The sequence below is a fragment of the Patiria miniata genome, unplaced genomic scaffold, assembly GCF_015706575.1.
Source record: "Patiria miniata isolate m_02_andy unplaced genomic scaffold, ASM1570657v1 HiC_scaffold_7, whole genome shotgun sequence".
NCBI classification, from domain to species: domain Eukaryota; kingdom Metazoa; phylum Echinodermata; class Asteroidea; order Valvatida; family Asterinidae; genus Patiria; species Patiria miniata.
Window position 1 is genome coordinate 29,752,343 of NW_024037074.1, and position 72,089 is coordinate 29,824,431.

Genomic DNA, 72,089 nt, shown 5'->3' on the forward strand with positions numbered 1-72,089 from the left:
CCACCCTACCACGCATGGTAAGATACACCGTGTCTCCTTGCTGCAGAACCAGCACCGCGCTCCCAGACATCGGCTCCCAGTGACTTGCACTGCTTAAGCCACAGACAACCACGTCGTCGTTCTTCCGGAGCTGGACGTACAGTGAGCTGCTGGAAGAATATTTGTTCATAGAAAACATGAACACGTAGGTGCCCGACACACTACACGTAAATGTGCCAGTCTCGAGATCGAAGCTGGTACCCGGCAGTAGCGTCGCGGTCTGCTGGAAGGGCAAACGGGTGTCAATGCTCGTAGACACATCTGAAGCACTCGATCTCGTCACGGTGAATGCTACCGGCTGATTGGAGTCGTCTGGTGTCTCCCCTGGCTCACCCTTTTGACCTTTGACGCCAGTCTGACCAGTTGCTCCTACTAACCCTGGTGTACCCCTCGGACCTACCTTGCCGGGCAACCCTATCCCGTCGTTCCCAGGGTTCCCAGGTGTTCCCCGCTCACCCATAGGGCCAATTAGTCCAATCTCACCCTCATGACCTGGCTCGCCCTTTGACCCCGGCTGACCGTATGGCCCCATCGGCCCTACAGGTCCAGGCAGACCTGGTATGCCGGGTAAAGCAGCAGGTCCCTGGCAGCACTGCTGACACACCTGAGACGCAGGACCATCACCGTCCGAGGGAACCGGCCCAGTAACGGAAGCTAGGAGCTTGACAGAGTTACCTAGAAGTAGGGCCATTGATAAAATTGCCACACGGATCTTCATCTGTAAAGAAAAATAACAATAAAATACGTAAACATGAGAACAAATTAAATGCCGGGAAAATGATCTATCATAGAAAAAATATTGAAGTCATGCAAACAAACTGGGGAATCACATCTTGGCCTAAGTAAGACTTATGAAAAGTTGCCGTCGTTTAAAAAAGAAATGAATAATTATGGATGTTAACATTTTGTATGCCTAGTCAAAACTAATCTTATTTGAAAAGCTTCTATTTAATGATCTCACTGAACGAAATTCATTTTCCTAAATGCAGGTGGTTTATTTTGTTTAATGTCTCATCCAAAAGTTAAAATCAGAAATCAGCGCTGATCAGTTTTGCTATTAGCATCAACTGCCATCTGTTTCATAACAGATCGAGTCTTCGAAAATCTGTAGGATTAGTGAATATCTGTTCCAACTGTAAACGAAAACATGATTTTCAAAATATCAAGCCGTGGTTGTTTCGAATCTAGGGGGCATGCTGGGTGATAACTTACATACAAAAATAAATTCATCCCAGATATTGAGCCCTACATGCAAATATTCACCCAAGAGCTTGTGCTTGAAACGTTTAAAGCAGACAGCGGAGCAGAAGGGCCATATAATTTCTGCAAACATCATATCTATTCAGGATTACTACACTCCAGATAGATAAAGCAATTTGAACTTGAATAATACGTTGTGCATCATCATCATCCAATCATCAACTCTCTTATTATACATTGCTTATAAAAGTAGCCTAATAATAAAGCCGGAATTGCGCACTGTGAGCAAGTCTTTGTACCAAGACGTTACTCTCTGCGTTTGTGTACGTGTGTAATCATACTACTAATGAACACTTTTGGAAAACAATTCTTTTCAATCAACGGAGGGCGCACTTCAATTCATTACAGAAGTGGAAGTACAGGATCGATCGCGCTAGAATCGATACTTGTTGAATAAATATGTTGAATAAACACAGTGAATAAGAATCGAATACATTGCAGAATCGATAACAGATTTGTATTGCGGGCCTATAGTGAAATATAATTTTTGCGCGGAGAAAACAAAATATTCCACGAAGGTCTTGGAACCAAGACTAACTGTGAACTAGCAAACTGACAAAGTTCAAAAGTGCAAAAGGTATATATTGCGATCCGACTCTCTCATAACACTAATAAGACAGCCATGTTTGAGTGGTCCGGATTTCCTGCATCCGCTCTTCCGTGACCAACTTTTCATCCTAAATTGTTTAGAGTGATTGCTGAAAACATGTTTACATGTACATCGCAACATATGTTTGTGTTTGAATAGGAAGGGTTTGAATTAACAGAGAAAAAAAGAAACGAGGTAGAATATACTGTGATGCTTGATTTTACGGGTCGGAATATACAGGGTAGAGCTTATCCCAAAACAATGTTTTATTACATGTGAAAGCATGACAGTGCGCAAATTTGAATCATCACGAACCATAATTTTTTTTAAACTATTCGTAAATGAGCAGAACATGTTAAAGAACTGCAGTCAAACCTTAATAGCCATGTTTTGTCAATAAAAAGTACCGTGACTGTGAATCTGTATTGCGCTATTATTGCAACGAAATATCAAGTGAGTTTCTTTTAAAGAATTTACGATCGACGTTTTATGTTATCATTCAACTAAAAAGGCCTATAAATGAACATAAACAAAACGATGAAGTCTCCCACCTCACCACAGCTCTATTATGATGCTTGATTGCGGTAAATGCCAAATAACAGACACTAACCTTCAAGTAATGTTCTTCAAACCTATCACGAAGGAATCCTCAACACTCAAGCAGAATGCTGGCTGAAAAAATAGCAACAACAGTGAATTACTAAAAATCCGCTCAGAGATAACTCTGGAGGAGGAGGCATAGGTGAATTTCACAAGTAAAACCCTCTCTGTCGGGGCGAACAGAGAGGGTGATTTGATTATTTCCAGTGAACTATACAACGGCCTGAATGGATTCACGCAAAAGTATACAAAAAAAATAATTTCTCACAAATAGGATTCTAATCTTGTTTTATCATTAGAAAAAAAACAAAAACAAATTTAATCAGTGCAAGTTTATTTGCAAATGCCCGGAAAAGTAACTACCGGTTTAAAAAAACAATTTACAAAAAATAATTTCTCACAAATAGGATTCTCATCTTGTTTTATCATTAGAAAAAAACAAGTTTAAGCAGTGCAAGTTTATTTGCAAATGCCCGGAAAAGTAACTACCGGTTTTAAAACAAAAACAATTATCATATTGCGGCCATCTTGAGTTTTTCCCTTTTAAATCAACGTAAACAAAGCGAGGCCGGAGGAAAAATAGTCTGGTTCCTTTTTGCACACAATAATTATCATTCAATACTGTTATTGGATACAGGGAACATGACTTAAATGTTGGCAGCATGATAAAGGTTTATGACAGAATCTCAATGCTCAAAATGAAGATAGGTCTGGAATCAAATACCCTGTGAAAATTGTATAAAAAAAAACTTAACATGGAATGGGTTTTTAAAATAATTTCCCTGCGGGCACACTGTTTTACGTGCGTTTGCAACTAAATCATTGTCCCAGACTGAATTTCAGACCAATACATTGTGCATACATTTTTCTCATCGTGCACCCACTGGGCTAAAACTTCAACAGTTTAGTTGTTATGCACCCTACTTCATATTCTATGGAATTTGGTTGCATCTAACAAATTAATACTGAAGAAAATTGATCCTATATTCCTCTAAAATTGCTTGAAATTGTAGTTGTATGAATCACAATGAGCTTACATTTTCTACATTGTTAAGGGAGTCGATCTCATACCAAGGAAGTAGTGGCGGTAATATTACAGGTAGACTACCGCAATCAAGTTGAGTCGTAAAAAAAATATAATATGTTGGTATGAGAAATGAGGGTACTGGTTTGACTATTAGCGTCAGCCACCATCTGTCTGTCAACCGAATGTGTATCTTTAGGAATTGTGAACATCTGTATAACCACTCAGCATTCCAAATGTTAATCAAAATACCACTATCGTTGTTCGTAAAAAAAAAAAAAATCAACAGAATCTCAGTGGCATGCTGAGTGGAACCCTACATGCAAACATAACTGAATGCATGCGAGAGCTTGCGCTTCAATTTTTTAGGGGGTCTGTTCAGCAGAAGGCCGCATACAAAATATATGTATACACATCAACTGCATACACTGATTTCTACAAATGAATCCCAGCGAGAACTATACAGGTAAAACAGTTGTTTGGAAAACTCACCTAGCAAATCTCATTGTTGTTCTCACAGTCAGGTCTCTCTCTCGGCTTGTCTTCAGAGGCTGAAGAGGAGCTACGGCCGCCTGTCTGGGGAAAAGCGGGCGCTCGTGCTTTAAATATTACCATCGATTTCCTGAGCAGTGACTGAGGAAAATGGCCCGGTTTATGATTGGTCCCTGCGCACTGTCAATCACACACCACTGACTCACTTCATATTAATGAGACGGATGTCATAAGTTGATGTGGTCCAGGCTATATAGTCACTATAAAAACATGCATCACCGACACTGAAATAGTCCCATCTTATTGGCAGATATCGTATGGATGTCGGTGACACATCAAAAACACGTGATTTGTGATTGACACAAACAACCTGTCGATCACAGACCACTCACTTGTGGTCACCAACTTGTTGGGTGACTAACTTCAATTGGTGGATCGAGAAGTGACGTACACCGGCCGTGATTCATTCAATGAGCAGTTTGCACTTCAGTCTGTTAAATTGTGAGGATATGTTATTCAGGATTGTATGTGCAATTACATCTTAGTAAAGCCAGCGGCAATACTAGGTTTTAACTTTGCGGGGGGGGGGGTGTTTTTGTTCTTCATATGGTCCATTTAATAAATTCAAATGAAAGGTGTTATTACAACAGTGCATTTCCAGTAAGGATTTAAAAATGGGGAAGGGGGGGGGGGCACCGGCTTCCACTGGAGGAGGAGGGGAAGAACATGTCCCCCGTGTCACCCTGTAGTTGTGCCTCTGAGTTAGGCTTTGTTATTTAATTGAGACTTGAAGAAAAAAAAACAACAACTAAATACGAGTTGGAAGAAAGTTAAATGAACTTCGTTAAACTGTACGCATCATATCCGCTCCGCGTATCACTGCGGCCCTCTTAAGTGTGTTTTTGAGCTTGCGTATCTCTGAGTCCGAATAATCAGTCCCAGAAATGTAAGAATGTATGACCGGTGATGATGAACCTTAAAACCAGTATGACTCAGTTCAACAATAGCATGTACAATATTTCAAGATAAATACCCCCTCTCTCGATAAAAACAAAAAAAGCATGTATGGTTGTACCAGATTTCCGGTGATTGTTATTATATGACTTCCGCATAACGATTTATTCTGACCTAGGTTTGGTGTATCCGGACAAATAATTCACACTAGAATGTGCATTTCTGTATATCCAACATCATCAAATTATAACAATCTCTTAAGCAAAGCATTGCGACGATGGGGGTCGTGTGGGGTAGTTAAACGACCACACGACCACACGTCCCCATCCCCAACCCGCCGGTTGACGAAGCTACTGATCTAATTAGGGCCAAAATTAATGGCTATGTTTCCAAGCCGGGGACGAAGCCTAGGTTTACAAAACGCTCGAAGTCACAAAACCTAAAATGGTGCGCGCGCTGGCCAGAAATCGGAGACTTTTTAAAAGGCCCTAACCAGAAATTGTAACCCAAACAATTGGGTAGGCACAAAACCAATTTTGGGTAGTTGCAGTTTTCACCCCGTGTCTATGATTGGGTAAAATTTAAATTTGTTAACCCATTTGGGTTGACTGCGCAGTTGCCATTGCGGCGGAACGTTAAGAAGAAAATGGGTACAGTTCAAAACGTCCCTTTGGCGGGGTATCAAAAGTAAGTGGGGAAGACGAAACAAACTTCAAAACGTGGGGGAAATAGACCCCACCTCATCGTTACATCAGCCACCTAAGGGAGTGAAATGTCTATTTCTGTTCGTATTGAAATTCGACGACAATTAATAAGTGAGATTACCGACAAGACCACTAATAAAGGAAGTGTCTCGGACCCCCTTCCACCCTCATTGAAGCAAAATCTTTTCCCCTAGAGCTGGGGGAGACAGAGCTTTATGCTGATGTTGGAATAATGGAACTCCAGTACAACTCTCCCACCCAGTTTCACTATTGCACCTATCGTCAATTATCTCGACCCAATCTCTGTGAATCGTATGTCACGCTTTCAACCCACCCGTATCTCACTTACCCTAAAACCGAACCTCTCTACCCATATCTACCTATATTATATCGGCCCTCGTGGTCCATCTTCAACACCCATCCACGCTCAATCAACATCCATCCTTAAAACCCACACACCCTTAAGTCAAGCACCAAACTGAATCATTTTGACCTGTAAACGCACACACACAATTGTATTTTGTCTGCAATTATTTTTATCAAATATATAAAGATAAATCTAAGTAGGATACTTATTAGTTAGTGAGAGGCAGATTTGGGATTGTATTGTTCACGACGACAAAATAATGCACAACCTAAGTATAAGTCTTTGTAGTGCTACTGTCATGTAAAATCGATTGACTTGTTCAAAAAATACTGTATTCGTGATATGTTTGGAACCCTATGGTCCAGCTGAAGGAGTTTTAAAAAGCGGCATGTATTGCATCCACACTATAAAAAAAAAAGAGTTTTTATGTATTATTTACATTTTCTAAGTACATATACATGTTTATTTATACTTGACACTGATCACATTTGATTACTTCCTGTTGTAAGTTAGATTTTAAGCTGAAATATAATTCACTGTCCTAGAAATTAAGCAACACCTTTCATAGACCAACATTTATTAACTGTTAATGGATTATAATTGACATGCGTCAAGAACAATGTTTTTGGGGGCCTGCGATAGTGTCACACTTAACAACCAACATTGCATTAAATCATCATTAAATCAAGATTAAACTTTCAACGTATATTAAATGGAATTAATCAAATCCAAAATTATGAAATGACATGGGAGGAGAAATGAAAAAAAAAAGATTCGGGGTCATATGCAACTTCTTAACAAAAATGGAAGGCATAATTTGGGCGTGTCTATGCGCCCACATAAGGAAAAAAATCAAACCATTATCCGAAAACATGACTTTTGAGCCGGTGTCTGAGGACAGGCTCCCAAGGACTAATGCTGACATTGTAAGCAGGGGTGGATCCTCCAGGGGGGCATGGTCCAACTACAAAAGTTAGATACCAAAGGGAACGTACCTAATCCGCACCGATCCGCTCCAATTTGCACCTATTCGTATTAAACTCTCTCTAAGGCAGTGTAGATCATTTGTCTTTTGTGCATTTTATTTCGTTTGACGCCAAAATGGTGCTCAAAATATAAAGACAGGTGCATAACAACTAACTTGATGAAGTTTTAGCTCAATGAATACTGTATATACCAATATTCTAGGATCTCGATTTCAGTTAAACAGTTGTCAAGTCTTGTTTTAAATTGCGCTCGAATTCAGCATCCGGGACACGATCTCATTCAGCCAATTGCATCTACGCGATGTCACTCACTGAATTGAGCCAAAGAATAACTTGTGCATGGCCTTTCCACAGTAAAGGGGTACAAAAGTGTGACATGGGATTGGGAAATAAAGGAGGATAATAATATCAAGTTTTTTGTCATATTTTCCACTTGTACATTCCCACCCCATTCTTGGGGACTGTGCTTTTAAAGAATTAAAGACTTTCCAGGCATATTTGACAAGATATTGATACTCAAAGTGCTTCGTACGTAACATGAACGGAAAGTTTGTTTAATATTGATAAAAAGTTACAATTACAATAAATGCCTTTATCTAATATTTCATGCTTATCCATACAGCATTGTTACCTGAAAAACCAAGACAATCAACTGAATATTTCAGATGTCACAGGGTATTATGTTCAGAAAATTGATAGAAAAATGTCACACAACATTTCTGTCCACGTACGTTACGTACGTTACCTAACAGTGTCTTGAAGACCAACACAATTATGTTCATTGAGGCTGTTAGCCCTCCTAAAGATGTTACAAAATTATTCATAAATACCTGATACAGAGTTTAGCCAACCCATATTGGTCGAGAGCCCGACAAGTGGCCGGTCTTAAACAATGATACAGGCATGGGTGGCTGGTCATAAACACTTTTCCAGTGTCACATGAAATTTGGACTCCAATGAAATCCGGTGCCTATTAACGTTTCATTGGCGTTCACATTCCTCACGTATGCATGCGCAGTACTCCCGGTGAATCAGTACAGTGGAACGCCGCTATACCGAACACCGCTATACCAAACATTCGGCTATACCGAACATTATCCTTGACTCCCGGTTTTGATGTACAAAACGTACCGAACATCTTTGTCACAAAAAGTCAACAGATTAACCAAAAACTTACCGGTTGTACACGTATCAAACACTGTTGTATTTCGTAGTCCGAAATTCACACTAAACCAACCCAGCTGCGTTTTGCGCGATATCGCGCAGTACGTGCGACGCGAACGCCAATCTCCTTGTAATGTAAGTAGTTGTAGAGAGACGTAGGCCTATTCCATATTATAGTCAGAGGGTGTTTCATAAAACATGAAGTAAAATTGTTGAACAAAATGGTCGGCAACGTCTAGTTGTTGACTTGTTTTGACCTTTGAACCAAAAGATTTGTGGGTTTTTTTTGACCGAAAAGGTATTTATGAATGGGAATAAATGTATGTTTGGTCGGAAATAAACACTCTGTTCAAGACCGGTAGGAGTCTGGATGGGTGATAATTACCCGCGGCTTCGCCTCGGTAATTATCACCCATCAAGACTCCAACTGGTCTTCAACAGAGTGTTATAATACCTCCCAAACACACATCATGTCAATATGTAGGGAAAAAATCTGTCTTTTGTTACGTACGTAATGTTTACGATGCCCCTGAAATCTCTTAAGAAAAGAGAAGGTTTTCTATATTGTTTGTACACATGATCATTAAGGTCTCAGGAATGCACAGGGAACAACTGAACACAATATCTTGCTTTGCTGTACCATCCAGTGTCCCCCTCTCAAATCCCGAGTTTGCAGTCAATTGTACCCCAATAGGGTGGAAAAAAAGACTAAATCGGCAGCGCGTGCATACCATAGACATCATAAAAATACAATTGTCTCGCCTTACCGAAGTTCAGGAAGAGACCATGTCTGTATGTATGCATGTGGTTTTTCGGTTAAAATTTCGAAAAACTGGTCTCATTTGAATAGTTGAAATTGGAACGAAACTTGGCTCATCATGGCAACCTCCATATGATAATGATGTCAAAGGTTACATACCAAGGTCAAAGGTCATCTGAGGTCAAGTTGTAAATTAGGCTGCAAATATCAAATTGGTCTCATTTGAAAAGTTGAAGTCCAATTGGAATCAAACTTGCGTCATAGATGCAACATCGCTACCTAATTCACATGATAATGATGTCAAAGTTCACAAAATAATAATAATAATAATAATAATAATAATAAAAATAACATCTGAGGTCCAGTCGCAAAATAGGCTGCAAATGAAAAATGCGTCTCGGTTCAAAAGTGAGTCACTGTTTAAAAAATAATAATAAAAAAAACCAGGCGAGACGTGTGGTTCGAGAACCACCTTGTTTTATGACATTCTTTTATTTTTAGATATACATACCAACATTTCACACACAAAAATGTTTTGGTCTTTATATGATAATTAGTTCGCTTTGAGATTTTTTATTTAAGATGCTTATAAAGAGTGCTACACTTAAGCACTCACAACAATTCGAGAATCCAATGCCGAAAACAGATGTACGCATGCGCTAACAACAATATCCAAGTGAATTATTTCGATGTAAATATAATGCTTACTTTACACTTACTCATAGGTTATTCGCTTTTGGGTAAACGGTGGAGCGATGAAAAATCCCAGTCACACACAAAGTGTGGGATTGGGTTTATATTATGCGTTGTTAATATTTGTCTATTCAGGGTAAAGGAGGAAGCCACTGAATGAGGCACTTCGAAAGGTGGGATGACTCCACGCTTTACCTTGCATTGTTAGATACACCGTGTCTCCTCTCTGTAGAACCAGCACTGCGCTCCCAGACAACTGATCATTGTCGCTTGCATGATCGCCATGGGCAGTGACAACCCAGTCGCTGTTTTCCCTAAGATGAACCCAAAGGTCTGAGGTGGAATGATATTTGCATACCGAAAAAGTGAACGCATAGGTGCCCGGCACACTACACGTAAATGTGCCAGTCTCGAGGTCGAATGTGGTACCCGACAGAAGCGTCGTGGTCTGCTGGAAGGGCAAACGGGTGTCGTGACTCGAAGAGGTAACCGAGCTGCTCGTCCTGACCACGGTGAATGCTACCCGCAGGTTGGAGTCGGCTGGTGACTCCCCTGGCTCACCCTTTTGACCTTTGACACCAGATTTCCCGGTTGCTCCAACTAAACCTGGTGTTCCCCTGGGACCTACCTTTCCAGGTAGGCCTATCCCGCCGTCACCTTTAGACCCATTGTTCCCAGCTGCTCCCCGCTCACCCACAGGTCCGATCTGTCCAATCTCACCTTTATGACCTAACTCACCCTTATCGCCCTTTGACCCCGGCTGACCGTACGGCCCTATCGGTCCTACTGGCCCAGGCAGACCTGGTATACCGGGTATGGCAGCAGGTCCCTGGCAGCACTGCTGACAAACCTGAGACGCATGACCATCACCGTCCGAGGGAACCGGCCCAGTAACGGAAGCTCGGAGCTTGACAGAGTTACCCAGAAGGAGGGCGATTGACAGAATGGTGGCCACGCAGATCTTCATCTGTAAAGAAAAATACCAATAAAATACGTAAATATGAGAACAAAGTAAATGCGGGGAAAGAGAGAGAAAAATATTGAAGTCATCACAAACTGGGGAATCACATTTGAGTAAAACTTATGAAAAGTTGCTGTCGTTTGAGAAAGAAATGAATTATTTTAGATGTGAACATTTTGTTTATATATCCTTAGTCAAAACTGAATAAGTTTCTCATACTCCAAATCTTTAAAGTATTTTCTATAGAAGTTAAAATGGGAAGAAATTTTAAATTGAAAAGCTCCTCTTTCAATAACGAAAAAGCAATACCCAGAGCTTTAAATTAATGATTGCTCCATTTTAGGCGTAGTTCCAGGGGAAAAAAAACACCTCACTATTTTGCTAGAGCCAATATGAATAACCTCGGATTTATTTAGGTTGATGGTCAACTCTGAGCACCGCTTGAAATCTTCCAAAATATCAATTGAGCCTAAGGATTTCTCTGATCCGTCCCAAAAAATGGTTGTATCATCGGCAAACTGAACGATTTTTAAAGTATGCCCATTTACCTGAAGACCAGAAACATGTTGGTTATTCCTAATGGCTACAGCAAGAGGCCCAACGGCTAGAACAAAAAGATAAAGTAAGGGGCAACCTTGCCTCACTCCTCGTGTCAATGGAAAAAAAATCAGAGGAATAACCATTATGAATAATAGTACTCTCAATGTTACTATAAAAAACTTTAACACATTTTCTCAAGTCCTCACCAAAACCAAAATATAACAAAACTTTATCCAGATACTGCCATTCCAACTTATCAAAGGCTTTTTCAAAGTCGACACAAAACAACATACCAAGAATATTTTCATCTTCTGTGTACTGTAAAGCTTCAAGGATAGTAATAATGTTTTCGCCAATGTATCTACCCTGGATAAAACCTGTTTGATCAGAACCAATGAGAGAGGTTAAGTGATTCTTAAGTCTAAAAGGTATAGCTTTTGCAGCTATCTTGTGTCACACAGTCACTTTTGGTGACTCCATCGGACAAATAGAATTTAGGAAATATGCCATACACTCCCATGAAATGAATGAAAACCAACTAGACACTTCTCAATATTCTATATACAGTATACAAGCAAATTTATTTACACAAAATCCCCAAATTTCACAAAATTATAAATTCACAAGTCCAAAACAATTTCTATAACTTGACTTATTCAAATCAGATACAGATTTCCAATAAATTCTCAATCTGCAAACTTCTGCAAATTTGGTATTTCTCAACGCTTCGATGAAATAATACTCTCAAAACAAATCACTTCCAAATTCAACTATGAGAATTTCAAATATCAATCAATTCGCACTAATTCTCAATCTTCAAACTTCAGGTCTCAAACCATTAATCAATAACCAATCTCCAAAAACAAAATTGTCTCGAAATGTGATCAATAACCTTAAATTTCAAATTTCTACACTTAAATTTCAAATTTTACTCGAGTTTCAAAATCTATACTTCTCAAACTTACGAAACTCACTTAAACTAACAGGAAATTTTCTGTCTTCAAAATCACTTCCAAAATATAGTTTCCAGACTTCTATTGACTTCAAGATGTTCCAAATTCACCTCAATAACAATCTCAAATCCAATAAACTTCAACTCCAATATCTATGTGAATTAAATTTCTGTTTTCAACTTCCAGATTTCACATCAAATTTCAAGCCAAAATTTTGAATCGGTTTTCAATTCAGAAAAACCTTTTCAATATCTCCGGACCTCTAGATCAGGAAATCTTAATATTTACAAAATTGTTCCCGACACTTGATATGTTATCAGTCCTAAACGTTCCGGGGACGTCACAGTTTATAAGGGAAGATGATGAAGTTGGCGATGCTAAGCTTGGTGATCCCAGTCTATAATGTGCAGTGCCACACTCTGATTCCCGTCCAACAGATCAGATACAGGTGGTACGTCACTTCTAACCAGTGCGGTAGGGGAAGTACAGGTAGCTCTCGGCACAACAGAGATGGTGTAAAAGTAGCTCAACTTCAAACCCCGGAATTACGTGCCATCTAAAGAATTAATATTATACCAAAATCCGATTCACTAAATTGAAACCTTAACGTTTTAGTCCTAAAGAAAACCAGAATTATTTTATCTTCATGTTTTTGCAAAGTACCTTAATTTTACACTGTCTTGATGAACGATTTTGAGATTTAATACAATCACATAAAAGATAAATCAACTTAAAAATGGTGATGAATAATAAAACCAAAATTTGTGTAAACTTACGGTAAGGAGTTTCTTCACTCGAATAAATCAGAGAATCTGCTTGTCACACAAGGCTGTTTAATTATTCAGCACTTTTTAGGCAATGACACACTGGATATGTTTGGCAAAGCAAAATTCAAGAGTCCTGCAAAATACTGACTCTTCGGCTATCGGTCTCTGGTCTCAACTGACTAGGCCGCACCCCAAGAAAAACTGACAAAAATTCCAAGCTCCACTAACCATGGCACTCAACAAAAGGCACATTCCAGCAACACTCATACAATCAACCATACACCACATATCTGTCCTTATAAGGTACATTCACTCAACTGAGAAAAAGAAAAGTATGTGAGAGCAAGACCTGATTACATATTCATTAGGCCTAAACTATTAGCCAATCAATGTATTGGGGAATTAAATAGACACAGACTGGTTCTTAGATGAACTTTATTCATTTAAAGGAACAACTTGTACAAAATTACTGTTAAAATGAGAAAATTACACATCAAAATAAGAAAATTACAGATCAAATGTGACATCTTGTAATCAGTGTTCAAAATCGAAATTGGACGCCAGTTACCTAAAAACAGAGGATTTGTATTTGTCTTGGGTAAAAGAGTAATAATCCATCTACTCTGGGAAACTGACATTCACCCAAGTCAAAAATATAATTAAGAGCATTAATGAGAAAATGATTAATTTCAGGCAAGAAGGACTTATAAAACTCGGCTGGGAACCATCGGTTTCTGGGGTCTTACCATTGGCAAGAGAATTGACAACTTTATAACATTCCTCTACCGAAAGCAAAGCTTCGCATGCATTCTTGGTTCAGACTGGTTATCTAAGTGATTAGCTTCAAATGAAGACTGATATAAATTATAGTAGAATAAACGTTCTTCAAGCAAAATTGTCTTTGGATCTGACTCAAGAGAATCATTCACATATAATTTAGAAATAATTTTATTAACGTAATACCGTTTCTACAATTTTAAGAAAATACTTGGTACTTTTTTTTCTCCTTCCTCGTGCCACCTTGCTTTCGAACGAATTAAAATACCATTAGTCGTATCCTCTATAAAGCTCTCTAACTCTTTTTTTTCTAATGTAAAGAATTGAGACTCGGCAGATTATTTAAATTTGCATGTAAATGAGATCCCAGCCTATTTATTTCAGTACAGAGCTGCTGCTCGACCTTCTTATTCAAGCGTTTCTTCCTGGAGGAAAAATAAACAGAAAAACCACGAATGCTACATTTAATCATATCCCACCGCAGAGCTGGATTGCAAGCTGCATTATCAACGGCAGAAGAATGAATAACCTCTTTATGCTCACTCTAATACTTATGATCGTTAAGCAAAAAAGAATTCAATTTCCAAAACCCAGGCCCTCGAGGCTCCGAGCCGAGTGAAAAAGAAAGAGTGATTACTGAATGGTCCGACTTAAAACCACTAACAATATCAGCACTGTCAATACGCGAGATTAAATTGAATGAAACTAAAAAAAAAATCAAAGTCTGCACATAATAGGGGGCTCATGGTTCGAAGTCCAGGTGTACCTCTTAAGATCCGGATTTTTATCACGCCAAATATCAATGAGATCAAATTTTTTATCAAACATAACAGTTCTTGTTTAGCTGCAAAATTGTAGTAAAATACGTCCCCTAGGATCATGCCATGTATGGAGGATGTCAAATTAAAAACTAGGCTTCAAAAGAATACAAACACCAGCACTGTTAGAAGAAAAACGATTAAAAACAATTTTATAACCCCACTCACTAATCCAGAATTTCTCTTTTTCAGGAATGCTGTGAGTTTCTTGGAGGAAACAAATATCAAAAGACTTAATAATAATAATAATAATAATAATAATAATACTAACGAAGTTTTATAAAGCGCACATATCCACCAAGGTGCTCAGGGCGCTATTACAATGAAAACGAAACAAAACAAAATCAGTTTAATTCCAAAAAACCCGGATCTTACGACATGAGGTGTGTTTTTAGAGATGTTTTGAATGAGTGAATAGAAGTGGAGGATTTGATATGAAGAGGTTGTTGATTCCAGAGATGTGGTGCTGCAACAGAGAAAGATCTGCTCCCCCCTCCCCCCGGTACGATGAGATTTGACTTCTTGAGGAAGATATTTATTTCCAGATCGAAGGTTGCGAGATGGTTTGTATATATTGAGCATGTCCAGGATGTACGCAGGTGCTTGCCCATTAAGTGCTTTGAAGACAATGAGCATCAGTTTGTAGATGATTCTAGACGATATTGGGAGCCAGTGAAGATCCAAAAGGATAGGTTTTATATGGGAGTGTTTTGTCGTTAAAGTGACCACACGTGCAGCAGTGTTTTGAGGCGTTGAAGGTGGGATAGCTGAACATCTGGAAGCCCAAAGAAAAGTGAGTTTCCCATATCAAGACGAGATGTAACAAAGGAGTGGACAATCTGTTCTGTGGAAGCGCGATCAAGATATTTTCGGATCTTTCCTTTGTTGCGGATGTGAAATGAAGCAGAGCGAACTGTGTTAGAAATGTGATTCATGAACGACATCGACGAGTCAAAATATACACCAAGATTGCGAACATGGTTGACTGGTTTGATGTGAGAGTCCCCAACAGTAATAAAAAAAAATAGAGATATTGGAAAGTTGCTGTGGAGAACCCATAAACATGAACTCAGTTTTTTTTGTCATTAATTTTCAGGAAGTTGTCGTTCATCCAATGACGAATTTCACCAACACAAGCCTCCATGCGAGTGATGCAGGACTGAGCATGTTGTTGTGAGGGATTAAAAGAGACATGTATTTGTGTGTCGTCTGCATACGTGTGATATTAAAGGTTGTGTCTCTGAATAATTTCTTGAAGAGGGAATGTGTATAATGAGAACAACTGCGGGCCGAGAACCGAACCCCGAGGAACGGAAAAATCAAGTTGGACAGGTTCTGAGGCAGCATCCCCGACACGGACGTGCTGTGGTCTACATTCCAGGTAGGACAGGCACCATTGCAGAGCGCGATCCCGCAGACCGATGACGTTACGCAGACGAGACAGACGTATGGAGTGGTCCACGGTGTCGAATGCTGCACTCAAATCAAGGAAACTGAGCGCAGTAATTTTTTGTTGATCAAGACCAGTAAGAATGTCATTGTGAACACGTATTAAGGCAGTTTCAGTACTATGATTCGGTCCGTAGGCAGATTGAAATGAATCAGTGAGATTGTTGACCCGCATAAATACCTGTAACCTGGAGGACACTATACGTTCAATAGTTTTACCTAAAAACTCAAATTGGAAATGGGTCTGTAATTGCTGAACACTTCCTTATCCAAGCCACTTTTCTTTAAGAGAGGGCGAATGTAAGAGGTTTTAAGGCAAGTGGGGAAAACACCGGTATTGAGAGATTTGTTAACAATATGAGTAATTAAAGGAACAAGAACATCACAGCAATCCTTTATAAGAAAGGTGGGAACTGGGTCAAGCTCACAGGATTTGGATGGAGATTTGGCGAGCAATTTCTTGATTTCTGTCTCACTGGCTGGCTGAAATTCGGTAAGATAAGCATGATTAAGTTCATTTTGTGAGGGAATATTATCTTTGCTACATGCTTGAGAGAAATCATTACGTAAAGTGACAATTTTGTTGACAAAAAATTCAGAAAATTGGGTAGCTAGGTCTATATCAGAAACTTAAAAAGGCATAACAGGAACTTTACTCTTATTGAGTAACCGATTTACAATACCAAATAATTTTTTTCTGATTACCAGAACAACCAATAACTTTAGAAGAATAATACGCTTTCTTAGCTCTAACAATACAGTCAGTTACAATACGGCGGTGACAGCAGTAATCTTGTCTGTGAACAGCCAGTTTTGTAGAGCGCCATTTCTTCTCAAGTTGTCGTCTTTTTGTCCGAGCTGAACGAATTTCCTCGTTGAACCATGGACTATTTGGTGGTATTTTTACAGTCCGCGTTCGCATAGGGGCATGCTTGTCCAGCAGACTACTGAGAGTTGATTGATATTTTTCAACACAGCAAGGTAGGTCGGTGTTCTGTAAGTCGATGTTCGAAAGTGCTGAAACCACATCATTGCGAAATTTATCAATGTTAATGTTTTGGAAGTGGCGGGAGGACACAGACATAGTTGGCGAGGGTGGCTTTTGGAGCTGAAGAGTCGCCATGACAGCAAAATGATCAGAGAGTCCAGGATGAATGCTTAAATCTGAGATGAGTGAAGTATCCTCCTGGGTGATAAGCAGGGTCAAACAGTGACCACTGCGGTGAGTTGGTTCATTAATGTGCTGAATGAACCCGTAGGATGATAATAGAGATTTGAACCGCTTTGAAATACTGTCCAAGGGGTTGTCCACATGGATGTTGAAGTCTCCGGTGAGAATAATTTCAGATGGGTGGAGCAAGTATAATTCCAATAAGTTTTCGAAATCTTCGAGGAATGTATTTATGCTGATGCGGTGGCCAGAATTATCATTTCTAGACCGATAAATATTGACAAGCCGGACTGATTTTGAGTTACAAGTTATTTCTGCATGGATGGACTCAAATGATGAGAAGTTTCCAACATCAGACTTTATGGCTACTGATAAACAAGACTTGTAGAGAAGTCCTACCCCTCCACCTGTTTTGTGCAGTCTGGGAATATGATGAAACGAGTATCCAGGTGGTGTTATTTCAGTTATAATCCAGTCGTCCCCAGGTTTCAGCCAAGTTTCGGAAATAGCAACTAAGTCCAGACTATATTCATGAACAAAATCAGCAAAGTCTATAATTTTATTGCGAATAGACTGTGCGTTTAAGGAGCAGAGATGAAGGTTTGAATCAATGTGGGGAGTTAAGTTTTTCAGATTCGTGAGGCAAATTCCATTTTGTTTGTTGGTAGGGGGTGATGCTTCCGATCAACAGTGCAAACTTGTATTGTTCGTTGTTCTCTTCTTCCGCCGCGAAAACCTCTATGGGTACGAGGTTTCCTGTTAATCCTGAGCAGATTCAAGTGTCGCCATAGATCAAGGGGTAATGGTCCGGTCTTTGCTTTCAGTCCTATGTGAAGAAGCTGATTTCCGTCGAGTTTGTTAACAGAAAGAAGATCGTAACTGGCCCTTGGTTTGTCAGAGTTACAGTTCTGTTCTGGGCCGGGATTTGGACTGACGTCACCACAGGAGAGTAACTCAATATTGAAGGTGGCCGAAGCATTGCTGTAGTAAGGTACATGTGTCTTTGTGAAGCCGGTAGATCGGTACATAGAGGTGAATCTGCGATCATGGTTTATGGTACTATGTTAGCAAATGCTGTATATTCTTGGTTTTCTAAGCAAAGCTTTACCAAAGTGTCTGGCACGGTTCTAAGGTGGGTTAAGGGCAGGGGATCCCCTCACTTCTCTAAATGCTACTCTTACATAATATTGATTTTCTTTTTCTGTTATATTTTTAAAATAAAATAAAATAAAATGCATAGACAAAAATCAGCCTTCTATCGCCATTTCGTTTTGGCCAATGAGGGTGCTGTTATGACGCGATACCAATTGACGTCACTTTTCATATTGCTGCAGCTCAAAATTACTTTTGCACTTTTTTCTATATTTAAGTACAGTTACTAAACCGCTTTTTGTCAATGGAAATGTTCTTGTGTTTGTATCCAGAAAATGACGTTGTTGTAGCGTCTTTATCGCTTGAAAATATGATCTATTCTGGTAGGCCCTATACTAAATTGACTAAATTTCTTACAGACGGTTTTCTTAAACAGAGTTCATCAGAAAATCACCTTCGTGTAAAATGTTCTTGATTTCTGACACGAAACGAATTCTCCACACGCTAGCAGCTTGCTGGCTAAAAGTAATATCAACGAGAATACGTAATTAAACATTCGCTCGGAGACAACTTGGCGTTGGTGTGAGAGGCATATCTGAATTGTATTTGTAAAACACCGAGAATATATACACGTTTAATTCTCTGCTGGGTAAAATGTGGATCGGATTGAATATTTTTTTTTGAGAAATGACTTTTATTGCGTTCACTTAGGGCCCGGACTTGATTCACTAAAGAGCAACACCAATCATGCAATTATTGAATGACATTTGCTGAAGTCTTTGAGGAATTCTTGAGGTCATTCTTGAAAATTTTAAAAGTCAGTCTGCTGTGTTCTTCAACAAATTTTCAAGCCGTGTTTTTGTTAAAAAAACCCAGACATTTTTGAAAAAAAAAAGACTCGGGGTTGGATTGATGAGTTTAAAGCACAAACATTCCTGCCTGAACTATTGTCGGAAACAACTTCTAAATTTGTAGGCTTGTATTATTTAATAACTTAATGTGAGTGTGTTACTTTGTTCGATGCCTCATCCAAAAGTGAAGAACATGCAAGTTTTGAGAAACTTCCAAAATGGAAGGGAAACTTTCCTGCCCCAAAGGAACATTAATTGACTAAAAGGTGTTTGAATTTAAGGGAAACTGATCTATAATACCATAGAAATAGTGACGGACAAATTACAGGTGGACTATCACAGTCAAGTTACAGTCATTATACGCAGTATATCTTTACAGAAATCAGCACTTAGTCTCAGAAAATGTGTGTGATTTGTGAAAATCTGTTCCAACTATAAAACTAGCAGAGTTCAGAATATCAAACACAATAAAACTATGGATGTTTCGGAGGGATATACCGCGTGAAACCCTACATGCAAACATGACTGAATTCATGCGAGAGCCTTTGCTTCAAACTTTTAAGACGGACAGCAGAGCAGAAGGGCCAACTTATGTGTAGGCCTACACCTGTCAACTCTCTACCTGATTTCACAAATTATGAGTCCAAATTGTTGAGGAAAAAGCACCCACTTTTTTTCTAAATAGCCACCTTGTAATCTGGTTTTTACAATCAGGTTTCTCGGGACTGTCGTCTTATGGTGAAATGAGCGAATTAATCTGGGTCAAGCAATGTAAACTTGAATAAAACTGTGCGCATCATATCAGGTTCGTTATATTAGCGTCCTCTAACGGTGAAAGTAAATCTATTGTCTGCTCCGACAAATGACACTCATATCAAGCAGTGCCTGAATATAACTTATTGATTGACCCAGAATAGTGCACTGCCGTGAAATAGCGAAATGACACAGTTGAACAACAAACTGCAAACGGTATTGATATCAGCCAATTGTAAAGAACACAACATAAGGCAGGCATATTTGAGATCCGGATTTCCTGAATCCGTTCTCCCACGACCAACTGCATAACGTTTCATCGTGAATTATTTAGAGTGATTGCCGGAAATGTGTAAATACATCGCAACAGATGTGTTTTTTTTTTGTCTGAGAAGAACAAGGTTTGAATCAACAGGGCAAAAACGAGGAAGAAACGACAGGGATAGGTTGATCACACTGATGCACTCTTGGAAACCTACAGTGAGATTTGACTTGCAAACAGTCCAACCTGAATGGTCATGTTGATTAGCATCTTAACAGTGGTTTAAGATTGTGTTAACCAAATTTTGTCTTAAGAGTTTAGAATTGAGGTAGTGGCGAAAATATTGTAGGCAGAAGGGACCTCTATATTTAGCTTTACATTAGCTGAAAATTAGTGCCTCACAAAACCGTGGTCTGGATCAGCACCAACAGTCCAGACTCAGAGCTATAACAATCTCATGCACAGCATAATGCTCGCTAGACCTGAATAATTTCATTTCAAACACTAAATTATCGAGTTACTTATTTTTTTTATCTGAAAAAAGCATCATTTCTCGATCGGAAATTAGCTCGCTGGTGTGACTGTTACTAATCGTGTATCGGTATCATAGTTACGCAAGATCGGTTTCAATTGAAATTGTGTTCATAAAAAAATCTCCTCAAAAAAATACAGAAAGCGAAAATGTCAAGCCTACTACTGCGCTCGTTGTTTGAAACATTATTGAGTTAGCAATGATTGCATTTTCAATGCAAAGAAAAAGAAGTCTCCCGACAAATCAAAGCTTTATTCTGATGCTTGCTTGATTTCAAATAACAGACACTCACCTTTAAGAGACGTTCTTGAATTCTATCGCGAAAGGAATCCTCAACACTCAAGCAGATTGCTGAAAGACAAAACACAAACAAAAGAAGGGGCGTCACAACATCTGCTCGGAGATAACTTGGAGGCTGCTTGGGGTGGTATAGCTGAATTTCACAGGCAAAACACATTCTGTCGTGCGAAACGTGATGCTGATTCATTATTGCAAGCAGAGTGCGTTCTCAAACGGCCCTAAAATGGACTAACGTACGAGCAACTTTCAAGTCTTTATCTATTTATAATTTTTTTCAGGAGAGAACGGATTTTAAGGGCGCATATGCCCTTCTGCCAAACATCCGACAAAGGAGGTATATCAAGCCCAACACCCCACTCGGTGTTCGGAAAGTTATAGTGCCAGCGACAATTTTCAGTATCTAAATCCGTCGGTGATTCAAAAACTGCTTTTAGGCCTTTGTGCAACTCGCCCAAAAAAAAAAAAATAGCTGAAAAAAATGTTGTTTCGAACACTCACCGAGCAAATCCCGTTCTTGTCGTTCTGGCAATCAGGTCTCTCTCGGGTTGTCGGCTGAAGGTGAAGAGTCGTTGTGAGTAAGAACATGACCGCTCCAGCCTTTATATCTTGGCGTCGATTTCCTGATCAGTGACTAAATGACTTGGCTCGGTTTGTGATTGGCCCCTGCGCGCTGTCAATCTGAAATCACTGACTTGCTCAGTAATATTAATGAGACGGAATATGATATTATTGCCGTTGAGGCTACATACTCCGTATCAAAACGTGTACCACCGACACTGAAATCACTGAGCCGGTGGTGGATAGTGTATTGATGTCGGTGACACATCCAAAACACGTGATTTGCAATTGAAACACACAACCTGTCAATCACAGACCACTTGCTTGTGATCACCGACTTGTTGGGTGACTAACTCTGATTGGTGGATTGAAACATGACGTACCCCGGCCGTGATTTATTCGGATGCTGTTTGTGCTTTGTGCTGCAGGTACGTGCTCTATGTACATTCGCGAGCCGCGAGGCCCCTTCAATGGAAAACAAACAAAAAAAACACGTTATGCACGCGATTGTACAAAGCAACTGCCAGTGACGGAAAAGCTGAACATTAGCTAGCACAATGCCATCGTCATTGGCGGGGGCCTTCCCGATACAATTGATAGATTGCCCGGATTGGTCTATACATCTAAACAATTCTGTTTGTTCTTTTTGCCAAAAAAAGAATCTAGCTTGAAAATCTAGTGAAGGTCTAGTGAAGGTTCCGATCAGTATGCCATAATCGTCTGCAGGAGATTAAGACGATCAGAGCATATGATCGGAACGTCGACTTTCTCAACCAACCAGTTCTTTTCAGAACCTAACATCTTCCCCAAAAAGAGATTTTTTTCTCAACCTTCACTAGTTCCTACCACCACCATGCAAAGTTTCAAATCTTCCTTAGCTTAATGTAACAAAAACATTAAGGGGCGGATCCAGACATTTTTGCGGGGTGGGGGGGGGGCTTGTTTCATCAGCAAATCAACGCTGAAATGGAGACATTTTTTTTTTATGTCCGGACACTTGGCTCCGTAAAATCAATAGGTGTGTGTGTGGGGGGGGGGGGGGGGGGAGGGGGGGGAGGTGGTGGAAGGTGTGGGGGGGATGTACAAAGGATAAGTGTACAAATACCCTGTTACCCAGCCAGCAGGCTCTGTCCGTATTTTCTGCACAGGCGTAAATTAATACCAGTATAATTGTTTTGGGGTGTCAGAGCAGGGGGGCGGGGGTAACTTTATTCTTTATCATTTTTTGTATGGATTTCTATGGGTTTGACACCCCCCCCCCCCCCTCCGCGCCTGACTTTAAAATAACATCCTGTTCATTATGAATACGTTGCCAGTCCACTTTTAATAGTGGGGGGGGGGGTTGACAGCAGTTTTAACCGACGGACAATTACTGTTCTAAATGATAGAAATATTGTTTTAGAAGACACCCACCCTCCGAACAATCGCTATAGCAATGTAATGCAACTTTACGTACCCGGGATGGCGCAACTGTACTGATCTACCACAACGACAGTGCTAAATATATTGGGTCTATCTAAATGTAAAGGAATGTAAAGGAAGTTTAAAAGGTCCGCATTTCCTGAATAGGTCTTTTTAGGTTATGACCAACTTCCGCATAACAATTCAGCCGGAAATACTTTGATGAATCCCATGGATTTTCTTTCGACAATGACTTACCAGCTAATCTGTTTTCTCTCCCTCAACAGTGTTTTGTGTCGAAAAACGGAGAAAATCTTGGCGATGGGCTGCAGTCGCAGTCCAAGCTCAAAATTTGCTTCACTTTTGCACAGAACGATAGTCCAGCTGCTGGTCACGCTATCTCAAAATTTAAGTGATGCATTGAATTGAATTGTTGCCAGATGAGTGTTCATTAAAAGTAGACAAACCAGACAGAAGATTGAGACGAACTATTGTTTTTCTCACCCTCAGCAGTGTTTTGTGTCGCAACACTGAGAATAACTTGGCGATGGGCTGAAGTCGCAGTCGAAACACAACATTTGCCTCACTTTTTTGCACAGAAATTATAGTCCAGCTGGACACGATATTTCCAAAAAATAAGTGATGCATTGAATTGAATTGTTGCCAGATGAGTGGTCTTTAAAAGTAGACAAACAAGACAAAAGATTGAGACGAAATATTGTTTTTCGCCCCCTCAACAGTGTTTTGTGTCGCAACACTGAGAATAAATTGGCGATGGGCTGAGGTCGCAGTCGAAACACAACATTTGCCTCACTTTTTTGCACAGAAATTATAGTCCAGCTGGACACGATATTTCCAAAAAATAAGTGATGCATTGAATTGAATTGTTGCCAGATGAGTGGTCATTAAAATTAGACAAACAAGACAAAAGATTGAGACGAAATATTGTTTTTCGCCCCCTCAACAGCGTCTTGTGTTGCAACACGGAGAAAAACTTGGCGATGGGCTGCAGTCGCAGTCTGAACACAGCATTTGCCTCACTTTGCGCAGAAATGATAGTCCAGCTGGACAAGCTATCTCAAAAATTTAGTAATGCATGGAATTGATATGTGGCCAGATGATTGGTCATGAAAGGTAGAAAGACAGATGATTGAAACGAAATATTGTTTTCCGCTCCCTCAACAGTGTATTGTGTCATCACAGAGGAAAACTTGGCGATATAGGTTGCAGTCGCACTCCAAACAAAACGTTTGCCTCACTTTTGCACAGAAACTAGTCCAGCTGGAGATGCTACCTCAAAAATTTAGTGACTCATTGAATACAATTTGTGGCCAGATGATTGGTCATGAAAAGTAGACAAACAAGACAAATGATTTAGACAAAATATTGTTTTTCTTCCCCTCAACAGTGTCTTATGCCGCAACACGGAGATAGACGTGGGGATAGGCTGCAGTCGCAATCCAAGCAGAACATTAGCCTGACTTTTGAACAGAAAAGATAGTCGAGCTGGCACGCTATCTCGAAAATTAAGTAACTCATAGAATACAATTTGTGGCCAGATTATTGATCATGAAAAGTAGACAAACAAGACTGAAGATTTAGACCTGCCATAAAGACGTCCCAGTGTACAGAAAATACTCCAAACTATTGAACACGCAAAAAACAATCTACGCGATGCTTAAGTAATAACTCATTAAATACCTGTTGTACTGGTTTGAAATTTCTTTGTATCATTGTCGAGCACATGTCCATAAAGCCTATGCAGTATTAAGACAAACCAATGTTATAGTCACCAGTGTTGTAGTACTCGTACTCGGTACTAGTACTCGAGTACTACTCGAGTACTTTTTTTGGATTACTCGTACTCGTACTCGTACTCGAATGTCAAAGTACTCGTACTCCATACGACGGTACTCGTACTCGAGCAGCAAAGTGCTCGTACTCGCACATGTCGAGTTTGTACTTGATCATCGAAGTACTCGTACTCGAATAACAGTACTCGATAAAACAAAGTACTCGTACTCGAATATCAGTACTCGATAAAAAAAAATGGTATAGCACTTACGTTACCACGGCCTTATTTTATCGATACTTGCGGATTGCGGAGAAATCGAAATTTTCTCTACCCTACGCACGTCCGTACAGACACAATTAACAGTTAGCCGTGACTGGGTCTGTATATAGGTCTGACTGGGCCGGGGCCAACTTACCCACAATAACCCATTTGCCGTGGGCACAATGGCCGATCAATGTACACACTGTACGCCGAGGTGTTCCTCAACATGGGCTACGATTAATTTGGGTGATTGGAGCAAAGCCGTTTTCTGAACCCCGGTTTCGGTCCTTTAATACGGGTCAAGCCCCATTGCCAATGTGCATGAATGGAAAAAGAGACACAGCCGAAGCCGAGGTTGGAAAAACGGCCTCTAGTCTGGTTACGGCAGCAGTTCCACAACGGCCTAGCCTTAAACAGAGGCCTGTGATTGGGAAGCAGTCTAAATGCGTACTGAATCACCTGCAATAAAAAGGCGCATCTGCCGGTTATTTGCATGCACGTTGCATGTACTTTAATACGTGTACGCTTACGCTTGCCCCAGTGGCACTTCAGTCACTTTTTTGTACCCAAATTGTATACGTTGTTCCTGCAGCGTGCATGTTTTGCGCTGTTCCGTATCAGAAACGTATGGGACACTGACTTCGAACTTCATCTTCGAACTTCTTCAAGCATATGCGGAACTTCATCAAGCATATGCGGAAGAAACACCCTGCTTTTGTAAGAACACTAAGAACAGAGGTTGAAACTAAGTAGAAATAAAAAAAATATTTTCTCGGCCATTTGAATGCTTGTTGTACTTGAGGGTTTTTTTCAGTCTGAGGAATCTAAGGACCCGAAAATACATGAATAATAATAATACAAATTAAATGCACAGCACTGTATAGATTAAGTTTTATTAAATGACAGTTGACCTAAACGTTCATGTCTGTATCTCAGCTGTGTAGCATTTCCTTGGAAAATACATTTACATTGATTTGAGACTGCTGTTGCCGATTTAAAAAAAACAAATTAACTTTAAAAAAATTAAAAAGCCTACAAAGACGAACCCTCTTACAAGTGATTAACAGTACACATAATTTTAGGCTTCAAGCACAATATACCCGGTGCCGTATTCAGAAATACAAGTACTCGTACTCGTACTCGGAATACAAGTACTCGTACTCGTACTCGTACTCGGAGGTACAAGTACTCGTACTCGTACTCAGACGTTCAAGTACTCGTACTCGGAGACCTGTTCTTGTACTTGGAAGCACTCGTACTCGTACTCGGCGACCTAGGTACTCGGCAGTACTCCGTACTCGGAAACAAGTACTCGACTACAACACTGATAGTCACCCAAAAACCTTTTGTGTCGAAACGGAGAAAATACTCCTTACTATTAAACACTCAGAAACAACCAACGCGTTGCTTGAACAATAGCTCATTAACAACATGTTGTACAGGTTTGAAGTTTCTCTTAACTATTGTTGAGCACATGTCCATAAGGCCAGTAGAATATGTAGACACACCAACGTTGCACTCACCCCTCAAAAAACATGTTTTGGTCATCACGGAGAACACCGGCCATAAAGACGTCCCCGTGTACAGACAATACTCCTGACTATTGAACATGCAGAAACAACCCACGCGGTGCTTGAACAATAACTCAATAAATACCTGTTGTACCAGTTTAACATTTCTTTCAATTATTGTCGAGCACATGACCATCAAGCCTATATTGTATTAAGACAAACCAATGCTGTATTCATCAGAAAACTGTTATTGTCATCACGAAGAGAAACTGCCATGAAGACGTCCCAGTGTACAGAAAATACTCCTTACTAGTGAACACGCAGAAACAACCTACGCGTTGCTTGAACAATAACTCAATAAATACCTGTTGCAATAGTTTGAATTTTTGTTAAATTATTGTCGAGCACATGTCCATACAGTCTATATAAAAATTAAGACAAACAAACGTTGCAGTCATCCAAAAACCTGTTTGTGTCGCCACAGAGAAAACTTGCATTAAAATTGTGTCCCAGTGTACAGAAAATACTCCTGACTATTGAACACTCAGAGACAACCAACACGTTGCTTGAACAATAACTAATCAAATACAAGTCGTACTGGATTGCATTTTCTTCTAACTATTGTTGAGCACATGTCCATAAGGTCTGTAAAATATTTAGACAAACCAACATTGCACTCACCCCCCAAAAATCTTCTTTTTTTGTCATCACGAAGAGAGCCTGCAATGAAAACGTCCCAGTGTATAGAAATTACTCCTGACTATTAAACATGCAGAAACAACCCACGCGTTGCTTGAACAATAACTCAATAAATACATGTTGTACCAGTTTGAAATTTCCCTTCATTGTTGTTGAGCACATGACCATACCGCCTATGATGTACTAAGAAAAACCAATGTTGTATTTATCCAAAAAAACTTGTGTTTTCATCACGGAGAGGACCTGCCATAAAGACGTCCCAGTGTACAGAAAATACTCCTTACTATGGAACACTCAGAAACAACCAACACGTTGCTTGAACAATAACTCATTAAATACAAGTCGTACAGGAATGCATTTTCCCTTAACTATTGTTGAGTACATGTCCATAAGGCCTGTAAAATATTTAGACAAACCAAGTTGCACTCACTCCAAAAAACTGTATTTGTCATCACGGAGAAAACCGGCCATAATAGACGTTCCTGTTTACAGTAAATACTCCTGACAATTTAACACGCAGAAACAACCCACGCGGTGCTTGAACAGTGACTCATTAAATAGCTGTTATACTAGTTTGAAATTTCCTTTCATTGTTGTTGAGCACATGAGCATCAAACAAATTCATCCAAAAACTTGTATTGTCATCACAGAGAGAACCTGCCATAAAGACGTCCCAGTTTACACAAAATACTCCTTACTATTGAACACGCAGGAACAACGTTCGCGTTGCTTGAACAATAACCCCTTCAATACCTGGTGTACTGGTTTGAAATTTATGTTAATTAATGTTGATTACATGATTATAGAGTCAACAAAATATCAAGATAAACCAACGTTGTAATCACCAAAAACCTTTTTTTTTGTCATCACGGAGAAAACCTGCCATAAAGACGTCCCAGTGTACAGAAAATACTCTTGACTATTGAACACGCAGAAACAGCCTACGCGTTGCTTGAACAATAACTTATTAAATACCTTTTGTACTGGTTTGAATTTTTTTTAATTATTGTCGAGCACATGTACATAAAGCCTTTAAAGTATTAAGAAACCATTGTTGTAGTCACCCCAAAAACCTTTAGTGTTACCACGGAGAAAACCTGCATAAAATGTGTCCCAGTGTACAGAAAATACTCCTGACATCAAGCAGAAACATCTACGCGTTTGTGTTGCTTGAACAATAATTCATCAAATACTTGTCGTATATGTTGATGAAATATAGATTTTGGCTCAATATTCTGTCTTGTTTGTCTATTTTATGACCACTCATCTGGCAACAATTTAATTGAATGCATCCCTTAATTTTTGAGTTAGCGTGTCCATCTGGACTATTGTTTCTGTGCAAAAGGTTAGGCAAATGTTCTGTTTGGACAGCGACTGCAACCTGTCGCCAAGTTTTTCTTGGTATTGACACCGGACACTGTTGATGGAGAGAAAAACAATATGTTGTCTCAATATTCTGTCTTGTTTGTCTACATTCCATGATCAATCATCTGGCCACAATTCAATTCAATTCAATGCATCACTTAATTGTTTTACTGGACGTGTCTCCCTGGAATATCGGTCTGTGGAAAAGTAATGCAAACGTTCTGTTTGGATTGTGACTGCAGCATATCGCTAAGTCTGCCAATGTGTCCACACAAGTTTGTCAACACCAGACACAGTTGATAGAGAAAACCAATATTTTGTCTCAAACTTCTGCCTTGTTTGTCTATTTTTCAAGACCAATCATCTGGCCACAATTTAATTCAATGCGTCTGCAGTCGCTGTCCAAACAGAACATTTTCTGCACAGAACAATTTTCCACAGAAACGAAAGTCCAGCTGGCTGGACACGCTATCTCAAAAATCATTGAATTGAATTGTGGCCTGATGATTGGTCATGAAATGTAGACAAACAAGACAGATTTAGACCAAACTATTGTTTTTTCTCTCCCTCAACAGTGTCTTGTGTTGCAACACGGAGATAGTCTTGGCGATAGGGTGCAGCTGCAGTCCGAACAGAACATTTGCCTTATTTTTGCACAGAAACGATAGTTAAGCTGGACAAGCTATATCATATGATGCATTGAATTGAATTGAATTGTGGCTGGATGATTGGTCATGAATAGTACACAAACAAGACAGGAGATTTAGACAAATTATTGTTTTTCTCTTCCTTAACAGTGTCTTTTGTCAACACGGAGATATTTGGCGATAGTCAGTCGCAGTCCAAACAAAACATTTGCCTTACATTTGCTCAGAAACGATAGTCCAGCTGCTATCTCAAATATTAAGTGACCTGCTGTATGAATTTGCGGCCAGCTGATTGGTCATAAACAAGTGGACAAACAAGAAAGAAGATTTAGACAAATTATTGTTTTTCTCTCTCTCAACAGCGTCTTGTGTCGCAACTTGGAAATCGATTTGGCGATAGGCTGAAGTCGCAGTCCAAACAGAACATTTGCCTCACGTTTGCACAGAAACCACAGTAAAGATTTTTAAAAACTCGATAAGTAGACAACTTTGTTTAAAAAAAATATTTTTGTGGAAACATGGGCATGTCCCCTTCCTCCCTCAAAACTAACCTACTCTCAACCCTAACCCTAACCCACTTTCCAGAAACCCTCATTCTTAAACCCCACAACCTCAAACCCGCTTTTATTCTCAAAGCCATATTCCAATCTCAAACCCACGTACCCTAGTCAACCAATCTCCGTCGACCTTTGAATCCAGACCCAAATGTGATCATCCTGACTTGCCACAAATTCAAAGATCAACACCTACAAAAGTATTCCAAACTAAACCATTGGCTATAAAATGATTGCAATATGAAAGCAATTAGATATTTAACAAAAGTACTTTCATTTATTCACAAGTCAGCGTCAAATTGGTTGGTTGTCATTCATAAAAGACAAACGATTGCAGTTCAAAAACAATTTCTTGCTTTTACTTCCCTGTAAATTCGATTGCATTCTTCCAAACACAGTGTACTATTACAAAAGTGTCAAAACATGAATGAAGTCCAGCCAAAGTGTTAAAATAAGCGAATAGGTTTTCGTAGTATCACAAACTATTATTTCTAAGTAGTTATATTGGATACTTATCACATTATAAGTAGATCATTTAAGTTGTCAAACAGAGCGATATAATCAAATGTACTAGAGGCTAATGAACACTTTTCTTAGACGTGTTACATTGTTAATACAAGCAAGCGTTGGAAACATTCTCTATATTTCTGTAATACACGCAGTGTCAAGTTTAAGAACCAACATTACATGCAATCATAAACAATGTTTTTATAAGAAGTAAACTTTCAAAGGCAATTTACAGATGCAATAAAAACATGGGAGGAAAAAAACGAGGTGAGTTACTACTTTGTTGAGAATATTCTGGGACCATGTGTTGGAATTAGCTTGAATTTCTATAATTAATATTCCAACGACACTTAACTGGACGGGACCACGACCACGGCTTTTGGATAACAATTTTGAACCTAGGAAGACAATTTTTCTCAACAATGAACTCACTCGGTTGGATATGGACATTGTGGCTCTGTCAGAGACCAGATGGTTGGAGACGGGAAGCATCAAAGAGAAGGACTGCACAATATTTTGGAATGGCAAGGGTGAAACAGAAGCTCAAGTGCATGGTGTTGGTTTTGCAGTCAAGAACTCCCTGCTGAAGCACATAGATACTCCTGTGGGCATCTCCCCACGGCTGCTGAGGATCCGGATTCACACTGAAAGCGGTTACTTGACCCTGCTCAGTGTATATGCGCCGACTCTGCAGGCGGACGAGGACGTGAAGGACAGCTTCTACAGACTCTTGGAGGATGAGGTTCGCCACGTTCCAGCACGAGACTCGCTGTTGGTACTGGGGGACTTTAATGCCAGAGTTGGAAATGACTATGGGAACTGGCCCGACTGTCTCGGCTAGCAGGGTGTCGGTAGAATGAACAACAATGGTCAGCGTGTCTTGGAGTTGTGTGTGGCCCAGCGTGTGTGACCACCTGGCAGCACCCATGATCACGGCACTGGCACCAATTAGACTTGGTTCTCTGCAGAAGGAGCCTTCTTAAGGAGGTTCTCCACACGAGAGCGATTCGTTCTACTGATTGGGATACAGACCACTGCCTTGTCCTCGGCAAGATTCGGACCTTTCTGAAAAAGCTGAGCAAGTCGCAGCAGGCGGGACGGAAACGGACCGACCGGGAGGGGGCGAAGAACCCGGAAAAGGTCAACAGCTTCCTCAAGGCAGTTAGCGAATCCTGCGGAGAGGATTGGGAGGACATCAGTTTGATCGTGCATGAGCAGGCCTTGCGGCACTTTGGATCCCAACCACGAGAGGGAAAGGACTGGTTCACAAAAGATCTGCTGCCGCTTGTGGAGGACAAACGGGAGGCCCTGCTCAGGTACCGAGAGGTGTCAACTCACTCAAATTTTACCAGACTCGAGACTGCCCGACAAAATCTGCAGAGGGAAACTCGGAAGTGTGCAAACCAGTACTGGCTGGACCTTTGCCAGAAGATCCAGGTTTCGGCAGACACCGGGAACCTCCGGGAGATGTATGACGGCATCAAGACTGCGATTGGCCCAACCAGAAGGAAGGTAGCACCGCTGAGGGACCTCCAGGGAAATCTCCTCACTGACACGGACCAGCAGCTCCAACGATGGACTGAACACTACAGTGCTCTGTATGGTAGTGAACCCATCATCGATCTTGAAGCAATAGACCAACCTCCAGACCTGCCATGTCTGTCTGAACTGGATTTCGTCCCCACTGTGGAGGAACTCTTGAGGTCCATCAACGATCTCTCCAACAACAAAGCTACGGGTACTGACGGCATACCAGCAGAAATCATCAAAGTCCTGGCTGTACCGCACAGCCCTACCCTGCTGCAACTCCATCGTTCGGTCGTCAGCTACTGGCAACGTGGGCAGGTGCCTCAGTGTCTCAAGGATGCTCAGTTTATACAGTTGTATAAGAACACAGGGGATAAGTCCGACTGCAACAACTACCGCGGGATCTCCCTGCTGGATGTGTTTGGGAAGTCTGTGGCTAGGCTCGTGCTTAAGAGGCTTCAAGTTTTGGGTGAGTACATCTACCCAGAGAGTCAGTGCGGTTTTAGGTCAAACAGGTCAACGATCGACATGGTGTTCACCCTACGACAGCTGGAAGAGAAATGCAGGGAGATCCATGTAAACCTCTACATTGCATTCGTGGACCTCACAAAAGCCTTTGACACAGTAAGCCGAGCTGGGTTGTACAGAGTGCTTGTGACGATTGGCTGTCCACCGACGTTGCTCAAGATTGTCCAGTCATTTCATGATGGGATGGAAGCCTCCATCTCCTTCGACGGCGACGTGTCGGACAGTTTTTCTGTCAGATGCGGAGTGAAGCAGGGCTGTGTGATTGCGCCATGTCTCTTCAACATCTACTTCTCATACCTCCTTCATCATGCCTTCGACGACAACACCTTGGGGGTATACTTGCACACTCGCTTCGATGAGGGGCTCTTCAATGTGCAGCGCTTTCGAGCCAAGACCAAGGTGTCTCACTCTACTGTTACTGACCTCCTGTTCGCTGACAATGCCGCTCTATTTGCTCACACGGCAGATGATCTTCAGACCCTGTTGGATCGTTTCACTTCTTCCTGTGCAGTCTTTGGACTCAAGATCAGCGAGTCAAAGACGGTCGTCATGTGCCAGGAAGTAGAAGACCAGGCAGCACTGCAGACGTTCCTGGTTAACGGGAAAAAGATAGCAGTGGTAGATGAGTTCTGCTACCTCGGGTCCTGCATCTCAAGTATGGCCAGCATGGAGGCAGACCTCAACAGCCGCATTGTACGAGCTGCGGGCTGCTTTGGACAACTCAGGAGGCGTGTGTGGGCAAACAAGAAGCTTAGGCTAAAGACAAAGATTGCAGTCTCACCAGGCTCAACAGCTTCCACCTGCACAATCTGAGGAGGATTCTAGGTGTCAAGTGGTGGGACCGAGTGTCAAACGCAGAGGTTCTGCAGCGCACTCAATGTACAAGCATGCATACCATCTTCACATAGCGCCGGCTCAGATGGTTTGGACATGTCTGTAGGATGCCGCAAGACCGTCTTCCCAAGAGGACACGTTTCAGCGAAGTCAGCACTGGAGCCCGAGTTCGTGGAAGACCTCTACTCCGTATCCAAGACCGCGTACGGGACGACCTACGACACTGCTGTGAGGGGAGCGTGACGGAAAGCAGTCCATGAGGGTGCAGATGCGGCGAAGAAGAAGTAGCGCAAGGAAGGACGGGCGCGCCGAAAACAATCAGTCCAAGGAGCGGTAGCATGATCCCCATTGGATCTTATGTGGCCAACCAACCAACCAAATTCGATTACATTGTTCTAAACACAGCGTACTATTACAAAAGTTTCAAAACATGAATGTAGTTTAGCCAAAGTGTTAAAATAAGAGGATAGGCTTTCGTAGTATTAAAAGCTATTATTTTTAAGTAGTTATATGCGATACTTATCACATTATAAGTAGATTATTTAAGTTGTCAAACAGAGCGATATAATCAAATGTACTAGAGGCTAATGAACACTTTTCTTAGACGTGTTACATTGTTAATACAAGCAAGCGTTGGAAACATTCTCTATATTTCTGTAATACACGCAGTGTCAAGTTTATGAACCAACATTGCATGCAATCATAAACAATGATTTTATAAGAAGTAAACCTTCAAAGGCAATTTACAGATGCAATAAAAATATGGGATGAAAAAAACGAGGTGAGTAACTACTTTGTTGAGAATATTCTGGGACCATGTGTTGGAATTAGCATGCAATTTCTTTAATTAATATTCCAACGATAATTATAGGGGCGTGTCCCCGCCTACCTAAGAATAGACCTGAAGTCCCTTTTCTAGAAACACACCTTTTCAATGCACTTATGTATGGATGAGAGACATTTATTTGAAAACTTGGGCGGTGTCCGAGGACATGATTCTTATGACAAATGCTGACATTGTGAGCGTGGTAGATCCAGAAGGCATGATCCTTCAACAAAAATGCATACCTAAGAGAACACAATCATAGTAGTGACTTTCTATAAGCTCGAGGACAATGCTTTGTGTTTCCCCTTTGTCCCTGTAATATAACACATCCTAACAGACTAAACAATAACGATCGAGGACCGTTTGTTACAAAAAATCACAAAAAAGTTCAGTGTTCTTTCAGCAAAACGAAAACAAATCACATAAGGATGTGTGTGAATTGTTTTCGTTTTGCTGAAAGAACGCACACCTTTTTGTCATCCATGGACAGAACTTGAAAACGGTGGTTGTGTTTAAAACTCCGTAACATAAAAAATACATATGTGATGTGGATGATTCTTGTACTAACAGAAAGCTCATGAATTGGACTTTTATATTCTAGATTTTGAAAGTGCTACATGCAGCACTTCACTAAAACAATGGTCCCGACATTTGGGTTTCGGTTTTTTTTACTCACCCTGTAATGTGCGATTTAAGGAATCTGAACGTGCTACCAAAATAATTTCAGTCGTGCAAACACCATTAACATTGATACTGATTTTTTTATAATTTAAATTGACCATTTTAATTTCATGCAAAGAATGAAACAAATCATGAATGCCTAATACGTGACAGACGTATCTCTCCAAAATAATACAAAATTAAACATTTGTAATGTTGCCTTTATTCAAACAACTATTTTAATGACCGCTTCTTCTGCTTCTACATTATCGTAGATCTACAACCAACGTTTGAAAAAGATGAAACGATAAAGAATGTATTATCTTTTTATCTACCGATATCGTTAATTTCAGTATTTTGTAAGCTGTAAGATTTGTTTTCAATATACACTAATTCAGCGTTAGCACTCAAACCATAAGTTATTCCAATACCGTATTACCGATCTGCGTATGCACTAATAAAATAACAAAATAATCAATTAAATTGTTTTAAAAACATTGAAAAAAATCACTTAGGCCTCCTCAATCATTTTTGTTTTTATTTTTAAACAAAAGAGCTATTAAAAGTTCGGCAATGCGTATAATTTTGTGTATTATGCGTGGTTCAGTTATTTTTGTCTATGCGGGATAAAGGAGGAAGCCACTGAATGAGGTGTAGTCATGATACACAGTACCGTACATAGTCAGATACACCGTGTCTTCTCGCTGCAGAACAAGCACGGCGTTCCCAGACACCTGCTCAGAGGGACCCGAATCATCGCTATGACCAGAGGCAACTATGTCCTCGTTCTCTCGGAGATGAACCCAAAGGCTGCTGCTGGAAGGTTTGAGCACCGAAAACATGAACACGTAGGTGCCCGGTACATTACAGGTGAACGTACCGGTTCCGAGATCGAAGCTGGTATCCGCCAGAAGCGTCTTGGTCTCCTGGAAGGGCAAACGGGTGCCGTGACTCGAAGAGGTGAATCTGCTCGTCCTCTTCACGTTGAATGCAACCCGCTGGTTGGAGACATCTGGAGTCTCCCCTGGCTTACCCTTTTGACCTTTAACACCAACTAAACCCGGTGGACCTCTCGGTCCTATCTTGCCAGGGAGGCCAACCCCGTCGTCTCCTCTAGTTCCAGAGTTCCCAGGTGCTCCCCGCTCACCCATAGGGCCAATAGGTCCCGTCTCACCTGTTTCACCCTTTGACCCCGGTGGGCCATTGGGTCCCACCTGTCCCACCTGTCCCACCGGTCCAGGCAGACCTGGTATGCCGGGTATTGCCGCTGGTCCCTGGCAGCACATTTGACACACCTGAGTGGAAGGACCATCACCATCCGAGGGAACCGGCCCAGTAACGGAAGCTCGGAGCTTGACTGAGTTACCCAGAAGGAGGGCGATTGAAATAATGTTTAACCCCAAGATCTTCATGCTGCACAGAAAAAAAAATAGATAAAATTTAACAAAAAATCGAAGGAGAACGGGGCGAAAAGAGTTAATAAATAGGTAAAAGTAAAGAAAAATATTCAGTTATTTTTAGTATTTAACTACTGAATTAGTAAAAAGGTAATGAATTTCGCGGTCATTTGAGAAACCGTGCATAGCTAAAGATTTGAGAAAACATTATTCAGAAAATGTGTTCGCCGTGATGTTTAAGTGGCGAATCAGTGGACAAGGAATTAAAACTTATTAAAAAGCGTCGTTTTTTGTTTAAATCGGTTGTCATGGCAACTTTGGGAAGCCAATTGAATAGCTTTTGTTATTATTTTGCATGCCGATGAAACTTTTGAAAGGTCACCAAAGGTAATGCCGTCAAGCGAAGCGTTCCGGAAGTTGTTTATTTAATTTTTTTGGGGGGTATCAATATTAATATTAATTAAACATCCACACACCCACCTCGATGGTTCGTTCTTGCAGATCAGGTCCAAGAAGAGATCACAAGGAGCTCAGTGTAGGCTGAAAAACATACCAACGAAAACCGGTAACGTTTACACATTAGTAAATAAGGGCTCAATATTAATTGTATTATTAATTGATAGATACAAAAGCGAGATCCTTTTTCATTTTGATAAATCGTCAATTTGAATGTCAATTTGAAGAACTGTGCCGGAAATACCTGATGTTTGTACTTCAAATAAAGAGTTGTGCTAACATGGATAGTACGCGTGGGGGAACTTTCAACGCAATTTTTTCAACAAGTGATTCCGCGTTAGAACGGCATGCCTTTCTGCCTGGCATTCGAAACAATGGAAATATCAAGCCTAATGCAGGGTGTGTAAAAAAAAAACGAAACCCAAATTATGTCGGGACCATTGTTTAAGTGAAGTTCTGCATGTATCCCTTTCACAATCTAGGATACGAAAGTCCAATTCATCAGCTTTCTTCAGAATAATTCAAATCACTTATGTACTTTTCAAGTTACGGAATTTTAAACACAACCACACTTTTAAAGTTCTGTCCACGGATCACAAGAAGGTAAGTGTTCTTTCAGAAAAACAAAAACAAATTACATACAGATGTGTGTGTGTGAATTTTTTTCGTTTTGCTGAAAGAATGGACACCTTTTTGTAATCCGTGGACAGAACTTAAAACGATGGTTGTGTTTAAAATTCCGTTACTTGAAAAGTACATAAGTGATTTGAATGATTCTTGTACTAAACGAAAGCTTATGAATTGGGCTGCAGAACTTTACTAAACAATTTGGGTTTCGCTTTTATTGATTTACCCTGTACACGCTCGTTGTTCGGAAAATAATTGTGTCGGCAACAATAATCAGAATCTAAATACGACGCTGATTCAAACACTATTTGCAAACAGGCAACAACTTCAACAAGTGTATTTGTTCACGGAAAAATCAATGTTTCAAAGACTCACCGAGTAAATGCCGTTATTGTCGTTCTAGCAATCAGTTCTCGCTAGCTCTCGGGTTGTCGTCTGAAGGTGAAATTGAGCTGCGTCGTTGTGAGGGGTGAAGCGGCCACTACTGGCTTAAATCTTACAGTCGATTTCCTGAGCAGTGACTGGCCTGGTTTGTGATTGGCCCATGCGGGCTGTCGTCAATCTCAAATCACTGACTTTGCTTGATATTAATGAGACGGAAGATAATGTTATTGCCGTTGAGGATTTACACTCACAATCAAAACGTGTACCACCGACACTGAAATAGCTCCATCTTATTGGTGGATATTGTATGGATGTCGGTGACACATCTAAAATACGTGATTTATGATTGACACTCACAACCTGTCGATCACAGACCACTCACTTATGATCACCGACTTGTTGGGCGAAACACTCAGATAGGTGGATTGAAACATGACGTACCCCGGCCGTGGTTTAGTCGGATGTTCGTTGCGCTTGGTGCTATTGAATTGCATGCATATGGACGAACCCGTGTACGTGATCACTGTACACTCGCAAGGCCGCTTCAATGGAAAAAAAAACGGTTATGCACGCTATTGTACAAAGCAACTGCCCCGTGACGGAATAGCTGAACAATAGCTAGTATACGCTTTCGCCATCGAAGGGGGCCATCGTGACAAAATTGATTGTTTCCAAACTTTGTGCATATGAACATATGCATATGAACATCCTACAAGTGCTGTAGTCTTCAATTAGGAAGTTAGCACTTCAATTATGAAGTTAGCACTCAATTGGGAGAAGAAGAAGAACTTTTGGTGTTATCTTAGCGCAGTTATGCTAGAACTGATTTCGGGAGAAAAAAAATCTGCCAAGTCTGCCAACAGACAATTGTTGTGCTAGATATAATTTTTCTTCACGAACGAATCCCTTTGCAAATTCAAAACGAGGGGGGCAGTGAAGGTGGGAAGGGGAGGTAGGGGACGGGGAGCGGTAGGGAAGGGTGGCTTCACAACATCTTCACACAGACCCACGATTGGACACACAATTTTGCCTACAGGACAACGATTTAGCCGACCAAAACTAATGGGTGGTGTCACGATCCCACACCCCTCCATCGACGCCCGTGAAATTACCTCCCTCCAACGGTGGAACTATGTACATTGTCAATTCAGACTTCAGATACTTAAGTTTTGAATTGATTGGCACTGCTTGAATGTAACTTGATGAGGTACCCAACAATGGCGTAAGTGAACTACCACAATGACACAGTTGGATACAGCAAAGTGTAACATGTAATGGGTTTGTAAAGGAAGTTTGACATGTCCGCATTTCCGGAATAGGTCTCTTCAAGTTATGACCAACTTCCGCATAGCGATTCACCGGGGATAGGTTTAATAAATTACACCAGCATGTTATATTCTGGATTTATTGACCACCATGACTTACCAGCTAATATATTAAAATCAAAACCATGATTGGTTCATATATTTCGCAGCTCAATTTGATTCTTGTCCAGCAGTACAGGGAAATGAACGTCCGGACAACGACAGAGGGCGCAACGTGACAACAGCTCCGTCGGGATGCACTTCTGCATTAAATTTCCTATAGACACAAGTGTAAAATGCCCATACTTCAAAATTCTTTAAAAAACACACGCAGAACTCTCACATGTATTTAAGCTGCACAGAAAAAAATCAACATGTCATCTTTCATTTTTTTATTCCTTTTTAGTAGGTTGATCATTGCCTTTTGAGAGATTTTCATCCGAAAAAGACGACCCTATTATCACCAAAGCAGAAAAGTAGGTATCTTGAAAACTGGTCCCTCCACAACATGGAGAAATAGTGACATTATTTTTCAGCAATGCCGTAGTCAATTGAGTGTGATAGGCCGTCTGACAAGGATTGTGCACAATTACAAACCGCAGCGCTTGGGGTTTTGTGTAGAATGATTAGGGGAACACTTTTTTTTTGCTGTAATGTGTCAGTAATATAAACACTACTCACATTGACAGAAACCGTGAAAGAAGAATTTGTTATTATTTAAAGAGTTGCAGCGTAAGCCTCGGACACTCCGTCTTATCATCATCAATTGCTTCCAAAAGAGGGCGCGCTGCATCAACACTGCTCACCGTGCGCCGACTTCTGGCCAGTCGCGATGTAAACACACAGTTATTGCAAGCAAATACACACTTGTATGAGTGGTCCAGGCCGCTAAGTCTCATCATTATTTAAGGCACACACACTCGTTCAAGAGCACATTATAAGTGATCACTTAAAGGTTAGATTTTACTGTGCTTTTGTTTATGTCAGTACCCTTGCCAGATAATAGTTTGTCTTAAGTGATCACTCAATGATGAGACTTTAAGATGCTGTATGGTCAGAATGTTAAATTTAATTGCATGATTGAAAGCGATAACCCCATATTGTTATATTTCTAATTAGTAAAAATTGGCGTATAGATACAAAAGAACAATGTTAATGTAACTTTGTTCCTAGTGCCAGTCGGATAGAGTGTTTTTTTCTTCATAATTTCAAATTCAAACGATTGAAATTCGTGTACAAAACCCATAAGAGCTGTTGCTGAAAAGTTTAAGTACAAACAAAGAAATGAGGATCGGAGACAATAGCTAGGGGGTCATCGATTGCCGATTTTTACAAAGGTGTGTGTGTGTGGGGGGGGGGGGAAGACGGTTTGATCCGATGGCCCTTCGGCCTCCCCTCCTCCAGGTCCAAAAGGCGTGTGGGCGGGTGATATCCCCATCCCCACCCCTCAGATTTAAGGCCCGGTCGACGACGGCAACGGGTGTGTAGCTTAGTCCGCGGTTGAGATCTGCGGCATGGGATCTAACGTGATGATGAAGGACGATTGGGACTGTGGAATGTCCTGTGAGGTGTTCAGGGTCACAGTCAAGGCCGGAGTCTAACAGTGAACTAAAGCAAATGGAAATGTGCCTTGCCAGTCTGGCTTAGTGCTGGAGTACTCGAGCTGAGTTTTTGCATAATATTGCAACTCGCAGGTTTGATTCAGTCTTTGAAATCTGCGGCCTGATATTTTTTACTTGTTCTCAAAAAAAATGGGTGTGGGCAGAATGGGAGGGAAAGGAGATAAATCAGGGGGAAGGGAGAAGGGGGAGGCGCACATCACTTACAACGGCAATGACTGCGGAGTATAGTTTCAGTCGTTGCGGAACGGTACTGGACGTGGGGGCGCACAATTCAAGCGTCTCTTTAACGAGGTATCCAAAATTGGGTGGGAGAAAAATCAAAACGTAGGTGGGGAGATGAACCCTCTCCCACCCCCACTTCCGCCAACTATGAAAGTAATTGTCCAGCTGTTTATATTGAACGGATTGCCGACAAGACCACTTTGCAACTCGGGCGATTCACAATGCATTGCGCCACCAAGAGTTTGCCAAGGAAAGTTACTTTTTCCTAGTGCATTGTGGGAGATGGTCGACAAATTCGCAGCGTGGGCATTTGAAATTGTAAGTATTTCAGGTCAGTACTTTTGCAGGCGTACGATTCGAGGATCTGTTTGGCCTTTTCTTTAATTTTTATCAGTACGGTGTTGTTGTAAGGTGGCAGAACGCTATGCCCCATCTATAACTTTTTACCTCAAGTTGTCTATTGACACTCATTCAAATGGGCCATGTATTGTCGACCGTAAACTTGAACAATTGACTCTCCATCATGGGCAAACTCTTGGTGGCGCACTGCATTGTGAATCACCCGAATCAAATGAGCTGGGTGTCTCACCCCTCTCCCACCCCCACTGAAGCGAACCCCCTGCCCCTGAGAGCTAGTTGGTCAGACAGGTCCGTAAGCTGAGCTTAGCTTAGCTTTTAAATAAGTGTCAACCACCCCGCGATAATCTCTGTGAACGTCCCCTCCCCTAAATCAAACTAAATCCCACCCACGTTAAATCCCAACGCTTCTACCCATATCTTTACCATAAACCATAGTCCAGCCTACCCCCTGCAACCCACGCCAACCCATATTCGCTCCCCCCCCCACTCAACCCGACCCACCTCGTCCCCCACCCACCCTTAATAACCCATCCACCTTCAATCCCACCCATCCTCAAACCCCATCCACCATCAAGCCAATCCCCGCCAGACCTTAACCCCATTCTGCCCTGCAAGGAATAGAAACAAATATCGAAACGCTCAAACTCCGACTCTTTTTGCAATAATTTGTTTACTATCACAGCTATAACGATAACTCTAACAGAGATTTAACATGAGTACTTGCACGAAAGTTGTTAACTAGAGCAGATTTGTGATGGTATCGTTTCATGACATCATCAAACGATTCAAGTATAAGTATTGGAAAATTGTCTTCAAAAATAGAGTGTTATGAAAGTGTTTGGAATCGCTAAGTGTGAATATATCTCTTCTCTCTTTGTAACTTTTTTCAGACAGGTCCGTAAGCCGAGCTTAGCTGAGCTTGAAATCAATGGTCGCACTTTCGTACTCATTGTCAACCACTCCACGATAATCCCTATGAAGTCCCCGCCCCTAAATCAAACTAGATCTCACCCACGTTAAATCCCAACGCTTCTACCCATATCTAGACCTTAAACCATAGTCCTGCCTGCAACCCACGCCAACCCTTTACTTGTTCACCCACTCAACCCGGCCCACCTCGTCCCCCACCCACCCTTAATAACCCATCCACCCTCAATCCAACCCATCCTCAAACCCCATCCACCACCAAGCCAATCTGCGCCAGACCTTAACCCCAGCCTCAAAATTCAAGTTGTTTTATCCTGACCTGCAAGAAATAGAAGCAAATATTCGAACGCACAAACTTCGACTCTGTGTGGATTAATTTATTGACTACAGCAGCTATAACGATAAATCTAACAAAGATTAAACATGAGTACTTGTACGAAAGTTGTTAACTAGAGCAGATTTTGGATGGTATCGTTTCATGACATCATCAAACGATTCAAGTATACGTCTTGGAAAATTCTTCTTGAAAAAATAGTGTGTTATGAAAGTGTTTGGAACCACTAAGTGTGAATATATCTCTTCTCTCTTTGTAACTTTTTTCTCTATACTTTCCTTTGTAGCTCGCACCTTGAGCACCTCGAATGACTTTGAGTGGACTTGTGATGGGCTATACCCATAAAAAATGGTATTAAATCGTAAGGAACTATGTTTTTATAAGAATTAACCTCAAATGAACTACAATTACAAAAGAACTACTTAAAATATGGCAAGTAAAAAAAACCAAGAAATAATTAATTGAATTATGAAATTTGAAATATTATGGGTCATGTGGTGCAATTCAAAAAGCAAGCTTTGGAAAAATAATAATAATAGTTTGTATTTGGGCGTGTCTCCGCCCATCTCATGAAAAGCCATTGTTACAACCCCTTAACCGGAAACACACCTTTTTCAATTAACAGAAGTTTGGATGAGAGACGTTTCATTGGGAAATCAGTATTGAGTCTGAGGACATGTTTCACAGGACAAATGCTGGCATTGTGATTACACGTGAATCCAGAGGGCCAGATATTACCACAAAACGTAGACAGCTATAAAGAGAACGTACGCAATCCGCAACGATGCGCACACCGATCCGTGCACTGTCAGCGCATATTATCGTGTAACCAAAACGATTGTACTCGTCAATGAAAATAAAGTTTACACATTATCGTTACATTGATATGCTTATCTAATTACACTTTGACCTTTTAAGCTGATCTTCGGATGCCTGGTCAGATTTGTAATCGATTTTATGCACAGAATTAAACAGTGACAAGAATGCATGTGTATAATACTGAAATATCAATGTATGTTTGACAGTCTATGTAATATTTACCCCAACAACACGAGATTTTACATTCTCTAATGACCATTTTTCTAATTGTACACTACATTCAAATATGCTAGTAATTATATGTTCAGTATTAGTATGTCGATTTTTTAAGAGCCCTATGTTTTTACACACTGCTAAAGTATCGAAATATTCGACTATTATTACTTTAATAACATTGAAATAATTTTGATTTACACCTGCTCATTGGTTATTTGTTTCCGGTAAACGAAGGAGCGATTGGAACTTCGGCCTCGCGTGTGATCGTGTATGTATTATGCGTGGTTACATGTTTGTCTATTCGGGGTAAAGGAGGAAACCGCTGAATGAGGTGTAGTGAAAAGTGGATTGACTATACGCCGTACCGTGTAAAGTCAGATACACCGTGTCTGCTCGCTGCAGAACCAGCACCGCACTTGCAGATAGTTGGTCACGTGAACTTTCATTATTGCTAAAGGTAGAGACCACCTTGTCGTTGTTTCTGACAAGATAAACGGTAAGATTGCTGGTGTCGTACTTTTTGAGCACAGAAAACGTAAACACGTACGTTCCAGGCATATAGCAGGTGAATGTACCTGTCTCGAGATCGAAGCTGGTACCAGGCTGTAGCGTCTCGGTCTGCTGGAAGGGCAAACGGGTGTTGTCACTCGTAGAGGTATCCGAGTTGCTCGTCCTTACAACCGTGAATGCTACCCGCTGGTTGGAGTCGTCTGGTGTCACCCCTGGCTCACCCTTTTGACCTTTGACACCAGTCAGCCCGGTTGTTCCAACATTACCTGGTATACCTCTCGGACCTATCTTGCCGGGCAGACCAATCCCATCGTCACCCTTCGACCCAGTGTTCCCAGGTGCTCCCCGCTCTCCCAAAGGGCCAATCGGGCCGATCTCCCCTTGCTGACCTGCATCGCCCTTTGACCCCAGTTCACCATAAGGCCCCATCGGTCCTGCTGGCCCAGGCAGACCTGGTATGCCGGGTATTGCAGCAGGCCCCCTTGCAGCACTGCTGACACACCTGAGACGCAGGACCATCACCGTCCGAGGGAACCGGCCCAGTAACGGAAGCTCGGAGCTTGACAGAGTTACCAAGAAGAAGGGCGACTGAAATAATGTTTAACCACAAAATCTTCATGCTGCACAGAAAAAAATTAATGAAATAAAAAAAGATGAAAGAGAACGGGGTAAAAAGAGTTAAGAAATAGGTAAAAGTACAGACAAATGTTCAGTAATCTTTTCTTTTAAATTACTGAATAAGTCAAAAAGTAATGAATTTTTGCGGTAATATGAAAAACCGTGCACAGCTATGGAGATTTGAGAAATCATTATTCAGATAATGTGTTCGCCATGATATATAAGTGGCAATTCAGTGGACACGGAATTAAACCTTGAACAAGCGTAGTTTGAATCGGTTGCCAAGGGTAACCCGTTGAATATATTTTGTTATTATTTTGCCTGCCGATGAAAGTTAGAAAGGTCACCAAAGTCCATGCCGATCAAGCGAAGCTTTCCGTAGCTTTTTTTTTTTTGGGGGGGGGTGTGGGTGGTTTCAATATCAACCATAAATTAAACATCACCACACCCACCTCTATGGTTCGTTCTTGAAGATCAGGTCCAAGAAGAGATCACAAGGAGTTCAGTGTAGGCTAAAAAAACATACCAACGAAGACCGGTTACGTGTACACTTTAGTAAGGAATCAATAAAATTGTATTATCAATTAATACAGGGTGGGAGTCATAAGGAGCGAAACCCAAATGCCGGGACCATTGTTGTAGTGAAGTTGTGTATGTAGCGCCTCCAGAGTCTTGGATATGAAAGCCTAATTAATAAGGTTTATTTTAGTGGAGGAATCGTTCAAATCACATACGTACTTTATTTTAAGTACCGTTTTAAAGTTCTGTCCACGGATCACAAGAAGGTAGGTGTTGTTTCAGCAAGACGAAAACAAATAACAGACAGAAATGTGTGAATTGTTTTCGTTTTGCTGAAGGAACGCACACCTTTTTTTGTGATCCGTGGACAGAACTTTAAAACGGTAATTGTGTTTAAAATTCCGTAACTTGCGAAGTACATAAGTGATTTAGATTTTTCTTGTACTAACAGATGGCTTATGAATAGGACTTTCGTGATCATATCATATATTTTGAAAGTGCTACATGCAGAAACTTCAATTAAACAATAGTCCCGACATTTGGGTTTCGCTTTTGTTGACTTACCCTGTATATGACATAGCGAGATTCATTTTCATGTTGATGAATAGTCACTTTGAATGTCAATTTGAAAACCTCGGCCGGAAATACCTGATGTTTGGAATTGAAATAAAGAGTTGTGCTCACCTTCAAAAAGTTATAATTTACACAGAATATCGTAAAACTCAGGCAAAATTATATGGTAGGTGTAGGGGAGGGATCCAAAAATTTCTCTCTTTTATTTTTTCATGGAGTTAAGGTTTCTGTCATAATTTTACCAAAATAAATGCATAGAAACTAGTCTTCTAACGAATCATCGCTCTTTTCTGATGCTTGATTGGGTAAATGCCACAGTTTCAACAGACACTCACCTGGAAATAACGGTCTTGAATCTATCACGAAAGAAATCCCCAACACTCGAGCAAATTGCTGGATGACAAATATACCAACAAAATAAGTGTAAGTTAAATCCGATCGGAGATATACATGCATAGAGCAACTCATCGTGAACATACCCAAGAAATTGTATGACTATACTCTCTAAATTCCAAAGAGTGAAAATTCACTCCATTCGAGTGAAGATTCAATCCCACCAACTGCAACCAAAAAAGTTGAAACCGTTATACAAAACAATGCAAAAATATATCAGAGGCAGGCTGAGTGGGACCGTTCATGCAAACATTACTGAATTCATGCGAGAGCTTGTGCTTCAGACATATCAGTAGGGCCGAATAATTCGTCGCAGAACTGACAAACCGACGAATAAGCGAAAACCTTGTTTGGAGTAATTCGCGTTTGAAGTTGGACACTTCTCCGGGCGCCGTATTTTACCCTTAATGTTTCGATAAAAAAACTGTTAGTATATATTCTGAATAAAATATGAAACTAAGTATCCACCAGGTCACTTATTTAATCAGAGAAGTTGTGCGATATGGTTTTATTTGATCGTAAACGCATTCGTCAGTTTGTCAAATTACATTAATCTGCAATATCCGGTTGTTCTTCACACTGTTTGTATGTTATTCGTCAGTTTGTCGGATCGCGCGTGCACGCACGCGCAATCCGGCAAACTGACGAATAACATTCGTTGGTACTTTGAACGCACACCTTACATAAGCTGGTTACCAGCGAAATGTTTGTATGCTATTCGTCAGTTTGTCGGATCGCGCGTGCACGCACGCGCAATCCGACAAACTGACGAATAACATTCGTTGGTACTTGGAACGCACACCTTACATAAGCTGGTTACCAGCGAAATTTCGTATTCGTCACTATGTCAAATTATGGATTTGTTTTTGTGAGTGATTCGCCACAAGGGGGGCTCTGAATCTCAAAATCCAGACAAATATTAAGAATTTTGGCATAAATACTTGAAAGAGCAACCTTCATAAAGCCTAAAAATAACAAAAAATCGAAATCGCCAAAATGGTCGATTCGCCGGTTTGTCAGCTCTGCGACGAATTTTACCAACAACAAATCTACACATGATTTCTACAATTGAATCCAGCCAGATAAAGCAAATTGGACTTTAATAAATCTGTGTGCATGATTATCCTGACCCTTTATATTTGCGCGTTCTAACATTGAAACTAAAGAATGTTTATTCCAATTAGCCACACATTTATCAACAATGTTTGAATGTAACTATAGGAAATGTTGGAACCAAAATTAATGGCGCGGATCTGAATATTAGCGAGCTGGTTTGGCTGTACGCAAGCGTGATTCAGTATCGTAGTTACGCAAGATTAGTTTTGAATGAAGTTTTGTTCCTAAAAATCTTGTTTTTTTGGTCCTCAAGCAACTATATTTTACAAGCTTGCAGAGAAGGCGTTGTGTGTCTGGCAGAGGGGCGTATACGCGAAAGCCGTATCACCAAAATGTTTCCACCAAAAGGGAGTAAAGCAGAAAACTTCCTTCGTTTTAATGAAATTTGAAACTTTTCAGAGGAAACACAAGTTGCTTCAAAAGGTATTATTCATGCCTGTGACAAATTTAAAATTCATACTATTTAGAATAGTTATTCCTGACAGATAATGGATAGTACGCATGGGGGAAGTTTCAACGCAATTTTCTTAAAAGTATTAATAATCTTAACAAGTGATTATTCAGCGTTAGAACGGTCACTGCCCTACTGCCGGGCTTTCGACAAAATGGCAACAGCAAACCTAATACAACTCTCTAAATTCCGAAGAGTGAAAATTCACTCCATTCGATTGAAGATTCACTCCCACAGTCGGAAACTAGGGACTAGACGTTTTAGAGTGAAATGTCTTTAATCGTAAAGATCGAGTTTTCACTCGAGCTTCGACTGAAGTGGTTCTTTTTTTTCCAGACTATTTCAATCAAAAATGAGAGGGATTTTCACTCTAAAACGTCTAGTCCCTAATTTCACTCTTTGGAATACAGATAGAACGCTCGTTGTTCGAAAAATGATTGTGTCCGAATTTAGATCCGACGCTGATTCAAACGCTATGTGCAAAAAGGCAACAATTGTTAGTTCGCGCAGGGATAGATTATTGTTTCAAAGACTCACCGAGTAAATCCCGTTCTTGTCGTTCTTGCAATCAGTTCTCTCTCGGGTTTTCGTCTGAAGGTGAAGATGAGTTTCAGTCGTTGTGAGGAGTGAAGTGGCCACTGCTGTCTTAAATATTACCATTTATTTCCTGATCAGTGACTTAATGGCTTGGCCCGGTTTGTGATTGGCCCCTGCGCGCTGTCAATCTCAAATCACTAAATTGCTTCGTATTAATGAGACTGACGATAATGCTTTTGCCGTTGAGGCTATATACTCACGATCAAAAAGTGTACCACCGACACTGAAATAGCCGCATCTTATTGGTGGACTGAGCGCTATGTCGGTGACACATCCAAAACACGTGATATGTGATTGACACACACAACATGTCAATCACAGACCACTTGCTTGTGATCACCGATTTGTTGGGTGACAACCTCTGATTGGTGGATTGAAACATGACGTACACTGGCCGTGATTTATGCGGATGTTCGTTGCACTTGGTGCTATTGAATTGCATGCATATAGACGAACCCGTGTACGTGATCACTTTACACTCGCGGGGCCCCTTCAATGGAAAAAGAAATATGCACAATTTTGTACAAAGCAACTGCCCCGTGATGGAATAGCTGAACAATAGCTAGCATAATACTTTCGCCATTGACGGGGGGCGTTGTGATATAAGTGATAGTGCCCGGATGAGTCTATACATTTGAACATTTTGGTATTATCGAAACGCAGTTATAAGATCTGAATTGGGGAGGAAAAATTCACAAGCAAGCATTACTACGGAACCATTGTCACTATGCCTCATGTATTTCGCCAATTTCGCCAACCCTCTTTGAATTGGGGGGGGGGGGTTGTGACAACAAGTTTGTCAACAGTTGTGCTAAAAGATGTAATTTTTCTTCACGAACGAATCCCTTTGCTATTCCAAACAGTGGGGAGTAGGGGAGGGAGACTGGGAGGGGTGGGGGAGGGGGCTTCAAAACATCTTCACACAGACGCACGATTGGACACACAATTTTGCTTGCAGGACAACGATTTAGCCGACCAAAACCCCCACACCCCTCTAGCGACGCCCGTGAAATTACCACCTTAACGGTAGAACTATGTAAAGTGTCAATTACGACTTCTGATACTAAAGTTTTGCATTCAGCAATGCTTGAATGTAACTTGATGAGGTACCCATCAATGGCGCAACTGAACTACTACAATGACACAGTTTACAGCAAAGTGCGAATTGCATTGGGTTTGTAAAGGAAGTTTGACATGACCGCATTTCCGGAATAGGTCTCCACAAGTTATGACCAACTTCCGCGTAACAATTCACCGGGGATAGATTTAATATATTACACCAGCATGTTATATTCTGGATTTCTTGACCGCCGTGACTTACCAGCCAATATGTTAAAATTAAATCCATGATAGGTTAATATTATTCGCAGCTCAATTTTATACTTGTCAAGCAGTACAGAGAAATGAGCGTCGTGACGACGACAGAGGGCGCAACGTGACGACAGCTCGGGATACACTTCTGCATTAAAATTTCCATAGACACTTGTGCGAAATGCCCGTACTTCAAAATTCTTTTAAAAATACTCAGAACTCTCACAGGTATATAAGCTGCACCGAAAAAGGAAGATCAACATATCGTCTTTTATTTTATTTTCATTTTTGGTGGGTTGACTGTTGAATTTTTGAAAAAAAAATTCCCCGAAGAAGACGACCCATATTGTTCCCAAAGTAGCCTTGACCAAGCCTATCAGCTTGTTCACATACGAACTTGTTCCCGCTACTGCACACCGCGCGCGCCGCGACACAATCACTAGTTGTACTATACCGTTAGCCTCAACGACCCTTGCGTGTGCTTTGTGTGCACGTACGTACGCCCCACACACACTTCCGCAAACAGCCGTACGTACAGCAAGTCGAGGCGGAAGATAGCCTTGACGCAACCGTGGCGAATTCTTATGTGTTTCTTTATAGTTTCGACCGAAATCGGCCAAAAATTTCTGATGCGCATATATTACACGATATCCAATCAAAGCCCGTAAACTTTGACCCGCGATATACATATTCATGACCCGCAAATTACTGTATACACCACGTACATGTATGTTCACTCAAACCATGGTCCCATTTTAAACCATTTCTCCAGTTTTATTACAAACAAATGAAATATGCCGCTATATGAGTGAACAATTGTTCAAAATGATATTATTTCCAATGTATTGCGAATTGGACAGTTCAAGACAGTCCGCCAACGTTTTGTCGGTGCAACAGCGTACATTATCACGCCGCTACCTGCCCGTGCTGTTCTGACAGCGAATGTAGGGAACAGGTCAACTCGGACCCAGGTCAAATCGTACCCATTTAATCGAATGCAGGTTAACTCGTATCTATAAGCACCCGTATGAATTAGGTGCAAGAAACGAGCTATTGACTTCGCGATGGAAATATACGAAACTGTCAGGTACATGGTGAAAAAAAAACTCTCCCTGAATTCGTACCATGTGCAACATACATGTACATCTCATACGTACGACACATGTATTTTAACGCGTACGTATGAATCGTATGTCGTACCTACGACATACGTACAACATGTAAGTCGTAGATACGTATGTACGACATAATCGACAAACAAGTCGAACATACGAGTTACAATTCATATTTTGTACACACGAGATATTAAGTCGTACTTATATATACGACTTTGTCGTATGCGACATATATCGTACCCTGTCGACTCGACTTATGCACGACATATATGTCGTACCGGCACCTGTCGACATTATGTCATATGTTTGATATGTCATACCCTGTCGACATATATGTCGTACCTCGTCGATGATATTAGTCGTACCCTGTCGAAATATGTCGTACCCTGTCGATATATTTGTCGTACATACGACATATAACTTACAAGTTGTTCATACAAGTTAAAATCAGTCTTACAGAATAAGTTTGCTGAAGGAGAGATACCCCTCCCCCCCCCAAAAAAAAAAAAAAAGTCAGCGGTAGATATATACTCAATAGTGTGAGCGCTTTTTTGGCCGCTGAACGTGAAAGCGCAGCGTGTCTCACTGCATGGCGCCAGCCGGGCCGGTGCCTACAGTGGACGGCCCCAACGTGGCCTCTGTGCATGGTGACATCGTTTTTGCCGGCGTGCGGATTTGTACCGTTTGCCGTCTAATTTTTCATCCTTTTCATTTCATTTTCGACCCAAACTATGTGTAACTTTATAAATATTATTCTACTATTATTTAAGATTTTAAGGGGGTGTTTTACAATAATTATTGTTACCACAGGCCGTCTGGTTTATAAACCTTTAGTCGTATTATGCAATTTAATAAATATTCATATTTTTGTCAGTCGTTATCCAATGAGAGAAGACTATTTACCATAGCGCGTAGTCCGAGTACTAATTATCATATTCAGCATACACGGTTGCGTCAAGGCTATCTTCTGCCTCGACTTACTGTACGGCTGTTTGCGGAAGTGAGTGTGGAGCGTATGTACATGCACACAAAGCACACGCAAGGGTCGTTGGGGCTAACGGTATAGTACAACATTGTGTTGCTGCGCGCGCGGTGTGCGGTAGCGGGAACAAGCTCATATGGGAACAAGCTGATAGCCTTGGTCAAGGCTATTTCCAAAGCAAAAAAGTAGCCATCTAGAAAAATGGTCCCTCCACAACACGGGGGGGGGGGGGGAAAGCCATTTTCGAACCCGATTGCATCCAACAAGCTCAGAATTCTTTAATGTAGAATATTTGAGGGTATAACTTTGAGGGATTTAGGCCTATTAACCGGTGTGCACCAATCGACGCGACGGTACAACGACAGGTCTCTGAGTAGACACTTAATTGGTACATTGTACTTCCATTGCCCTCTGTGCACGAGGACAATCAGGCTTATTTTGAACACTATACTTGTCTCCTCAAGACTTTGCTGTCAATCTAAAGGTGTGTGTTACAGTTACGACACCCCCAACCCTCCCCGTTCAGCCGCTGACTAATGTTAAGATAGTCATAAAATGTTGTAAAAAATAACAAATGGAAAGCGTAATTTCCTAAACGTATTCGAAAATTGCATCAGGATGTAGGATGTATTTCCTCGGGTGCTGCCCCGGGATCTCGCAGCCAGACATGAATTCGACGCACCTTCGCACACCCCCTCTTGATATCTCTCCCCACCCCCTGCCCGTTTACAGATCGATACGCCCCTAACTACCTGGTGGGATTTTTTTTCATAAATATCTCCAAACATCTTACCCTTTATTAGCCCTGATACAGGGGCGCTACATACAAGTCCAGGGCCAGAAATTCCAACTAGTTTTAAGGGTAAATGAGCAGAATGATGGACAATGGAAACTTTTACAGTTCACTCGGCTTCGCCTCGTGACATGGAAAAGTTCAGATTTTACCTTGCGATAATACCTCCCCTTTCACTCTGAGCCACTCAATATTTGTATATTATAACACACCTCTTGCTGGTTCTTCATCCTGTTTGGCCGAAACACGGTCACGTATGGTTCACTAATATAGGCTAGTGCATGAAATTCGCGTCAGCGTGAACTAGACGCCGGTCAAGACGTTGCGCGCGCGTCTTTTCCGGAGAAAGGTGCCCGATCGGGCACTATACTTGAAATTTTGACTGGTTACAGTCCCCTCTAATAAAAACTTAAACTCGACAACTGAATCTAGAGAATCCAAAACTGTTCCAACAATCTTTACTTGTTGAATTGTTCGTAATTGCTTATAGAGTTAATTGTTGAATTAAAACAGTTGAACTATAAAACTCTGAAAGTTTGTTTTCTTTCTTTCTTTCTTATTTCTTTTTTGACAGAGGTGATATTATAAAACACATATGGACTGGTATAATTCGGTCACTAGTGAACGTCTATGCCCCCCCCCCCGGGCCTGTGAGTGACCAGAATTAAGAGGGTCCTATAATTTCACTCACGGTTCCTCGGGGCGCATAGACGTGCAGTAGTGACCTCATTGCCAGTCTATATGTGTATACTATTACACTTCCAATATCTTTGTTTATGAATTTTTAAAAGATCACACAAAGAGAAAAGTAATGTCGCGAGACTTTCCCACTGTAAAACGAACAACCCAATTGAACACAGAGAGGGCGCATGACTTTGATCAAGTCATTTCCCAAATCTCAGTCAAGTATCGAGCTGATGTTTCTGCCCGCGATACACAATTTTGAAACCTTATATAACCGTTATAAAAGGCATTGCACTTTGAAACATGATGCATGCGCTCCATTGCAAAATAGATCAATTTTAGGGCCCAATTTCATCTGAATTTCACAGAATACGAGCCCGCGCCTCTTTCCCCGCTTGCTCCCATCAAGTTCATGGCCCACAAAATAGTATAATACTGGATAATTTGAGGGCATTTAAAATCACGATTTCACTGGTGTAGGCAATTTTGGGCATATCTACTGGCCTGCATGTATAGGTACAGTTCTAATTAACCTCCTTAGCCAATATGAGGGGTTGCTTTCAGAAGGAGACAGGACCCGATAAGGTCCGACTCTAGATGCAGCTGACGGTTGACATTTTGCCGACAGTAAGCCGGTGTTTTGCCGACAATAACCTGGTGGCAGGCAAGAGCGCCATAAGCGCTGTCACATGCACACCACACCTTCTCCACCTCTCTTGCACCATCGCCAAGCCGAGATTGACAGGGACTCCATGGGCCTTCTTCACGAGTCGGCCATATTGAATTGAAAGTTAGGTAAAATCTTAATGTTTGGAACTTGCTAAGAGAAATGAAAGCAAGTTCATTTATAATAAATTTCAGTTTGCTTCAATGAATAATTTATAATTTATAATTTAACATCCCCTAATGTTTAAAGCCATATTGAACAAAAAAAAATGACCGTAAAATAAGGCTGCATTGTGCATAAATAAATAGTCTGGCGCCATCCCATTTAACAGTTAACAATTATATAATGAAGTACCCTTAGGGAACTCGACAAAAATGGGCAACTCGTGAGTAAGCCCCATCACAGCTTTCCCCTCATTCAGCCTGACTCTCTTCATCATCTTCTTGAAACTCATCAATCAATCATGAACGCATCCGCCTTTTAACTAGTCTGAGTGTCACTCGTTCTCCACGCAGCCTATCTCCGGTAGAACGTCTTATACATCTAAGCATGCGTGACGTCATTTCATTCCGAATTTAGGACTTCTAAAAAGATTCTGACTATTTCTGATAAATCTTAGGTCCAGTAGCCTCCGGTAATACATTGTTTTACAATTTATGTCACGTGACTAAAACGGAAGGAATTCCTCCTTTTTCCGAAAATGTCCGAAGTTTGCCGAATTCATTTCGTCGACAATCGGATAGTGCCCGAGTATTTCCAAGTACAATATAGGTTTTATTAACTGCTAATTGCTTATTAAAAACTTTAAAAATAGTTCATAATTAATATCCATTGCTTTCATTTAGAAAACTTGAAATTCAACGACGATTTTGTACTCGGATCGTATACGAGGGCGAACTTTTTGCTGCGTCATGTACTAGTTTGGATTTGACGACCGTTACTGGCATTTTCCAAAACTCGGCGTGGTCTCCATTCGGCTCCGCCTGCTAACAGTGCTATTTGGGTGTCTAACTTTGAAGAATATAATAGGTGAAAATAAGTGAATGGTTTCTTACAGAATTATAAAACTGTATATCATAACTGCATGATATATGAAGCAAGTGATTTTTTTTTTTTATTTAATTTAAAAACGAAGCCGAGCTTTGAAAAAAGGTTGTCGATGTCGTCATGTTTATTTTTAGCCACGGAGGCTGTCTGACCTTCAATTTAGACGTGTTGACGTCGGGGAAAATTGTCAGGTCGGGGAACCAGACTAATCAGGACTAAGACTGTGATTGGTCAATTTCGATGCCACGTTTTTGTAATACAACCACCTGTAAAAAAAAATGCTCCTCATCGTCGGCGTGATGTTGACGCACGCCTCTCTCGAGGTCATACGCAGTTTATAGTTGCATAATTAATCGCCAACACTGTTCGCATAATCATAGACCATGGTCGGCAATACCGGGGTCATGGTCTATTACATAGACTACCTTTAAACCCAGGCCCAGATTAAGTGTTTCGTATGCCCTAGGCACCATCGTTCCGAAGAATGCAGATGGAAGGGGAAATGAAGAGGGAATAAAAACAAAGTGGAGAATGTAAATAATAAACACCGCTGCTCAAAACTCCGCATAGCTAAAATTACGTTCTGCATGGCAAAAGATTGTACATTCTGTCATGTCGGCGCAAGCTGCCGCGCGAAGTCGCTTCATATAAGGGCGTTGACCAGGGTGACCGTACGGTTATGGCAAAATTCTGCTAACTGCACTTCAAAAATCTGTCAGATTTATCAAAGATCTGCCAAATTCCCCAGAAAAACTCGAAATACACTATAAACATTTAAAATCACACGCAGATAGTATTGCCTTAATTAATCCACCAAAATATTCCGTTCAAATTTTCTGTCAAACTCTTTTTTTAACAAAAGCATCTGTCAAAGTTAGCCGAAAATCGGCTATAACGGTCACAATGGCGTTGACAGCTACAGCTGTGCAAAACTCAAGCACGTGCTCGCTCGCAGTCAGTTACGAATTAAGCTGATTCTTATTAGTGACGACTCAAAATAACGAGGGCATATTTTGATAGAGAGTCAAGCTACAATTTTGATATTTGCGCCACAGAGCATCTGCAATCCACAAATTTCCCAGGGCTCTTAAGTGTCCCAAGACCCCACAACTTTAGGGCTTCGCGCTCGCATATCAAACATTCCACTATATAGGATTTAAAGACCCCCCCACCCCCCTCCCTGCAGTCTGGGATAAGGGAACAGGCCTGAACAAGGTATGCGCAAAGATACTGAACATGTACATGCAGTTTTGCGACATTATAGCTGGATTGAATTTTGCATTTTTGAGCAATTTCAAAAATTAAATTCGAACGACTACAGTACAATTGCAATCTCTCAATATAACAAATTAATCATTCTTGCAATATTGTCCTCCGATAGAAAAGAAAGAAAATAAAACAAAAAGTTATGTGGCGATGGCCAAGTCTTCAGGAGTCGGACTTATGACCCTAACTCAATGAGCCCCTTACCGACTTCCATATAGAACTCTTCCGGGACTCGGTACCCGGCCCACCACACCTCCTTCCCTGTAACTCGAAAGTCAGGCACCATAAAGGGAGGAAACGAGGTGGCACCCTAAGCCTTGCTGCCGAGTCAGCAAAAGAACCCCGTACCTATACGCAGATGCCAACCTGGACTTCGCAGACAGTCCCAACTTGTGAGTCAGCTTACCGACCGACCGAGCTAACTTCTGTTGGTAAATGACGATGGGGAATTTAATACTCTTAAGTGACAGAACCGCGGGCATCCAAAACCAAAATATGACACCAAGCGGGTTCGAACCCCGAACCCTGGGTGCGCTGTCAGACAGCTTAACAACTAGGCTGTTTCACTAGGTGCTTTTCTCTTTGCGTTTAAAACATAATGCTTATTTCTGCAGTGGGAGAGTTACTTTGTGTTTCATAGCTGCACCAAAGATACATCAGCATCGCGCTATATGAATGCTGTTACATAACTCTTTTCTTATCATTCTTATGTACCGAGCAGTTGACTATTCAGAGTCTCTACGAGCAATTAACCTTACCAAGCTCGCCCTTATTCTGTCGTATTGTTTCGCGTCGCGCTATTTTCCAGGCGCGGTTCTACGGGGGGGGGGGGGGGGGGGGGCTAGAGGGGCTTTAGCTCCACCCCCCCCCATTTCTTTTGTCTAGCCCCCCCCCCCCAAAAAAAAAAAAAAATCCCCTAAAAGAAATTGCATTAGCAACAAGAAGGATTGTGATGTACATGATTGTAATGTACATGTACATGCGAACGGTCTCCCCCTAAAGAAATAGTCGTGACAAGGGTGCATTTGTAGTTAATATAGTGTGAATGATTTTAGGATTTTATTGGCGCTCCCCATTGAAAATATGGCATGAGCCCCCCCCCCCCCTAAAAACAATGTATCTTTAAACGATTAATGTACACATGATGAAAAAAAAATGTTTACTTAAAAGAATTCCAATTTAAAATGATGCAACTCCAAAATGCAGATATTGAATGGTCTAATGGCCACTGGAGTAATGACAGCTCGAATAATGATAATGATACTGATACTGATACCCCCTGATTAATGGTTGCATATAAAAATGACAAATAAAATGATGAACATAAAAACATACAAATAATTATCAGTTGTTTAGGTATCTCTAAAACTGGTCCCTTCACAACCTGGGGAAATAGTGCCAATGCCGAAGTCAATTGAGTGTGACACGCCTTCTGATAAGGATTGTGCACAATTACAAACCGCAGCGCTTGGGGTTTTGTGTAGAATGATTAGAGGGCCACTTTTTTTGCTGCAATGTGTCAGCAATATAAACACTATTCACTGCGAGCCGACTTCTGTCCATTTGCAATGTAAACACAGTTATTGTAAGCTCAAAAACTCAAGAAAAAAACACATTGCATTGAAATGACATTGCATACATTTTTTTCCAAAACATGAATCTTGAAAATTTACAGAAACCGTGAAAGAAGAACTTGTTATGATTTTCAGGAATGGCAGCGTAAGCCCCGGACACTCCGTCTTATCATCATCAATTGCTTCCAAAAGAGGGCGCACTGCATGAACACTGTTCACCGCGCGCCGACTTCTGTCCATTTGCGATGTAAACCCATGAAGTGTCAGCAAATACCCACTTGTTTGAGTTGTCCAGTCAGCTGTCTGGTCATTATTTATTGGAGGGCAGGGAGCTAAATCAGAGGGAAGGGAGAAGGGGAGGCGCACACCACTCACATCGGCATTGACTGCGGAGTAGTTTCAGTCGTTGCGGAACGTTACTGGACGTGGGACGCACAGTCAAGCGTCTCTCTAGCGAGGTATCCAAAAGTGGGTGGGAAAAAAATTCAAAACGTGGGTGGGGAAATAAACCCTCTCCCACCCCCACTGCCGCCGACTGTGAAAGCTATTGTCCAGCTGTTTATACTGACGGATTGCCAACAAGACCACTTTGCAACTTGGGCGATTCACAATGCAGTGCGCCACCAAGAGTTTGCCACGGAGAGTTAGTTTGTCCCAGTGCATTGTGCGAGATGGTCGACAAATTCGCAGCGCGGGCATTGAACTAAATTGTTAGTTTTTCAGGTCTGCACTTTCGTAGGCGTACGATTCGAGGATCTGTTTTCCCTTTTCTTGTCTTTTTATCAATATGGTGTTTTGTAAGGCGGAAAAGCGCTATTCCCCAATCTATAACATATTAGCTCAAGTTGTCTATAGACACTCATTCAAAAGGGCCATGTTTTGTCGACCGTAAGCTTGAACAATATGGCCTCCTTGTCAAACTCTTGGTGGTGCACTGCATTGTGAATCACCCGAATCAAATGAGCCTCAACCCCCTCCCATCCCCCACTGAAGCGAAACCCCTGCCCCTGAGAGCTAGTTGGTCAGACAGGTCCGTAAGCTGGGCTTAGCTGAGCTTGAAATGAAGAGTCGCACTTTCATACCCATTGTCAACAACCCCACGATAATCCCTATGAACGTCCCCGCCCCTAAATCAAACTCAGTCCCACCCACCCTAAATCCCAACCCCTCTGCCCATATCTATACCCTAAACCATAGTCCTGCCTACCCCCTGCAACCCACGCCAACCCTTTATTTGTTCACCAACTCAACCTGACCCACTTCGTCTCTCACCCACCCTTAATAACCCATCCACCTTCGATCCCACACATCCTCAAATCCCATCCACCATCAAGCCAATCTCCGCCAGACCTTAACCCCAGCCTCAAAATTCAAATTGTTTTCTCCTGAGCTGCAAGAAAATAGAAACAAATATCAAAGCACACAAATTTCGACTCTGTTTTTAATAATTTGTTTACTATCGCAGCTATAACGATAAATCTAACAAAGATTAAATATGAGTACTTGTATGATAGTTGTTAACTAGAGCAGATTTTGGATGACATCGTTTCATGACATCATCAAACGATAAGTATTGGGAAATTAATTGCCTTCAAAAATAGTGTGTTATGAAAGTGTTTGGAATCAATAAGTGTGAATAGATCTCTTCTCTCTGTGTAACTTTTTTCTCTATACTTCCCTTTGTAGCTCGCACCTTGAGCACCTCGAATGACCTTGAGTGGACTTGCGATGGGCTGTGCTCATGAACATTGTATTAAATCGTTAGCAACTAGGTTTTTACAAGAATTATACTCAAGTGATTTACAATTACAAAAAAATCTACTTAAAATACTATACAAAAGATCTACTTAAAATATGCCAAGTAAAAAAATAAGGAAAACATTGATTGAATAATGAAATTTGAAATATTCTGGGTCATGTGGTGCAATTCATAATGCGCAATTTGAAAAAAATAATAATAATTGGTATTTGGGCGTGTCTCCGCCCATCTTATGAAAAGCCTTCAACCCCTTATCCGGAAACACACCTTTTCAATTAATAGAAGTTAGGAAGAGAGACATTTCATTGGGAAATAAGTATTGAGTCCGATGACATGTTTCACAGGACAAATGCTGGCATTGTGAGCATGCGTGAATCCAGAGGGCAAGATATTACTACAAAACGTAGACAGCTATAAAGAGAACGTACGCAATCCGCAGCGATACGCACACCGATCCGTGACTATCGGCGCATCTGAACGTTCAACCAAAACGATTGAACTCGTTAATGTGAATAACGTTTACACATTACCGTTACATTGATACGTTGATTTATTTAAACTTTGACCTTTTAAGCTGATCGTCAGATGCCTGGTCAGATTTTTAATCAATTTGATGTACAGATAAAACAGTGACAAGAATGCTAGGTGTATAATAGTGAAATATCAATGTATGTTTGACAGTTAATGTAATATTTGCCCTATCCACACAAGGTATTACATTTTCTAATGACAATTTTTCTATTTAACATCTGGGGCCATTCAAAATGTTCAATGTTCTTAAATTTTGATTATTTTTCCAAATTGTGGGTGGGTCAAGGTAAATAATTGAAAATCCAAATTCACTTTTCACTAAGAAAAACAAAGCAAAAACAAAACTAGATTTTCTGACTTGCCCGTGCTACGCACGAGCGTTCTGATTCACATTTCTTTTCCAACTTCGTCCGCATTTACAAATAATGACCTCTGTACATTAAGTAGCGCCTGCAAGCACTACATGCATGTAACGCATCATGAACAAGTATTAATGCGGCATTCCCACGACGATTAAAGTGGCCGCCATCATGGATGTATGCTAGACACCGGCAGATCCTCGCGAAATACCGGCAGATCCAGCACACATTTTTGTTCCCGTAATGGAACGGGGTCCGAAACTACACAGTTTTACTATTGTTTGGTGTTATGGCCTGGAAATAGTTTGTTTTTTTCCCAAACAGGTTTTTCAGGTGAGGCATTTAGTTTTGGTGGTTAGAGATTATCTCCATTGTCCCCATGTCATCCCTTTTTAAACCTTTTTGAATGAGTAGTTCACTTATTTTTTTTTTTGTAATGTGGTGGCAGGACGGAACTCTTTCTAAAAACTTCACTGCTGACGATGCACACACATTTTTTTAGCACCGGACTGCAACACACATACCTAATCCAACTATCAGCGATGAAGCACAATTTCTCAGGGCACCATGGCAACAGGGGGAGCAGCGCTTAGCCATCACTGAACTGGACACACAATGTGCATGGACACACAATGTGCAGGGATATGCATTGTGCATGGACACATGTACATGTATAAGTATATTTGTATGCAAGTGCATGTAGGCCTACATGTTCATGAATTTAATCTGTAATGACAAAACAATTTTTATAAATCGAAAATAGGGCGGGTGGGTCAAGAACATTTGGAATAAAATTCAAATTTAAAAACATTAAAAAGTTTGAATGGCCGCCAATAGGTATGATGAAACAAATAATTAAAGACACATACAGACTTGCAGTGCTAATTAAGCACCAAAAACCCTTCGCGAATCTAATGCCGTTAAATGGATCTACGAATGCGCTAATAACAGTACAAATGTTACATATGTTACAACAGTTACATATGCATGTAAACTAATTTATGTTATATCGAAATTTCTATTTTACAATTACTTGGAGCGATTGAAAATTCGGCAATGCGTGTGATTCCCTGCATAATTGTATGCGTGGTTAATGTTAGTCTATTCGGGGTAAAGGAGGAAGCCACTGAATGAGGTGTAGTGCTTGGTGAATCCACCAAGCACCCTACCGTATATAGTCAGATACACCGTGTCTGCTCGCTGCAGAACCAACACCGCGCTTCCAGACATTTGCTCATGGTGACTTCTATCATAGCTTTGGCCAGAGGCAACCCAGTCGTTATTTTTTCGAAGATGAATGTGTGCAATTGTCGCGTCATTAAGTTTGCACATAGAAAACATGAACACGTAGGTGCCCGGCACAGTACAGGTAAATGTGCCAGTCTCGAGATCGAAGCTGGTACCCGGCAAAAGCGTCTCGGTCTCCTGGAATGGTAAACGGGTGTCGTGACTCGTAGAGGTATCCGAGGCGCTCGTCCTCACCACGGTAAATGCTACCCGCTCGTTGGAGTCGTCTGGTGTCTCCCCTGGCTCACCCTTCTGACCTTTGAAACCAGTTTCCCCGGTTGTTCCAACTAAACCAGGGGGACCTCTCGGACCTATCTTTCCAGGTAGGCCAATCCCATCGTCACCTTTAGACCCAATGTTCCCAGGCGCTCCCCGCTCACCCATAGGGCCAATCTCACCCTTTTGACCTTGTTGACCTGCAACGCCCTTTGACCCCGGCTGACCGTACGGCCCCATCTGGCCTGCTGGTCCAGGCAGACCTGGTATGCCGGGTATGGCAGCAAGTCCCTGGCAGCACTGCTGACACACCTGAGACGCAGGACCATCACCGTCCAAGGGAACCGGCCCAGTAACGGAAGCTCGGAGCTTGACAGAGTTACCCAGAAGGAGTGCGATTGAAAGAGCGGTTGTCACGCAAATCTTCATCTGTAAAGGAACAAAAAACATAAAAAGGAAATACATAAATATGGAAACAAATGGGGCAAGCTTCGAGAAAAATGTTGAGGTCAGAGAAACTGTGGAAATCACATCAGAGTAAGACTTTTGCAAACTTGACGTTTAAATAAAAAAAAATCATTACACATTTACCATGTGAAGTATTTGAAGATTTTATATCCTCAATCTTAAATCTGATCAAGTTCGACAAGCTTCTCTTTAAACTTCTCATTGAATGCAATTCATTGCTCGTAGACAACATTTGATGTATTGAAGACTTTAGTGTAAACGCCACATATTCTATGACGAATCCGTCCTTTGACAGATTCGAGTGACGGATCTGCCTTTCTGAAATGAATGATTTCGTCGAAGTCTAAATTGAGAGTGTTATACCACAAAACCACAATACCACGGGACAGCGAGGGGGGCATTTTCCCATTCTATTTTTCATACGCAACTGCCACTTTCCTTCAAATTTGGCAGGAATGTTTTATGGCCAATAATCTACCAAAATGGTAGCTCTAAGGCAACCACGGAAAAGCAATGTAATACTTATCTGGGCTATTTCTAGTCAAAATGGTATTTGGCCAAATGTCTACATTGTGTTTAATTTATCAAAATACCTTCAGATTTGGAACAAACAGTGCATAGACCATTATCAATCAAACTAAACAAAACGTTGGCATGGACATTTACCGGAAGAGGACGTTGTATTACTCTCACTTTTTTTGTGGTAAGATCGTCATTGTTTGTAATTTTTCCTAGATTTGATTTTGTTTTTACCAAAAATGATTGATATTGTGATTTTTTCAATGCTTCTCATTTAATTTGTTCATGAGGGAACAATCGAAAAAGTACCCCGGAGGTGAAAATTAAAAGCCGCGTTTTGCTCCAATGGAGACCATTTTTGGATTCCCCACATGCATTGTAGTCCATGACGTGACCATGAATATTTGTCTTAAGTAAATATTTGATAGGTTTAGGCAAAGAAATCATGGATTGACTGAAACATTGCTTATTTCAAAGTTTTGTATTAAAAAAATAAGAAAGGTTGATGATCACTAATGTTTTAAATCGGTTGAAATATGGTAGCCACGCACATTCTACAGATTTTCTTTTGACACCATATTGATCCCCGGTAAAAGTTAGGAAAAGACTCCAAAATTTCATGCTGATGGCCAAAACATTCCAAAACTATTATAAGACGTTTCATAGGAGGGCACATTTTGCACCTGTCCTGACATGGTCGTTATAACTTCAAACAGTTTTGTAAGTAAATTTGGCAAAAAAATATCAGGCGCGCTGCTATAATGGGTCAAGGGCAGGGGGATCCCTCTATTCTCTAAAGGTATAACTTTTAAATATATTTTTGTTTTTAAACTTCGTTTTCTGTTCTAAATTAAAAGACATCAAATCAAATGTTAGGAATAAACAGAGCTCTATTGACCTTAATGAACAAAGTGGGGCGTTATATACGACGCCATTCGGTGTATAAACAGACGTGTGTCAATTGTCGTCAGTATTCATATTGCTTTAGCTTAAAATCACATTGTTACAATCTGGTATTGATGAAAACACATCAGCAAACTTTTTTTGTCTAGTATTTGAGCCCAGAAGATGGTGTCATTTCAGTGTCTTCAATCGCCCGAATATATATCCTAGGTTGGCGTTGACAGAAACTCACCTTGATGTAATTTTTTGAAGTCTGTCACGAATGATATCCTCACCACTCGAGCAATTTGCAGGCTGAAAAATAATATCAACAGTCATTGAACATTCGCTCAGGGATAACTTGGGGGCTGTCGGGGCAGGCAGGCAAAGCTGCGTTTCACTTATAAGACAACGAGAAGATAAATTAATCTGATATTCTCTTTGGTGTAATGTAATATTTTGTTCGGGGGGGGGGCATGGGGAGGGGGGGGGGTTACTTAATACGTTCACCAATTGCCAAGACTGGACTTGGGCATGAGTAACATTCATACCTTTGTTGACTATTGATTTGTTTTGTTTTTTTCGACGTCAACTAGGTTATCACCAAAAGAAATTCTTGAAAAATATGAAAGATTCTCTGCTCGGGCTCTCCAACGCAAACTTTTTTTTTCTGTTTTTCTAAAAAAAAAGAGAAAATATTGTTATGTAACACACTTTTTACTTGGAGTTGCTTTGGCGCATTTCCAGCACAAAACGTCGGCCTGAATTATGTGGATGAGATATAATCGGCCTCAAAAAATTCAATTCACAATTTGAACACTAATTTTTTACTCAATATTTTAATGTGTTCGATGTCTCATTCAAAAGTGAAAAACAAAAGGTAAATTTGGTGGAACTTGCAGAATAGGAGAGAACCGTTCACGCGATATAAAGAATGGTTATTAATTCAAACGTGTTTGAATTTGAATTCGTAGCGGTCACAGTGAGCATAACTACTCTGCAATTAAATGGGAAACTGTTCTTATACCAGGGAAGTATTGGCGAACATATTACAGGTAAACTACGGTAGTCAAGTTATAGCCGTTAGAAGAAAACTGTTATATTCCGGATTTAAAATCAGCGAGCTGGTTTTAACTATTAACACCAGTCACCATCTGTTTCACAACAAAGTGAGTCTCAAAATATCTGTAGGATTTGTGAAAATCTTTTCCAACTTTAAAACTAGAACAAAATCAAAGTATCAAGACACAAACAAATATGGCTTTTTCGAGGACATCAGAGCATTAGGGCAGATTTTGAAGAAACATCTATTCTATACATGATTTGAATCCTCCTGGATAAAACAAATTGCACTTGAAAAAAAAAAATAAACTGTGCCTCATCAATTATAATAAATCCAGAATAAAGTGTGAACTAGCCATAGGCCTAACACAGTTCAACATCAAGTGTACAAATGGTACTGAATTACCCAATTGTAAATAACACAAAATAAGGCATACATTTTCATTCTGAATTATTTGTAAACGTTGATCGTGTTGCGGCTATTTTCGATTTAAAAATGGCTGCCATTTCGGACTTAATTTGTATCAAAACTTCGGACCAGAGTGTAAAACACTCTCTGTCGGGGCGAACTGTGATTTGGATTGATTATTTCCAGTGAACAATACAGCGGCCTGAATGGATTCACTCCAAAGTTTACAATTTTTTTTTTCTCACAAACAGGATTCTATTTTTTTTTTCAGAAAAAAAGAAGAAGTTTAATCAGTGCAAGTTCATTTGCAAATGACCGGAAAAGTAACTACCGGTTTCAAAAACAATGTACAACAAATAATTTCTCACAAATAGGATTCTATGATTGTTTTTTTTATCTTTAGAAAAAAAAACAATTTTAAGCAGTGCAAGCTTATTTGCAAATGCCCGGAAAAGTAACTACCGGTTTAAAAAAAAAAAACAATTATCATATTGCGGCCATCTTGAGTTTTTCCCTTTTAAATCAACGTAAACAAAGCGAGGCCGGAGGAAAAATCGTCTGGTTCCTTTTTGCGCACAATTATTATCATTCAGTACTGTTATTGGAAACAGGGAACATGACTTAAATGGTGGCAGCATGATAAAGGTCTATGACAGAAACTCAATGATCAAAAAGGAAGATAGGACTTAAATCTAATACCCTGCCGAAAATTGTATAAAAACCTTAACATGGAATGGGTTTTCAAAATAATGTCCCCGCGGGCACACTGTTTTACGTGTGTTGTAACGGAATCCTTTTTTCCAGACCAAAACATTTTTTCTCATCGTGTATATTATCCACTGGGCTAAAACTTTAACAGGTAGGTTGTTATGCACCCTAGTTCATATTCTATGGAATTTGGTTGCATCTAACAAAATAGCAATGAAGAAAAATGATCCTATATTCCTCTAAAATTGCTTGAACTTTTGTTGTATGAATCACAATGAGCTTACATTTTCTTCATTGATAAGAGAGTCGACCTCACACCATCAAGGAAGTAGAGGCGGTAATATTACAGGTGGACTACCATAATCAAGTTACAGTCGTAAAAACAAATATTATTTTGGTATGAGAAATTAGGGTGCTGGTTTGACTATTAGCGTCAGCCACCATCTGTCTGTCAACCGAATGTGTATTAAAATCTTCAGGAATTGTGAACATCTGTACAACCACTCAACATTCCAAATTTTAATCAAAATACCACTATCGTTGTTCGTAAAAAAGAAGAAGAAAAAAAATCAACAGAATCTCAGTGGCATGCTGAGTGGAACCCTACATGTAAACATGACTTAATTCATGCGAGAGCTTGCGCTTCAATTCTTTTAGGGAGTCAGTACAGCAGAAGGCCTGCATAAGCAATATGTAGAAACATCAACTGCATCAACTGATTTGTAGAAATGAATCCCAGCGAGAACAATAAAAGTAAAACAATTGTTTGTAAAACTCACCTGGCAAATCTCGTTCTTGTTGTTCTCACAGTTAGGTCTCTCTCGGCCTGTCTTCAGAGGCTGAAGAGGAGCTACGGTTGCCTGTGAGGGGAAAAGCGGGCGCTCGTGCCTTAAATATTACCATCGATTTCCTGAGCAGTGACTTGGGAAAATGGCCCGGTTTGTGATTGGTCCCTGCGCACTGTCAATAACACACCACTGACTCGCTTCATATTAATGAGACGGATGTTATAAGTTGATGTGGTCCAGGCTATATAGTCACTATACAAACTTAGATCACCGTCACTGAAATAGTCGCATCGTATTGGCAGATATCGTATGGATGTCGGTGACACATCAAAAACACTTGATTTGTGATTGACACACACAGCCTGTCAATCACAGACCATTCACTTGTGGTCACCGACTTGTTGGGTGACTAACTTCAATTGATGGATAGAGAAGTGACGTACATCGGCTGTGATTCATTCAATGAGTAGTTTGCACTTCAGTCTGTTAAATTGTGAGGATATATATTCGGGATTTTATGAGGAATTAAATCTTAGGAAAGCCAGCGGTAAAACTAGGGTTTAACTTGGGGGGGGGGGGGGTAGTGAAAACCCGGGATGTTTTTGTTCTTCAAATGGTGCATTTAATACCTTCAACTGAAACGTATTATTACAACAGTGCATTTCCACATAAGGATTTTAAAATGTGCGGGGGGGGGGATGGGTGGAAGGGCGGGCACAGGCTTCCAATGGAGGAGGATGGGAACAACATGTCCCCTGTGTCCCCCATAGTTGTGCGCCTGGGTAAGGCTTTGCTATTTAATTGAGACTTGAAGGAAATAAAATAAATACGAGTTGGAAGAAAGTTAAATGAACTTCGATAAACTGTACGCATCATAGCCGGTCTGCGTATCACTGCGGCCCTCTTACAGTGGAAGTGTGTTTTTGAGCTTGTGTATTTCTAAGTCCGAATAATCAGTCCCAAAAATGTAAGAATGTATGACCGGTGATGATGAACCTTAAAACCACCCATTCACGAGCTAAAATAAAGACACAGTTCAGCAATAACATGTACAATATTTCAAGATAAATACCCCCTCTCTCGATATAAACAAAAAAAAGTATGTATGGTTTGAGCAGATTTCCGGTGTTTGTTATTGTATGACTTCCGCATAACGATTCATTCTGAACTAGGTTTGGTGATAACCGGACAAATAAATCACACTAGAATGTGCAATTTTATAACGACTCTCAATCGTCGCAATAACGACTCTCAATCGTCGCAAAGCCTTGCGACGATGGGGGTCGGGTGGTAGTTAAATGACCACACGCCCCCCGCCCAACCCGGCGGGGAAAAAAGATAATGACAAAGCTACTGATCTAATTAGGGCCTAAAATTAATGGCCATGTTCCCAAGCCGGGGCCGAAGCCTAGGTTTACAAAACGCTCGAAGTCACAAGACCCAAAATGGTGTTTTTAAACTCCGGCTAAGTTCCATTTCGGCTTCGGTTATGCGGTTTTGCAATGAGCATGGATATGGAAAAGAGTCGGGATTTGAAAAAGTCACGCTCTCGGCGTTTATATAGTCTTCGTTAAAAAAACGCCTGGCTGTTTCAAAACTCGGTCAAATACCGGCGCGAGTCAGGTTGACCTTGTGAAAAGGCTACAGTTAGGCCATTGATTTTGACAAGCAGAGCAACTTCCTTATTATTATTTGGGGAACCGCCAACTTGGAAAATGAGAAAACCTGGGGGTGGGGAGAGTGCTGGGTGGGGATGGACGCTACCTGACTATTGAGGGCACTGTGTATGATGCATGTACATAGTGACGCGTACGTATATACTGTTAATGCTTGAAATAAAGAATGTAAGGCAAACAAAAACAAAACAATAAACATGTTAATGGCTGTCTTATTCGAAATCCGGTCAGTGAATAAATATAAATTATCATATCGGCAAAAACAAAGCAAAAAAACTAATGTGAATGTGATAGGTGCAGAAAATCATATGTTAATAGTCAATGACGAAAATAATAGAAACATAATAAATATAAGTAATTGAGCAGATTTTCTTTTACATGTGCAGCGTTTCTTAACAAAATGTAGTAAGAAAACAACATTTTTTTTCTGAGGAAACTATATATATATTTATATTAAACACCATGTGATGATGGAGTTTCTTTAATCAAAACAAGGTTTTTGTTTCGTGATTTGGACCTTTTGTTTAAAAATTACGTATGCAAAGCCCGTAAAGACTGTCAAAATCCTGGAACGATTGCGTCACTTACATTTATGAGCTTCACGTACTCGCCAGCATTCACAATACCATAAGTTGGGTCTAAAATATAAGTTCCGTTACCAGTCTCTGGCTAGGATGGTTTGACGATGGATTTGACTTCTATGGACCATTTATAAAGACATAAGCCCCCAGTTCCTTCCCAAAAATCCCGGCATTTTCCGCTAGGATGCCAAATCCAAGATGGCCGCCGGAGCGCCTTCTTGAAAAAGTAAATTTTGAACCAGAGCACCTTAAATAAAATATGAAGACACTTTTTTCAGGTAAGTCCACCATGAAGATTCCGATTCCGACATCAGTTTGACGCTATGATATCCTTTTGACCCAGAAATCCAAGATGGTCTCCATTCGATAGCGCAAAAACATAACTTTTGAACGGGAGCACCTGGGATCACGTATGAACACAATATTTTGGCAAAATCACTGCGCTGATGCAATTTAAGAGGGTCCTAGACCCATCCAGCATAAAAGAAGCGAGACCATCCAGCATAAAGGGAGTTTTTGGACACAACTACATAAATGGAAATTGAGCCAATGATTGATCCATTGCCCAGTTTTTCCTTTGGTTGTGGGGAATGCAATATGTGAAGTCCCTTGGTGGGTTGTTCCTTGGAACATATCTCCTGACACTCTGTGTGTGTGTTTACGTTTCCATCCATTGGATTATAGCTTCATACCCATGATGATGTCCCGAAGGAATCTGTCTGGGCGATTTGTTAATAACCATTGGCAATACGGCATTCTACTTGGAAGATTCTTCTTCGTGGAGAACACTCCTCCTCTGCATGACGTAGGGGTGCTGAATCCAGTCATGTGATCTGGTAAAGGTTACTGTGCTAATATTAGGCAGCGTATATACGAATTACGCCTAGCATTCATCACTGGATCAGTTAAAAGGGCCTGAAGCAACAAACCAAACTTGTGTTCTTGCACTTCTTAGTCTACCGCTGTTTCCATGGCTTCTGTTGAGACTTGTACCATATCCCAAGTATGTTATCAGCATAACTCCTAACGTTGTTCTGCTTGATACTCTGGAATGAGGGAATTGCAATGTAAACTGCCAAAATGATGCCTTTCCTTGGACGCTAGATAATCTGAAAAGTCGCACAACTTAATTGGAATTCAAGTCCTTTTATTAATTAAACCGCGTCTCTGGACTGGGGTGTCCAAATGAGATGGGATATTGTGTAGAGTATTACCTATGCCTTTAAAACCCATAGGCAAGTTTTGCACACCAAAACAAGAGTGCTAGTATTTGTAATATTTGTGGATTGACTGCTCTATATTTACTTTTTTTTAAGTTAGAGAGCAATACTAACAATTAATAATATTATACATATAAGTAAATAAACATTTTTGTTTAAAATTAAATTCTCATTAAATTAAATTAAACTAAATTAAAGTCATCAATATCCAATAATAATATTTATTAGAAAGATTAACATAAGTAAATGAGTTGGTCTTAATTAAGTTACGTTCTGATATTTAAATAACAAAAGGAAAACTTGCGCACCAAACATGGCAGGTACATTTAACATTCAATCCCGAAAAAGAGATATTTCTAAAATGAACATGTTTTGTTGCATTTTTTTATCTGTAAAATTGCCAAGAACATATTAACTTGGCACCTCCTTGTTGCCCACAGACTTCCCTGAGTACGGACTCTGCCCTAATTCAGGCGCGAACCGCGGGTTACTGTTTAATTATTGATGCATCCGTTTTGTATTTACTATTTTGACGATTATTTACTATTTTGATGATAAGTATTTTGTTCATTCGTTCTTTTGTACTCCGTACATTGATTCCGTTGAGGCACAAAAGACCGCTTGTTACCTGATCTTCGCCGAAAGCAGAATCAATCTTCGAAATACAAATAATTCTTAAATACATAAAGGATTGCAAGTCAATCAATATCTGGTCATTATGTTTCCAAAATCAACAAAATAATGACCGACGAGCAATACCAATGAAACCAAAGGATATTACATCCTAACTGTGAATGAATATGTTATAATTTATGGAAAAGAATGAGGTAAAATATAAAAAGATCGTTACCTGTTCACAAACGAAGAGAGTGGTGTTTATTCTTGGTCTTCGACCAAAAATAACAAACAAAAAAAACATGAAAAACAGCGGAAAGCGCGCGAAGTGGTTTACACAACTGAGAGGGTGCTCGTCAATTTAAATAGCAGAAAACGATTACGTAATTGGCATTATAAGGTGCAGACCAGTAAATCGGTCCGAAATTGCCTACGCCGGCCAAATCACGATTTGCATGCCCTCAAAATCTTCAGTATTTGAGCATGCTGTGGGCCATGAACTTGAGGGTTTGTAAAAACTATGGGTGGAAGCCGTGCACAGGACTGGGAGCTTGCAGTTCTGTGTAATTTGGATGTAATTAGGACCCTAAAAGCGCTCTATTTTGCAATGGAGTGTAGGCATCGTTGTTCAAAATGGCGATGGGATTCAGGACTATTTTCAGGGGTGATCATCTTCAGATGGAAATTTCTCATAAAAGTCATCAGTTAACCCCCCGAAAATTGAAAAGAAAATGAAAGATGATGAAATAAGCTTTAATTTGATGACGGTGTCTCGAACACCTTGCAGATTTGTGAGTATTTTCCCCGAATTTCTGTAGTGGGAGCATTTACCATTGGGGTCTATGGAAGTTTATTTACTGGTCTGCTACCTATAATTTCAAAATGGCGCCTTCCATCGTTTGTTGTCAAATGTTTGCGCAGGCGCTTTACATTCCACGACAGTGTTTTTTTTTTCCAGGGGGGCGGAACCTGGGGGGGGGGGCAGCGTTTCAAAAGGGGTCAGCAATGGCGGTTCCGCAACAAATGCGCCCAAAATCTGAATGGGGCCGATGGACCGTCGTCCGATCACAGCAATTTCGAGCGAACAAGGGGGGGGGGGGGTAATTTGGGGTCGGAAGGAGCAAAAACTCAATTAACTCCCGTTGGAGGCGCCCTACAGCAAGGTAGCCGCAAACAGAGGGTTTGTTTTCAGGCAAAAAATCGCAGTCAGAAATTTTGTTGTCGCATTTTTTTAATGAAATATGAGTCATCCACCCTTCCACGTGCAAGTGGTTTGGGACAAATTTTCTAAACCTCGCTTCTTTATAGGGTGCAAACCAGTAAATCGGTCAGAAATTGCCTACGCCGGCCAAATCATGATTTGCATGCCCTCAAAATCTTCAGTATTTGAGCATGCTGTGGACCATGAACTTGAGGGTTTGTAAAAACTATGGGTGGAAGCCGTGCACAGGACTGTGAGCTTGCAGTTCTGTGTAATTTGGATGTAATTAGGACCCTAAAAGCGCTCTATTTTGCAATGGAGTGTAGGCATCGTTGTTCAAAATGGCGATGGGATTCAGGACTATTTTCAGGGGTGATCACCTTCAGATGGAAA

At 40.7% G+C, this 72,089-nt stretch overlaps 5 protein-coding genes across 5 annotated transcripts in view; 1 reads left to right on the forward strand and 4 right to left on the reverse strand.

Annotated features, from left to right (window-relative positions):
* LOC119745109 (complement C1q tumor necrosis factor-related protein 3-like) overlaps positions 1-571 on the reverse strand; it is a 9,511-nt gene extending 8,940 nt beyond the window's left edge. The window contains exons 1-2 of the mRNA XM_038221331.1: positions 440-571; positions 10-262 (exon numbers count right to left, since the gene is read on the reverse strand). Of these exons, the coding sequence (XP_038077259.1) occupies positions 10-262; positions 440-571 (385 nt within the window). The remainder of the gene's footprint in view (positions 1-9; positions 263-439) is intronic.
* Positions 572-9,759: 9,188 nt separating this feature from the next.
* LOC119745266 (collagen alpha-1(X) chain-like) lies at positions 9,760-10,599 on the reverse strand. The gene has a single exon (XM_038221502.1). The coding sequence runs from the start codon at positions 10,597-10,599 to the stop codon at positions 9,760-9,762; it is 840 nt and encodes a 279-aa protein (XP_038077430.1).
* A 19,999-nt stretch (positions 10,600-30,598) lies between these two features.
* Positions 30,599-33,024, forward strand: LOC119745110. Its single transcript, XM_038221332.1, has 2 exons — positions 30,599-30,927; positions 31,125-33,024. Exons 1-2 carry the CDS (start codon positions 30,599-30,601, stop codon positions 33,022-33,024), a joined length of 2,229 nt encoding a protein of 742 aa, XP_038077260.1.
* Positions 33,025-35,148: 2,124 nt separating this feature from the next.
* LOC119745111 (collagen alpha-1(X) chain-like) lies at positions 35,149-44,138 on the reverse strand. Its single transcript, XM_038221333.1, has 2 exons — positions 43,931-44,138; positions 35,149-35,777 (listed from the first exon to the last, which is right to left on the reverse strand). The coding sequence occupies exons 1-2, from the start codon at positions 44,136-44,138 to the stop codon at positions 35,149-35,151; spliced, it is 837 nt and encodes a 278-aa protein (XP_038077261.1).
* A 16,729-nt stretch (positions 44,139-60,867) lies between these two features.
* LOC119744368 (collagen alpha-1(X) chain-like) lies at positions 60,868-61,996 on the reverse strand. Its single transcript, XM_038220267.1, has one exon. The coding sequence runs from the start codon at positions 61,994-61,996 to the stop codon at positions 61,166-61,168; it is 831 nt and encodes a 276-aa protein (XP_038076195.1). The 3' UTR covers positions 60,868-61,165.
* Positions 61,997-72,089: the final 10,093 nt, after the last annotated feature.

What these genes read in the sequence shown, in the direction of transcription:
- LOC119745266 (XM_038221502.1), bottom strand. Translation starts at nt 10,599, where the DNA reads ATGAAGATCTGCGTGGCCACCATTCTGTCAATCGCCCTCCTTCTGGGT.
- LOC119745110 (XM_038221332.1), top strand. Translation starts at nt 30,599, where the DNA reads ATGGACATTGTGGCTCTGTCAGAGACCAGATGGTTGGAGACGGGAAGC. An exon ending in GTTCCAGCACGAGACTCGCT is followed by an intron (nt 30,928 to 31,124) that starts GTTGGTACTGGG and finishes GGTTCTCTGCAG; the next exon opens with AAGGAGCCTTCTTAAGGAGG.
- LOC119745111 (XM_038221333.1), bottom strand. Translation starts at nt 44,138, where the DNA reads ATGGGGCCTTATGGTGAACTGGGGTCAAAGGGCGATGCAGGTCAGCAA. An exon ending in TGGTGTCAAAGGTCAAAAGG is followed by an intron (nt 35,778 to 43,930) that starts GTGAGCCAGGGG and finishes CCGGCATACCAG; the next exon opens with GTCTGCCTGGACCGGTGGGA.
- LOC119744368 (XM_038220267.1), bottom strand. Translation starts at nt 61,996, where the DNA reads ATGAAGATTTGCGTGACAACCGCTCTTTCAATCGCACTCCTTCTGGGT.